We start from the raw sequence: 72,089 nt of genomic DNA, 5'->3' as shown, positions 1-72,089 counted from the left end.
ACGAATTCAATTCCAGATTTGACATAATCAGTGATTGGTGATCGTTACACGCGTATTAGATACGGGATTAAAAGCGGTATTTCAAGCTTATTAGAGAGCTCAGGGCGTGTGGCATCTAATTTTAATCTGAAAACCAAATTAAAAATAAGTGGGGGAAATCCTAATCGCATCGGGATACGTGGAGATTGTAAATAACACAAGAAGGGGTCCACCAGACGAAACAAACATTTCTATATGTATTTGAGGTCTCTGAAATCGATTTCGGGGTTGGTTTAACTCAATCTAACATTATTTCGTTCTTATTATCAAAAAAGTGAAACTTTAATCACTTTTTATAGATTAGGAACAAACTACAATCATATCGGTCCAAACCAATCCCAAAGTCGAATCCAGCGACCCTAAAAATGTAGAAAAATGTCTCGTCTACTGGAAAAAAATGTTTTTTCTATTTTTTACGTGCCTGTGCAGAGGCAAAAAAGTTAAAGTATTGTCAGCCATACAAAACAAACAATTATATACGTTTTTTGGGTCGCAGAATCTAATTTTGGCCTTTATTTGATTCATTCGGATCGTATTTCCTTCTTACCCTTAGAAAAGTAAAACTCGTTACTTTTTTGAGATTAGGACAAAAAAACAATCTAAAGGATTTTTTGTGCTTCTATGTGTATATACGTATTCGTGGCCGTACAATCCGACTTATGGGTTGATTTGAATCAATCTGATCTTATTTCGTTTTTATCTTCAAAAAAGGGAAAATTGCAGCACTTTTTTAAGATTAGGAAAATATAATCTAAGCGTGTCGATCCAACTACGTCTTCGGATCCAGCGGCCACAAAACGCAAATAATGGTTTGTCTCGGCTAATGGACAAGGCTTATTTAATTGTTTTTAGTGTGCCTCCGTCGAGAAAAATGGAAAAAATCAAAGTCTTGTTCGTCAGACGAAACATACAGTTCTAAACGTTTCGGGGTCGCTTAATCCGCATTCGGGATTGTTTTGATTGGGTTTGATAGTATTTTCTCACTTTTTCGAGATTTGAAATGCAAATACAATCTGAGCGAGTCAGAGCAACCCCGGATTCGGATTCAGCGACTCAAAAAGCGTATAGAAATATTTCTCTCGTCTACTGGACAAAACCTTTTTTGTATTTGTTTCGTGTGCCTGTGCAGACACACGAAAAAAATTGCGGTCAACCAACTCCGGTTTCGGATTTAGCGACTCCAAAAACGTATAGAAATGTTTGTCTCATCTAGTGGACAAGACCTTTTTCGTATTTTTTCATGTGCCTGTGCACAGGCATAGAAAAGGAAAAAGGTCTTGTTCACTAGACGAGACAAACATTTCTAAACGTTTTATGGGGTCGCTGCAGCCGAATCCGGAATTGGCTTGACTCGATCGGATTGCATGTAGTTCTTAACCTCAAAAAATGAAACTTTCATCACTTTTTTATTTCACTCAATGGAGTCGTCCAAAAATTTATTAGAAATTTGGTCTCTAATTTCCATGCATACGACCTAATCTATTAAAAAAATAAAATTTAGAGATTTCGGAAGCTTCATGAAGTTTCAATCTATTTCCAATAAAAAAATAATAAATGTTTTTGTCCATTTTATTCAGAATGGTCAATATTGGGTACATCTAGTTGAAATTCAACAATTATCTTGATAATCAGCTATATCACACAAATAAAAATGAATTTTTTATTGTCACCCAGATGTCTTTTTTATGGGGTCAAAAAAATCCCATAAGTGAAGAAAACTGTTTTGCGTTTTTGGCTAATAATGCAGTAAGTTGCAGTTTTTCCTGAAATTTCTCATTCTTGGCGCAATTTTTCAATTAAAGGATAGCGATAATTTATTCAAATTAACAAGCATATTTTTAGAACGATTAATTATTAGTTTTATTAATATTCTCTTTGAATAGTTAAAGTTGCGATTTTTTCTGAATTTTTGTCTTTTTAACTTTTCACTTAGAGTGAGCTAATAATTATTTCAGGTAAACAAATTTAATTTTTTAAACAATGTATTATTATTTTAAATAATATTCTCTTTAAATTATTCTAGAAAGTTGCAGTTTTTCTGATATATTTAACTTTTTGTACTTTGGATATTCACTAATTATTAAAATCACTATTATATTTTTTTTGTACAAAAAGATATAAATTTTGAAACGAATGTCAAATTTTCAACAAAAATTCCAAAAAAAATCTCCACTAAATGGTTGAATTTTTAAACCACAATAAATTAGTTTCTTTTTTGCCAGAAGATATAAATTTTGAAACGAAAAATTCGAGTTTTCAACAAAGAAAGAAGAAAATGTCACTAAACCTTAGAATTTTTAAACCGAAATAAATTAAATTTTTTAACAGAAGATATATATTTTGAAATAAAAAAGTCGAATTTTGACAAACATGTCTACTAAATTGTTAAATTTTGAAACCAGAATAAATTAGACTTTTTTAACAAGATACACATTTTAAAAACAAAAAAGTAAAATTTTGTACAATAAAGAAAAAATGTCCTATAAATTGTTGAATTTCAAAACCAAAAATATGAATTTTTAACAAAAAAGTTACTTTTCAACTAAATAAAATATGCGCTTGAAGTTTTAACAACAGATATAAATTTTCAACCAAAATAGATTAGTTTTGAACAAAAAATATAATAGTTGCTATTATTTCATCCAACAAAGATTTTCGTTAAAATAAAAAAAGGTTGAATTTACAAAAAAAAAGAAAGAAAAGAATTTTCAACAAAATAATTTAATTTTGATCTAACACAAGACAATAAATTTTAAAACCAAAAGTCAAATTTTGTACCAAAAAAAAGCTCTTTAAAGTAATTAAGATTAACTATTATAGATTATAATTAGTACCGAACTCTGATTTAAAAATTCTAATATTTGTTTGAAAATTAATTTATTTTGTTAAAAATTCGTATTTTTTGTAGAATAAATATATTTCTTGAAAATTCATATCTCTGATTAAAAATTCTACTATTTTGGTTGAAAATTGATCTACTTTGTTACAAATTTTACCATCTAAAAAAAAGACTCCCTTTTCGTTACAAATTTACTTGTTTTATTAAGAATCCGTCTTTTTTGTTTCACCTCAACTGTTTTTTTTTTGTAACAAATAAAAATAGGTTTTGGTTGAAATATGATCTATTACATTTTCCGTCAAGAATTCGTCTTCTTTAGTTATAAATTAATGTACTAACAAAGAAACAGAACTTGAATTAAAATGTTATGTTTTTGTTTAAAGATTTTTTATTTTACCTACAATTTTATCTCTGCATTCGAGAATTTAACTGTTTTGGCAAAAATCGTTGTTTTTTTAATATCGATTAAACGATTCCAGTAGAATATTCATAATTTTAGTAAAAAATTCATCCCTCCGGTTAATAATTAAACTATTTGATTAAAACTTAGTTTATTAAAAATTAAAATTAGTTTAACTGAATATTTATTTTTTCCATTTGAAAATTCAGCTACTTCATTAAATCTATTTTGTTAAAAATTTAATAATCTTGTTAAAAAATAAACCTCCTTGGTTGAAAATTTGGATGAGTGTGGTTTGGGTGGAGCAGTTAATCACAACTTTATGTAATACATAGTAATCCTGCGTAATCCAGAGTAATCCACTTCTACTGGTTTGTATTTAAGGAGTTCTTTCCCCTTAAAAAAAAATTTACACCTAAATAGAAGATTTCCCTAAACTCCAAGGGTAAGCTAATTTCCCAGGTTTTTAGCCACACCCCTACGTGTCCTAATCACCATTTCTTACAATCTCAGTCCACGAAAAAAGAAGTAAAAAGAAAGAGATTCGGATCACCAGATCAAATTATCATCCCCTTTCCAGCCGGGACTATTTTTTCCCCAGTGAAGTACTGCTTGTCCAGTCACGATGTCACATCTTTGTGGTTGGTTTCAAGAGTCAAATGAAGATACCGAGTTGATGTTCAGATTCCTGTGTAATTAACCCAGTAGTTTTCGCAACTCTCTCGGGGCGTAATGGAGTGAAAAAGGGTCATAAAATGTGAACGACGTACATTTGTACTGTTTCCCCCGATCTTGGTTTCTTCGAGCTCAGGAATCAAGACACCGAGCCTTAATGGCCTCATCCCATCGCTAGGGGACTTCCGAACGCCTTAGTACGTAAGAGGAATTAACTCTGATTGTCGTTCCGGCGTGCATTCCGAAGGCCTTAATTATCAGCCTCCGAGAAAGAAGGAAACGCGCGGGTGCTTGCAAAACTGGAAGCCTCGTCTTCGTCTGAACGCAGGAGACAAACGCAGATGGTGACATTCGTCGGCTCGTTTGAGAGTGGCTTGTGGGACTTTCGATCTGTCCTACTCCTGCTGAATAAAAGTCTGACTACAAATGGCAGCCAGGTGTGTAACTGCGCCAAAGACACGATAGCTAGGAGGAATACGGAATGCGTGCCGGGGGTTAAAGTAGAGAAGGTATGCGAAGTGGTGAACGTGTAAGTGCAGGACTTTTTGTTGCAGGAGCGAGTTACTGCTACAAGAAAATAACATCATTACACCCATAAGCCTAGTACCGCGGATCCATTCGTGCTACACACGTGCACGTCACTAACCAGAGAACTTACATTTCTTCGTCGTTTCGAGACTAAACATTCAGTCCTCATTATCTACTCATTTCACACGAGCTCGACCTAGAGACGAGGTCAGTTCCATGGATGTGCATTGTGAATGGAGCGGAAAACTGGAATCTTAAGCAATTTTTTGCTACAAAAAATGGAGAACATAAAAAGAATTTTGGGCAGTCCACGACTTGTCCTCAATCTTGTTTCAGGAAGAAAGAGTACGCTCGTTTTGGCCTTTGAGGACCATCGCGCTAGCGCTAAGAGAGTAGATTTTATTTGGTTTGGTGTGGCGCCTGCTCTAGATTCGGGGAACTGGTTACCCCAAACTTGCGCAGATCAGTTTTTCCGAAAAATGAGATACAGTTTTTTAAACGGCGCAAGCGCGCAACTGTATCGGAAGCACTGCGTGTGCAGAACGGCTAAACTGTACTGTTCGTTAAACGGTTCGGTCTGTTCGGGGTAATGGTTATCCCGAATCAGTAGAGCCATTCTACTAAACAGAAGTGGCGCTGTTCACTGTGTGATTGGCGCAATAATATTATGCGTTGGAGAAGCAGCTCTACCAAGCCGTATATTCATGAAATAGGATCTCTTCCTGAAACAGGTACGAGGACGAATCGTGGATCACCCAGAATTTGTTCAGTCTGAAGTTAATATATTTTACTATTAGGATTGTTATTATTCTCTATTTTTACTAGTTGCTTTTCATGTCCATTGTTGGAATTTGTTGTCCTTGATTGTTGATAGGTGTTGCTGTTATTGTCCCTTACAAGTGGTTGTTATTATTGTCCGTTTCTGAAGGTTGTTTTCGGCTGTTACTAGAAGTTGTTACAGATCATTGGTTAGTTAGTAATTGTCTGTTCATTAGGATTAATTAATTAATTATAACAACGATAAAGATGTCTTGGCGTCCACATAAAAAGGGTTATTATGACCGGGTCTAGTTTAGGAGACATTCGAGTTTTTCTAAATTAAAGTCAAAATTTTTATTTTTGGGTTTAAGTGGGAAATGATACTGGGGCCTAGAGTGAATTAATTGGGACTCTAATCATATCGAGATAATAAATAGATGTAGGTATATTTGATGTTCTCGAATCGGTTTAAAGCTTAAGAAAAATGTAACCCTACTATATAAAATTGTATGATGTTTATTGATAGTAAACATTTGTTGAAATAAGAATTTGCTCTTTAAAAATTAATTTACTTTTTTTGAATTGGGATCATTCCTTGACCAGACACCCTTATAATTTCGGTTGAGTGTCCGTCCGTTGGACACTATTCCAAGATGAAGAAGTAAGAGGGTTTGAGGGCTAATGAGGGGAGAAAAAGTAAAAGAATGGAAAGGGAATAGGGGGATTGATTACACCTAGAGAAAGTGCGTCAAATTGGGAGAGGGGAAGTATGGAAAGTCTGGAAAAATATTGAAGGAAGAAGTAGGAGAAGTTTGTGGAGAAAAAATAGGGTATGTGAGGTGAAATAAGGCGAGTGTAAGAGTGGAAATAGTGGAAAATAGGGAAAAGATTGAGGGGGAAGTGATGTTAAATTAGAAAAGGGCAAGTATGGAAAGTGAGAACAAATATTGGAGGACGAAGTAGGAGAAGTATGGAGGAAAAAGTAGGGCAAGTGAGGTGAAATTAAAGGAAAGGAATAGTTGAAGAGATGGGAAATTATAGATAGGGAAATAAGGTGAGATTAGGAGAGATTAGGAGAGGGAAAGTGTTGAAAGTGAGGAGAAATATTGGAGGGGAAGTAATGGACGTAGTGGAAGAGAGGCGAAGCGATGAAACTTAGGGGAAGTGATAGGAATAAATATGTGGGAACTTAGGGGAAATAAAGGAAATTAAAGTAGTGGAAGTAGTAAAAAAGAGGGAAAATAATGAAAGGCGAACTAGGGAAATTGAGGCCAAATTAGGGAAAAAGAAACCACGGCATATGGCATCTACTTTGTCTAATTTTTGTTTTGTTTATATTAGGGTCAAAAGAAAAATAAGATTTTTGCCTCTAAAAACCGTCTAATGAAAAACTGGGCCAAAGAGGATTCGTTTATGAAAATAAACATGAAGTATTCACGTAAATAAGCATCGACGTTATGCGGCACACCAGAGTGGCCTAAAATTATTTTGATAACAAAAATAGTATATTTTTCATTTCCAGGTAATTATTGTTGGCGTTTATTGCTGGAGATTGCTGTTGCTATCTATTTATTGTAGTAATTATTTTTAGTTGTTGGGTATTGTTATTAATGTTTATTGGTTCTAGTAGTTATTTAGTTTTGAAAGTATATAATAAAATGAGGATGTGAGAATATAAGGAGATGATGATAATTGAATTTGAGGGTATGGGAATATAAGAAAATTATTAATTCCTTCATTCCTAGTTTTTTTATGTTTTTTGATTGCAGCCATTATTATCCGTTTCTAGATCACTGTTTTTAATGTCCATTGACTATAGTATCTAGTATCTGTTACTAGGAGATGTTTGTAGATGTTCGTTAATTGTAGTATCTATTATTTTTTTCTACGGATTGTTGTTGATGTCCGTTGATTGTAGCAATAATCATTCATTGCTAGGGGACTGTTTTCGATGTTCATTGATTGTAGTATCTGCTATTCGTTGCTAGGAGATTGTTCTGCATGTCTGTCGATTTTAGTAATTATTATCTATTGCTAAGTGACTATTGTTTATGTCTACTGAATGTAGTATCTATTATCCGTTGCTAGGTGACTATTGTTAATGTCCATTGATCGTAGTACCTGTTATCCGTTGCTAGGGGATCCTTGCTGATGTCCGATGGTTGTAGTATTTATTGTCCATTTATAGAGAATTGTTTTGATTTTTATTGATTGTAGTATCTGTTGCTAGGGGATTGTTGCTGACGTCCGTTGATTCTAGTGATTATTATCCGTTGCTAGTTGACTCTTGTCAATGTCTATTGATTGCAGTATCTATTATCCGTTGCTAGATGACTATTTTCAATGTCCATTGATTGTAGTTCCTGCTATTGGTTTCTAGGAGATCATTGCTGATTTTCATTGATTGTAGTATTTTCTATCAGTGGCAAGAGGATTGCTGTTGATGTCTGTTGATTTTGGACATTATTGTCCATTGCTAGGTGACTATTGTTAATTTAAATTGATTGTAGTACCTATTATCCGTTGATAAGTGACTATTGTTAATCTCCATTGACTGTAGTACCTAGTATTCGTTGCTTGGATATCGTTGCTGATGTTTGATGATTGTAGTATCTATTCTATGTTGCTAGGGAATTTATGTTGATGTCCGTTGGTTCAAGTGATTATTATCCCTTGCTGGGTGATTGTTGTTAATGTCTATGGATTGTAATATCTATTATCCGTTGCTAGGGGATCGTTGCTGATGTTCTTTGATTGTAATATCTATTGTTCGTTGATAGGGGATTGTTGTTGATGCCCGTTGATTCTAGTCATTGCTATCACTTGCTAGATGACTACTGTTAATGTCCATTGGTTGTTGCAAGTATTACCTGTTGCCAGGTGACTTGTTAATGTCCATTGATTGTAGTACCTATTATCTGTTGCTAGGGAACCGTTGCTAATGTCCAATGGTAGTAGCATCTATTGTCCGTTTCTAGGGGATTGTTGTTGATGTCCGTTGATTGTATTAATTATTATTATCCATTGCCAGGGGATTTTTTCATGTTCATTGATTTTACTCATTATTATCTGCTGCGAGGTGATTGTTTTTAAAGTTTATGGCTGGCAAGTGTTGTTTTTGTCTATTTATTGTAATAATTATTATCCGCCACTGGGATTGGTTGTTGATGGCTACTGATTATAACAAATTATTATTCGTTGCTAGGGGATTATTTCTGATTTTTATTGATTGTAGTATCTATTATCCGTTGCTAGGGGATCCCTGCTGATTTTTGTTGATTCTAGTCATTATAATCCGTTGCTAGGGGATTTTTGTTGATGTATATTGATTGTAGTTATTATTATCCATTTTTAGGGGATTTTTGTTAATTTCCATTTATTTTAGCCATTATTTTCTGTTGCGAGTTGCTTGCTTGTAATGTCCATGCCTAGAAATTGTTGTTCTTTTCTATTGATTGTAAAAAATGTTATCTGCTACTAGGAATTGTCGTTCATGCCCTATGATTGTAGTGATTATGATTTAATGATATATTAATATTTTTGATGTTCATTGATTGTAGTATCTGCTATCCGTTGCTAGAGGATTGTTGTTGATGTCCGTTAATTCTAGTAATTATTATCTATTACTATGTGACTAGTTTTAATGCTCATTGTTTGTCAGCTATTCTGTGTTGCTAGGGGATCGTTTCTGATTTTCGTTGATTGTAGTATCTACTGTCCGTTTCTATGTGTTTGTTGTTGATGTCTGTTGATTGTAGTCATTATTATCTATTTCTGGGCGATTTTTGTTGATGTTGCAGTTATTATCATCCTTTTCAAGGTGATTGTTCTTACGATTCATGGCTGGAAATTGTTTTTAATGTCTATTAATTCTAGTAATTAATATCTGTTGCTCGGAATTGTTGTTTATGCACACTTATTGTAAAAATTAATAATAAGATTCTCTAGGGGACTGTTGCTGATGTCTATCCCTTGTAATTATTGTCGATTGCTGGGGCTTGTGATTATTAATTGTTGCTCTTGTTTGTTATTTTGTTGTATTATTTGTTTTTGTTGATTCTGGTTGATGCCAATTGCTGGGAATTATTATTGGTGTCCATTTATTGTAATTATTGCCCATGTGCAGCGGTTTATTATCATTTTGTGTTGCTAGAAATGGTGGATAAACGGAAACGAGGAAACAAGCCTGTAGGGATATCAAGATAATTATTGTAATTATGGTCTGCTCTTAAACATTGCTATTGTTGTCCATTGCTAGTAGATTCCTCTTGATATTCACTGATGCAGATTGCTGTTGATCTCCATTCATAATAATTATCGTCTAATTTCACCTGTTGTTATCATTATTGCCAGAGGTTTTTATTGCGTGCTCTCGAGTATCAGGCAAAGAGAACTTTTGGAAAGGGAACTGCTATTAGAGCGTGCGGCAGGCCAAATTGCAGATCGGTCTTCTTTGCCTGATTTTTTACCACTACCAATGCAGCGCTGATCCTCAGGCCTCAGCCGACGGGAATAGTGAGAGTTCGAGGAGGGCCCGTGGAGAGTGAGAGCGAGAAAGAGGGGGCGGATGGGCGGGAGAGAGGGTCGACTGGCCGTAACATTAGCGAAGGGCCTGCTGAGTGAGATATTACCGCCGTCACAACCTCTAATAACCACACAGAGCCCTTTATGACGGCTCTAGTACCTTATTGTAAGCTCTTGTCTCGTAATGTACGTTACATGCAACACCTTCAATTGTGAGGGGAGGGGCGAAATCGGGTCTTAATCGGCGTGAAAACGTCTCAAGAATCCGTTGAGAAAAGTAGTTTATTAGGGCCTAATCTTCAGTTGTAAGGGGCCTTCAACCTTTCGTATATACCGGACTTTTATTCATTTGCATAATTGCCCTTGTTTTTTATTTTTTGTTTTTCACAACAGGTGTGAGTGAACTTAAGGGGTTGCCTATAAACACCGTGATCCATTTTAGGCTATCATGACTCCTTTAATTCGATTTTTTTCCCTAGAGTTCACCGCCGTAGAATGAAGTTTGGTGGCACTGACGCAATTACCGGAATTCTTACAAATAATATTAAATTTAAGACTTTACCGAATTCAGTATGAAACGCTTCAAATTCTTGAGATTTTTAATAAAAATATATTGAATTCTCAACAAAACAGTTGAATTTTTGAGCAAAAAAAAATTGTCTCCAACAAAGATTAATTTTTAACCCAAAAGGACAAATTTCCAACAACAAAATTAATCTAAATCAAAATGCTGCATTCAAAACCAAGTAGTTAGATGTTCAAACAAACAAAAATTTTTAGAAGACAGTTGAATTTTCAAGCCAAAAGTATTATTTTTCGAGACAACAGTTTAATTTCTCTCCGTTGTAGGTCTTTGACGAAATCGCTTAATTCCCCAAGAAATAATTTAAGTTTCAACAAAATAGTTGAATTTAGCTTTTAATTTTCTACCAAAATATAGAATTATTTAAAAATATCAGTTTTCAAACAAAAATGGAATGGTTACATTTTCGTAAACATTTTTTTTAACAATATAGTTACATTTTCAACCAACAGGACGAATTTTAAACTACAATGAAAAATCTTTTTAAAAAATTGTTAAGTTTTCGACAAATTAGATTAATTTTCTGTCAAAAGCGAATAATCAACAAATAGTAAAAAAACAGGAGAAATATTAAATCAAGAATGGAATAGTTAATTTTTTAATTTAACAAATTTTTCACCGAAAAGATGAATTTTTTACCCAAAAGCACAAATTTTTGACAAAAGAATGTATTTTGAATTAAATAGTTGAATTTTTAACCAGATAAGATCAGGATTGAATTTGAAATACCGATTTTCAACAAAAAATGGAAAAGTTACATTTTCGGTTGAAATATTAATTAAAAAAAAACAATGAAATTTTCAAACAAGATAATTTTTAAATTTAATTTTAATAACGAATTTTTAACAAAAAAAAAAGGAAATTTTGACGAAAATTGTTAAGTTTTCTACAAAGTAAATTATTTTTCTGTCAAAAGAGAATAATCAGCAAAATCCAGGGATTTCCTACCAAATAGTGGAATTTTCAAATAAAAAATTAAATGTTAAAACAAATCGTTGAATTGTTAACTAAATAGGATAAATATTAAATCAAGAATTAAATAGTTATTTTTTTACTTTGAACAAATTTTCACCGAAAAGATGAATTTTTTACTTCAAAAGACCAATTTTCGACAAAAAAATGCATTTTTAAGCAACTAATTGTATTTTTAACAAGAAATAAGCAGGATTTAATTTCAGATATAATTTTTCAAAAAAAATGGAGAAATTTCATTTTCACTTAAAATATTAATTTGAAGAAAACAGTGCAATTTTTGAAAAACAAGATGAATTTGAAATACATTGAAGAATCATTAACCAAAAAAAGATATTTTAACAATGTTGTTAAGTTTTTCACAAAATAGATTATTTTCTAAATAAGAAAAATTCAACAAAATAGATAAATTTGTGAACAAATAGTTGAATTTCCCATAAAAAAATAGGAATTCTATGGAAAAGAAAGTAGATAAAATTTTAATCAAGTAGTTAAACTTTTAACTAAAAAAGATAATTTTTTAACCAAAACAAAAAACAAAGTTAAATTTTTAGTTGAAAAAATCGTTTTCAACCTGAAATTTTTGTTTTAAGAACAAAGTTAAATTTTCTACCTTATAAATTTACTTTGTATCAAAATAATTGAATTTTTATCCAAAGAATCGAAATTTCATAAAACGACTGTTACTAAAATTGCTGAATTTCCTGCAAAGTAAATAATTTTTGAAGAAATCGTTAAATTCTCATTAAAAAAAAATTATTTCGTAGCAAAGAAGACCAATTTTCTAGCAAACAAGCCTGAATGAAAAAAAATTAATTTCCAAGATAATTGTTAAATTCACTACAAACTACATTAATTTTTTAATAAATATTTAATTTTTACTAAATGATAAATTTTCAATGAAGAAGATTAATTTTCTACTGAAAAGGGTGAATTTTTGATCCAGAATATTAATTTTCGACTCAAATTGACGACTTTTTACTGAAATATTTGACTTTTCAACTAAAAAAGACAAAATTACGATAAAAAATGAAATAGATAAATTTGCAGCTCAAAAATTAATTTAAATTTTACAAAAAGAAAATTTTCAACAAAATATTTTAATTTTTAACTAAGAAAGAGAACTTTTAACGAAAAATGAAATTTTTTAATTTTCAGTTGAAAAATAAATTTAATTTCTATCAAATCGACGAATTTTGAACAAAATAGTTCAATTTAAACGTGACCTTATTTAACTAAAATAATGAATGTTCAACCAGAAAAAAGAATTTTTAACAAGTGGTCAACTTTGAATCAATTATTTGAAATGTTAACATTTTTGAAACATTTTTAAAGCACTTTTTAAATACATTTTTAAATCAAAAAATGGTTTGTTAAATTTTTAGCTAAAAAAGTTAGTTCTTAGCTTGAAGAAGAACCATTTTTAAGATTATAGTTCAATTTAATACCAAATAAATAAATTTTATTTACAAAAATAGTGGCATTTTTATCGAAAAAATGACTTTTTAACAAAATCGTTGAATCTTTAACAAAATAGTTCAATGTTATACTAAGCAAGACAAATTTGCAATAAATATCAAATAATTTCAACCCAAAAACGTTTTAAGTAACTAACTAATTTTTCAACCAAAAATGAAATAGTTAAATACACAATTAAAAAAGTTAGTTTTCAACCTGAAGAAGAAGAATTTTCAAAATAATAATTAAATTTGATTACAAATAAATGAATTTGTTACCAGATTAGTTAAATTATCATAAAAAAGTTCGAACTTTATACACAAAATGACTTTTTAACAAATTTGTTAAATTCCCTAAAAATTAGATTAGTTTTTAAACAAATAGTCGAATGTCATCAGAAAAGAATGATTTGTAAAATAGGACATGAATTTTCAATAAAAAAGATCAATTTTTGACCAGAAATGAAATAATTAAATTTTTATTTAACAAAAATGATTTGCAACAAATTTTCAATAACGTAGTTAAAATAATATTTGTCATACCTTAATAAATTACTTCAAATTACCTGGATTACCCTCGATTACATACTAATTACTGGACTACTAGATTACTGGAGTACCTAAATTACTTTGGTTTACCTGAATTAAAAAATGGATTTCTTAGATTACAAAATGGATTACCCTGGATTACAGCTTTGTTATACGTGGATTACTCGAATTACATGAATTACTTTTAAGAGGATGGATTACAAGTGGATGACATTAGATTACTCCAAATAAAAAGTCAAATATGCCAAACCGGAACTGTATTCATCCATAATAGAACTAACTGTACTACTCAGGATTACAAGTGTATTACTGCAAATTACTAGAATTAACTTATATTATACGTGGATTACAGTGGATTACTCCACCTTATAAGTGGATTAGGTCAAAGTGGAACTGGATTTCTCCATCATAGAACTGTACTATTTTAAATTACAAGTGTGTTACTCCGAATTACTAGAATTACCATGGATTATAAGTGAATTACACTAAATTACTCCGCGTTAAAAGTGGATTATCCTAAACTGGAAGTGGATTCATCCATAATAGAACTGTACTACTCGGGATTACAAATGTATTACTTCGAATTACTAGAATTTTCATAGATTATAAGTGGATTAAAGTGGATTACTACGCGTTAGGAGTGCATTAGGCCAAATTAAAATTAAGTTTATCTATAATAGAACTTTATTACTCAGATTTACAAGTCTATTACTTCGAATTACTAGAATTACTATGGATAATAAGTGGATTCCATTGGATTACACTGGATCGCCCGCGATATAAGTAGATTATGCCAAACTGGAACTGAATTCATCCATAGTAGATGTTTACTGCTCAGGATTACAAGTTTATTACTCCAAAATACTAGAATGACTATGGATTATAAGTGGATGACACTGGATTACTACGCATTATAAGTGGATTATGCTAAACTGGAACTGGATTCCTTTATAACAGAACTGTACTGCTCAGGATTACAAGTGTATTACTCTAAATTATTAGAATTACTATGGCTTATGAGTGGATTACACGGGATTACTCCGACTTATAAGTGGATTATGCCAAAAAGGAGTAGGATTTCTTAATATCAAAACTGTACCACACAGAATTGCAAGTTTATTACTCCGAATAACTAGTATGACCTTGGATTAAAAGTGGATTACACTGGATTACTCCCCTTTATAAGTGGAAGTATGCCAAACTGGAAATAGATTCTTTCATAATAGAACTGTACTACTCAGAATTACAAGTGTTTCACTTGAAATTACTAGAATTACGATGGATTATAAGTGGATTATATGGGATTACTATGCCTTGTGAGTAGATTATGCCAAAAAAGAACGGGATTCCTCAATATTAAAACTGTATTACACATGATTAAAAGTGTATTACTTCGAGTAACTAGAATTACAATGGATTATAAGTGGATTACACTGAATTACTCCACTTAATATTTGGGATTATGTTAAACTGGAACTGGATTTCCCCATAATAGAATTTACTGCTCAGGATTACAAGTGTTTTACTCGAAATTACTAGAATTACTATGGATTATTAGTGGATTACACGGGATTAATTCGCCTTGTGAGTGGATTATGCCAAAAAGGAACGGGATTCCTCAATATTAAAACTGTAATGTTCAGGAATACAAGTGTATTACTCCGAATAACTAGATTGACAATAGATTAGAAGTGGATTACATTGGATTACACAGTTTAATAAGTCGAATCAGGCCAGACTGGAACTGAAATGCTTCATAGTAGAACTGTACTACTCATGATTTCAAGTAGTGTACTTGAAATTACTAGAATGACCATGCATTATAAGTGGATTATACGGGATTACTATGCCTTGTGAGTGGATTATGAAAAAAAGGAACGGGATTCCTCTAATTGAAAACAGTATCATACAGGAGTACAAGTGTATTACTCCGAATAACTAGGATGACAATAGAGTATAAGTGGATTACACTAAATTACTGCGCTTTGTAATTGGAAATATCCTAAACTGGAACTGGTTTTTTTCATAATAGAATTTTACTACTCAGGATTACAAGTGTTTTACTTGAAAGTACTAGAATTACTATGGATTATATGTGGATTACACGGGATTACTCCGAATTGTAAGTGGATTATGCTAAAAAGGAACAAGATGCCTGAATATTAAAACTGTAATATACAGGATTACAAGTGTATTACACTAAATAACTAGATTGATAATGGATTATAAGTGGATTACACTGGATTACTCCGGTTGGTAAGTAGAATTAAGCCAAAATGGAGCTGGATTCCTTTATAGTAGAACTGTACAACACAGGATTACAAGTTTATTATTCCGAATAACTAGAATGACCATGGATTAAAAGTGGAGTACATGGGATTACTCCGCTTTATAAGTAGATTTATGCCAAACTGGAACTGGGTTCCTCCATAATAGAACGGTACTACTCGAGATTACAAGTGTATTACTCCGAATTGCTAGAACTACCATGGATTATAAGTGGATTACCCTGGATTACTCCGCTTTATAAGTAGAATTATGCCAAACTGGAACTGGATCTTTTTATAATAGAACTGTGCTACTCAGGATTACAATTGTTTTACTTCGAATTACTAGAATTACCCTAAATCATAAGTAGATTACACTGAATTACTCCGCTTGATAAGTGGAATTATGCCAAACTGGAACCGGATTTATTCACAACAGAAGTGTATTACTCAGGATTACAATTTTTTCTCGAAAATACTGGAATTACTATGGATTATAAGTGGAGTACAGGGGATTACTATGCCTTGAGAGTGGATTATGCAAAAAAGGAACGGGATTCCTCGAATTGAAAACTGTATTACACAGGATTACAAGTGTACTGCTCCGGATAACTAGAATGACAATAGAGTATAAGTGGATTACACTGAATTACTCGGCTTTATAAATGGAAATATGCGAAACTGGAACTGGATTTCTTCAAAAAAGAACTTTAGTACTCAGGATTACAAGTGTATTACTCCGAATTACTAAAATTGTTATGGATTATAAGTGTATTACTCTGGATTACACCAGATAACCGTTCCGGATAGCCAAACAGTTCATCAGATTACTGGAATGTTTCCTTCTTAATATATTAGGTCAATCGAATGTCCAATCAGATGGGTTTTTAAAGTTGTCATTTCCTAATGGTTGTTGCTTAAAATTATTATTGATCAATGATAATTTATTTAATTGTCTATTGCTAGAAGTTCTTATTGATATTCTCTAGGCTGGTCATTATCTGTTCATCAAGATTGTGCTTGTCCGTTGCTGTGGGTTGATTCTAGGATTTGCTGTTGGATGTTGCGGTCAGGTGTCACCTGTCAGATCATCAGGTGTCCGTTGATGCTGTCTGTTATTTATTACTTTCCTCTGGGCTATATGGAAAGTTCTGCTTCTCATGTTGAGCAACTTTTTAAAAATGAAAAGGATTTTTATTAGCAAATGGAACCAGTTCTTCTTTAATTGCAATCATCTGCTCTTTGTCATCTTGTCCACTTTGCCCACCTAGTGCCACTTCTTCACTTACTGACATTTTCCTTATCAAGCAATGCCAACATAACACGAAACGAGCCTCAATAGATTTCACAACCAGAAGCTGTCATGTTTTATTGCATCGAGTGTGTCATGAGACTCCTGCAAACATGATCCTCACGCCGTGAGTTGCAACCATGCTGCAATTCTGATCTATTACAAGATACCTCCAACCTCCTTCTCTAATTCTCTCTTTAGTCGCTTCAAGCAAAATCCACCATAAATCTGAAAAAGTAGACATCCCCTTTCCACTTCCGCTGGTTCTGAACTCTTGTAATTTCTGACTTCTTGAATCGAAGAGGGATCAAAATCGGTAATCATCTGACTGGATGATGGGGTATGCTCACCCTGAGTGGTAGTGTTAGGAAGAAGCATTCGAACAAAGCGAATGTAGGCTACGAGGCCAGAAGAGCTTATTATGCCTCGCGAGAGAAAAGTGGCTTCGAACCAGTTGCAAAGTGCAGAATGAAAAATACCACAAACAAAATACAAAATACAAATCACGATTGCACAAAATTAGAGTTCGAGGGAGAGGATATTCGTGATTGATCCCCCTGAGAGAATTCATGGGAATTGGAAGGGTTCTTGGGATAGAGTTTTAAATCTTGAGACTGAATTTTGCCGGATTTATATTTCTTCCATATCTTAAATTCTAATATTATATTTGGGGGTGGGGGAGTGCTTTTGATAATCCGCTGGCCTGCTAAGATATCTGAACTGATGATCCATTGTGATCTAGGTTATCCAGTCGAATCTGTCGTAATCCACTCTTAATCCAGATAAATTAAAGTAATTCTGAATTATCCACTTGTAATCCAGTTGTAATCCAAAGTAATTATCTTGTAATCAGGTGTAATCTACTTATAAACCGGATAATTAGAGTTGTCATTCGAATTATTTGCTCTGTGATCTGCTATAATGCACTTGCATTTCAGAGAAATCCAATTGTAATCCAGAATAGTCCATCAATAATCCAAGTTAATCTAGTTCTAATTTAGCGAAATTCACTTGTAATCAAGGAAATTCTAAGTATTTTAAGTAATCCACATAATCGTCTGTAATTTGGAATAATCTGTTTTTAATCAAGAACAATCCACCTATAATCCAGGTCAATCCAATTAAAATACAAATACTTCCATGTGATTTTGTAATCCAAGTAATTATTTTGTGAATCAAAGTTATCGATGTAAATTGGAGTAATTTACATAGGTAATCCAAATAGTTTTCAACTATCTTGTTGATTTTTTTTTAATTAATTTTTGTCGCTAAATAACTATTATAACTAGTCGTTAAGTAACTATTCCATTTCTGGTTTAAATTGTCTTTTTTAATTGAAAATTTACATTTTTTGTGAAAATAGATCCACTTTGTAGAAAATTAAATAAGTTTGCTAAAAAGTTTGTCGTTTCTGTTGAAAATTCAATTATTTAGTTGAAGATTCATCTCCTTGGTTGACAATTAAACTATTTTAATAGAATTGTTTTTTCAGGTGAAAATTAATTTTTTTAACTTCAATTACTTGGTTATAAGTTAAATTTTTTGTTGAAAATTCCTTTTCTGGTTAAGGATTCTTGATTTTTGTCGAAAAATCATCACTTTGGTTGAATATTCAACTATTTTGTTTAAAATATGTTTTTCTGTTTAAACAATTAATTTTAAAATAAAAAAGAAACTATTTTTCCAAATTGAACTATTCAGTTAAAAATTCAAGTATTTTTTCAAATTTAAAATACCCATTTTTTTGGAGAAAAACTACCCTTTCGCTTTACTGGAAAACGAACTACAGAACTTCAGATTTCCAGTCAGGTGTTTTTCCATTAAGGTACATTAGAGAAATCAGAATAAGAACTTTCATTCAAGTATTTTGTGTTAGTATTTTGTTGAAAATAGATGTATTTTAGTTAACAACTTAGGCATATTTTAAAAATGTCGTTTTTTTTTTGTAGAAAATTAAGATTCATTCATAAAAATTTATCCCTTCGGTTAAAAATTTGATTTTGTTTCGTTAAAAATTAATTTTTTTAAACTAAAAATTTAAACCTGTTCTTTTTGTAAATTAATTTTTTTATTTGAAAATTTAACTATTTGTTTGAAAATTGATGTATTTTGTTAAAGAGTGACATTCTTGGTGGAAAATTAATCTTCTTGGTTCAAAATTTAACTGTTCTGTTGAAATTTGATCTTTGTAGAACATTTATTTTGCAGTTAAAGATGCACCATCCGCGTGGACGAATTTTTTTTCTCGAATTTTTATGCAAATCGCCCTCTGAGGGTTTTTCTGCAATGTCCCCACTACTGCCACATTGAGCATGTATATCATGATGGTCCAAAACGCATGGGAATTTTCTTTTTAAAAATTTTTGTTTCAATATTTAGGTAAGTCGAGTTCAAACTCAACATTAACATAGATTGTTTAAATAATTTATTATTGTTTTTACTAATTTTCTCTGACAATAGGTTTAGAAAGTCGCTGTTTTTCAAAAATTAGCAACTTTCTGTCTCATTCTCGATTAGATTGAAATGAGACCTAATTATTATTAACAAATTAATTTTTTTAGAATATTGCTAGAAAATCGTCGTTTTTCAAAAATTTTCAGGTTTTTCTCCAATTTTCAATTAGAGTAAGGTGAATGATTAATTAAAATTCACAAAAATAATTGTTTTAAAAATGTATTGTTATTGTTAATAATATTTAATTTAAATAATGCAAGGAATTTGCCGATTATTTGTTGAAAATTTTCAACTATTTATCTACTGTTTACTTGGAGGAAGATAGTAATTAGTTGAGTTGAGCAAAAATAATTATTATAACAAATTATTATTGTTTATAACTATATTTTCCTTTATAAATGATATTTGCCGATTGTTCTTAAATTTTTAACTATTTAGGGACTTTTTACTTAGTAAAGTAATGCATAATGCAACCTAATTAACATAGTTGTCTAAACAATTTATTATTGTTTATAAACCTCTTCCCTTGGATAATTTCTAGAAAGCTGCGGGATTTCTTTATTTTTAAACTTTTTGTGAATTTTTCACTAAGAGTATTATAATAATGAACACAATTTAACTACTATAGTTTTTTTAAACAGATTTGTATTGTTTATAACTATCTTTTTCAACATACAATGCTAGATGACTGCGCTTATTTTAATTTTCTACTTTTTGTCAACTGTTAACTTCGAGCAATGTAATTATTAATGCAATTTGTCAAACATGATTGTTTAAGAAAGTTATTATTGTTCTTAACAATATTCTCTTCGAGTGATGCTAGAAAGTTGCGGGTATTTATGTTGTCGAAATTTTCATTTTTTTTGTTGAGTTTTTATGTAGATTATTTATTATTTTACTAAGTAAAAAGTGGATGAAAAGTTAAAGAATTGCAGAAAAAACTGCACCTAACATTAATATAGATGAAGATAGTTATAAGAATAATTAATGGTTTAAACAATTATTTTTGCTCAATTTAATTAATTAATAAGTCATTACAAGTGAAGAATAGGCAATTATTTGAAAATTAAAAAAAAACGCAAATTTCTATTACTGAGTAAAGAGAATATTGTTAGCAATGATGCTAAATTGTTTAAACAATTATTTGTGTTAATTTTACCTAATTATTAGTTAAATCTAATCAAAAAGTGAATAAAAATATAAAAATTTTATTTATCATTGTAAATTTATGCTTTTTTAGTTAAAATTTCAACGATTTGGTTGAAAATTTGTGCAATTTGATGAATATTTGTATTTTTGGTGAAAATGTAATCTTCTTGTTGAAGAATTTAATTTGGTTGAATATGCAATATTTGAGTTGAAAAGTTATCTCCTTGGTTGAAAATTGAATTATTTTTGTAAAAACTGATTTTTTTTATTCGAATTTAAATTATATTGTTATGGGTATGTTCTGTTCTTGTAGAAAATTAATTTTTTAAACTCAAATTTTACCTTTGAAAATTCTTTTTTTTTTTTGCTTAAAAATTGATCTTTTTTAGATGAAATTTTTTTAAATTTGACTACTTGGCAGAAATCTGACAAACTTTTTTAAAAAAATTTATTTTTTAGTTGGAAATGCATATTTTGAGTTGAAAATTGATATCGTTGGTGAAAAAATTATCCATTGTTATAGAGAATAAATTTTTTATTTGAAAATTTGACTATATTGTAGAAGTTTTTTTCTCTAGTTTCAAAAGTTAATTTTAAACGGAATATTTAACTATTTCATTTTTATTTGAAATTTGTCTTTTTCAATAAAAAATCTAGGTATTTTCTTCATTTGGGGGGGGGGGGATTAATTTTCTTGTTTAAAAATTCAAGAACTTTGTTAAATTCAATTATTTTTATTTAAATTATTATTATTTTATTATTATTATTTATTTGAATTATTATGTTAGTTAAAAATGCATTTTATTGATTGAAAATATTAACTTTTGGAAAATTAATCTTTTTTTATTATAAATTCAAACATTTGATCAAAAAATTTATCTTTGCTTGTTAAAAGTTCATCTACTTCGTTATAAATTTACTTATTTTGTTGTTTTATTTTGAACATATTTAAATTGTAAAGTGCTAGTCTAAATATACAAAAACCAGATTACTTTTTCATTTTATCACTCGTCATCCGTTCTTTCATTTCCTGATTTCCCTATCAACGGAAAGCAATACTTCCACTTTGATAATTCTTTTAAACACAACTAATTGAATTTTATGTGACAGTTAATCCAGGTATAATTGAATTTTAAAACTAAGAAACGTAAATTTTTAACAAAAAAATGAATTTTCAAGAAAGTCAACTTTAAACCATGTTTGTTACATTATCAACCAAAAAGTTGAATTTTCAACTAAAAAATGAATTTTTAAACTAAACGATTATTTGACTTCAAAAACAGATGAATTTCCAACTAAAAACATACATTAAAAAAAAGGATTAATTTCCTACAAAAAAAAAATTTGAATAAAATTCAAAAGTTCTCAACCAAAAAGTTGCATTTTTAAGAATCAATTTTTTTTATTTTTAAGATAGCAGGTCAATTTAAAAACCTATTTGATAATTTTCTAACCAACAAATGATTTATTTTCTAACAAAAAAATGAATTATTAACAAAATTCAAGAAATCTCCACAAAAAAGTTGAGTTTTCAACCAGAAAAGAATAATGTCTCAACAAAAAGAATAATTTGCTACCGGAAAGACGAATTTTAAATAGAATTTAAAAATTGTCAAACAAAAAGTTAAATTTGAAAAAAAATGAAGTTTTTAAACAAAAAGATAAATTTACTACCAAAAAAAGATGAATTTTTAATTGAGTTCCAGAATTCTCAACCAAAAAATTAGATTTTCAACTGAAAAAGATGAATTTTAAAATAAAAAGATGGATTTCTAACAAAATAAAGAATTCTGAACAAAACAGTTGAATATTCAACTAAAAAAGATGAATTCATAACAAAAAGCTTAATTTACTGGCAAAATGAAACAACGGATTATTAATAAAATTCAATAATTTTTCACTAAAAAGTTGAATTTAAAAATAAAAAACACAAAAATTTAACCAGAAAGAATTATTTACTACCAAAAAAGGAAAAATTTTCAACTCAATAGAAAATTATAAACAAAGAAATTTAATATTCATCTAAAAAAATGAATGTATAATAAACAGATTAATTGACTTTTATCAATTAATTAATCTTATCCAGAAAACATTTCAGTTCATTTTTCTACACAAAATATAAATTTTAATTAAAAAGGAAATATTCTACGAAATAATTTAATTTTCAAGAAAATAGTAGATTTTTCAACCGAAAAGTATGAATTTCCAACAAAATATTTTAATTTTCGACCAAACAGTTAAGTTTTAATTCAAAAAAGTTGAAATTTCTCTTAAAACAAATTAATTTTTGATTTAAACAAATTTTTTAATGGTAGAATTTTTATCCAGAAAGGATTTAGGTTCTCCTTACAATACCAACATATGAAATTTAAGCAAAAGTAAATCTTTTACGAAATAGTTCTTCTTCATTCATAATATGTCCCCTAAGGGTTTACATGACTTCCATTCCTTACAATCTTTCTGCTTATATCTTTATTTTGTTCAATCTTATCCTTTCTATATATACAATTATTTACAACTATTTACATAAGTCTTATATCTAGTTCCTTATCTCTATTTCCTGTGATAGTGCAATTTAGGACTTATTAGCCAACGAGTGAGCGAGCGAACGAAAGCAGGAGTGCAAGCGAGAGAGAGAAGAGCATGCGAACGCAAACGCATCTAAGTCTACTTAACTTTTACCTTACCATGACTTACAATTTTTACGCTTCTAATCTAACAGACTTCTGTTTCCTTTTTCTTTTACTTTTTGATACCTTCATTTGCCTTTTTTCACATGCATTCTTTCATTTTTTCTCATTCGCTCCTCTAGCACCCTCCAACTCCTTCATTCATTCTTCTCCTAATCCATCCTCCCCTAGAATCTTAACAGCATTCTCTTGCCAGCTTCCTTTATCTTACATTCCTCTCCTACATCCTTCCCATACATGCTCCCATGTTTCCTCCTCCCATTCACATATTCGACACTTTCTGTTCTCTTTTTTTCCCAGTACACCTTCACCCTTACCTCGTTTCCCAATCTGAATCCACCTTCTCTCTCCCCAACCCTTCTCTAAATACTTTTGGCACTCCTTCCTTTTTTATCATCTTATACCATTTATTGCATTTTGATTCCATAATCATCTCCCATCTTTCTATTAATTGTCTTTCCCTCTCCCTTTATTCCAGTTCTTCATAGTTTACTCCAGTCCCGTCTTCTATTTCTCTATCATTTAAGAATTCGCTCCCTTCTTCTTCCCATCTCGTTAATTCGATCGCTCTTCAACAACTTTTTATCCTCCACATTTAGTACCTTATCTTTGGATTTTATTCCTCTCTCTTCTCCCCATTCCCTTTCTCCTCTGTGACCTGTTCTCGCATTAAAACCCCCACCTATTATCAACCTACTCTCTTCTTTATTTTCTTTAATCATTTCTTTCATCTCCTCTGCTTTCTCTTGCATATCACCGTTCACATAAACCCCCATTACCTTCCACTTTTCTTCTCCTATCATTACCTCTTCTACTATTAATCCTTCTTTTTGTTCTTTCCTGCCTTTCTCATCTTTCCCTGTTATACAATCATTCCTTACTCCCATCACTATTTCTTCCTTTGCTCTGCCCTTTTTATTCGTCCTCTTTGCTTTGTGCACTTGCCATTTGTAACCTCTTGGTAACCTTCCCCTTACTCTTCCCCATCCCTTTTCATCTAGCCACGTCTCCATCATTATGACTACATCCCATTGTGTCAAATGTATCATAAACTCCCTATCCTTTTTCTCCAATCCTGCCACATTCCAGTAACAAATCTTCCATTCTTCCCTACTTTCGTTTCTCATTTCTTTTCCTTCCTACTATTTCTTATTTTCCTATCTCCTGTTCCTTCCCATCCTAGTTTCCCTGCACCTAATTTCTTGCTATCTGTTCCCTTTCTTTATTCCAATCCTATCACACTCCGTCTATCTGTATTCTCCCATACTTAACCCATGTTCTCTTTCTCTTTTGTCTTTCTCCTTCCTCTATTTTCCTAAATTTATATAGCATCTTCCTTTCTACACATGCCAAATCATCCTCTTTTCTCTCTGGGCTTCCATATAATAACCTATTCTTTGTCATCACCTCCCATTTCCTTCCCATTTTTTTAATTTCACCAGTACCATTATCTCCCCTCTTAGTACTTCCCTTTCTACATTTCACATTTCTCCTATCTCTACCTTAGCACCAATCCTTTTCAGTACTTCGTCCACCCCTTCCTTCAGTTCTTTCCCTGTAATCTTATACCCTTTATCACTATGTTTAATTTTCTTTCTTCCCTCTCTTTCTTTTCTGTTCTTTGTTCTATTTTTCTCAGCCTTTCCATTTCCTTATTCCCACTCTCTCCCCCACCACAATCCCGGTTCGAGCTTTCAAGTTTCTTCTTTCTACCTTGCATCTCCTCTACCTTATTATTATTATCGTCTTTCTGCTTTTCTAACTTACTTTCTTATGACTGCATCCTCTTTTCTAACATTTCCCTAATTTCTTTCCATTTTTTATTTCCTTTTTAACTTCAGCCATTTCCCGCCTAATTTCCTTCTTTAATTCCTCTCCCCTGTTCTCCTGCTTTTCTTTATAAATCCCCATTACCTCTATCATCACTTCGCGAATTTCCTTTAGTCTTTCCTTTTTCATCGTAACTTCACTTTCATCTCGGCTTCCGTCAGCTTCCTTACTATTCTCCTCCTTACTATCTTCTTCTTACTATCTTCCCTACCAAACTCTGCTTTCCCGGCGGCGATCTAAACATCTTTTGATATTTCACGCTTGCCCCGATATATTCCTTCTCTTCACTGCTTTCCCTCTCCCCTCTCATCCTTTTAAAAGAAGCCTCGATTGAACCTACGCTTTTTGTTCTTAATCTTTCCTTTTCTATAGTTCTTTTATACTTCCCCCTTGCCTTCCTTTCGTTTATCTCTTCTTTCGTCGTACTGAACACTTCCTGTTCTAGATCTGTTTCTTTCGCGGAGGTACTCGCTCCGCTAGCCATGAATCAATTTCAAACTCTCCCGCCTTCTATGCTTTCCTGCCTCTATCTGCCGTCGCGGACTGGTACCTGTCTCGCCTTTCGGCGTCGCTACCCAACTCTGCTACTATCGACCAGATCAACATAGTCCTCTCACCCTGTCACAAATCGCCAAACAAACTTGAATAAAAATCTGTCTCAATCCTCCAAAATATCTACCTCCCCTTCGCAATTTCACAATCTCTCAATTAATCTCTCACATCCACACCCTTCTATATACTTCCACAATCTACTCACCTCTAATTTCACCAAAATATCAGAAAAACTCAGCATCAGCAATTCCCACTGCTTTACACTTGCATGCTGGAAACGGAAGTCCTTTTACGAAATAGTTCAATTTTCCACAAAACAGTTGCATTTTCATCAAAAAAATATTTAATTTCTCTTGAAACAGAAGAATTTTTAATTTAAAAAAATATCTAAAAAGTTGCATTTTATCCAAGAAAGATGCAATTTCTGCTAAGACAGATGAGTTTTGAACAAAACAATTAAATTTTCTACCAAAAAATACAATTTAGCCCTAAAAATACGCTTTTAGCCCTGTGTCGGAGGTTGCCTTCAAATTTTCTTGGACTGAATTCGGGAGAATCAAAACGTAAACAGACAGGGTTTCCTAAATCGTTTCCAATTTGAATGCATGCTATTACGCAATATACTTGACTCAGTACGCGTGCACTGCGGCCCTTCCAAGACGTCTGTCGCAACCGCTCTCGCCCTGCTCTCCTGAGAAACTAGTGGCGCTAGCGGTTCTAGGAATGCCGAAAACGAGGGGACTGAAAGCGAGGGTTCGGTGTAATTTCTTGGAGCTACTCAACGATTGTTATTTCTAGCAGCTGATTCTCTGTGATAGTCAGTTCTAGCAGAGACTTCTCTAAGATTCTCAGTTTTAGCAGATGTTTCACGGCGATGGTCAGGCCCAGCTGATGCTTCTCTGAGATCTTCAATTCTAGCAGATTCTTGCTGACGTAAGAAATTACGCAATTCTAACACTGCATGTGGGGCCATTCTGGTTATCCTCAAATGGGTCCGATTCGAAATAAATTGTGTATATACCACAACAGTGTGATGATCCAAGAATAATGGATGAAAACGACCATCATCATCTTCTGTTCCAATGATAAGACCATCATCGTCTGTCACTGCTCGACCTAAAGTATAACTGAACCCTCTTGGCATATTGGATGGAAACGGATTTTGGTGCGTCCGCGTCTGTGAACTTATTTCTGTGACAAAACAATAAAATTTTTCGTAACAAATAATAGAAAAACACCAAACTCTCGCTTTCAGCAAGTGTCGGGGGTTGTCTTGAAATGGCCTTGGACTGACTTCGGGGGGACAGAAACGTAAACAGTGATGGCCGCCTGACCGCTCTCGCCCTACTCCCCTGAGAAACTGCGTGAGCCAGCAGTGACTAAAAGCGAGAGTTTGGTGTATTCGCAAATAAAAAATATGCCCGCTGGGCGGAGAAATTCTCGTTTAAAATGTCATTAGGATAATTTGCAAGTATTTTTGCCATGTACTAGAAAATTTGACAAAAATTTCTAAAACTAATGAAAAATTTGTATTCCAATTTTAAAAAAGCTCTAAGTTTTGGAACTTTTGTCTTATAGAAAATTTAACTGAGATAGTTTCTACATATATTTGACATCTACTAACGAATTTAAATAAAATTGCCTCGTCTATCAGAAAAATATTTTTCTTAATTTTCATGAAAATTGAAAATTATATTTGGACGATTTGAAAGTCTTCTACCCATATATAAGAAACTTTGAAAAAAATGTCTAAGACACACTGACAAAATTGTATGATTTTTGCATTCTGTGAGTGCCGAAACGTAAAGATCCGTCAAAAACTAAAGATCGAAAATTTGGACGATTACATTACACTCTCATTAACGAGAATTTAAAAAAAGAATTTTCACAAAAAATCAAGAGTTCTCAGCCAAAACTTGACGTTTTGATTAAAAAAATAATTTCTTACCAAAATTTTAGATATGCTACAAAAAAAAGAATTTTAATTAAAATTAAAAAATTTCCAACCAAACAGTTGAATCTTATACCAAAAAAGATGAATTTTTAAACAAAAAGATTAATCTATTAACAAAAAAGACGAATTTTCAATCAATCTCAAGAATTCTGAAACAAGAAGTTGAATTTTTAACTAAAAAAGATGATTCTTCAAACAAAAAGATTAATTAACTGCCAAACAGATAAATTTTTAGCAAAATGTAAGAAATTTGGACGTAAAAGTTGAATTTTCAAATAAATAAGAATTAAAAAAACTATCACATTACTCCGAAAAAAAAGAATTTTTACTATAATTCAAGAGTTTTCAACCCAAAAGTTTAAGTTTCGAATAAAAAGAAAAGACTTCTCAACAAAAGGATTAGATTTGCTAAAAAAAAAGAATTTTTATTACAGTTATAGAATTCTGTACCCGAAACAATATTTAGTAAAGTTCAAGGGTCCTCAACCAAAAAATTGAAGTTTTAACTAAAAAAGATTAATTTTTAAAGAAAAAGATTCATTAAAAAGATGGATAAAAATGCAACTGTTTAATGAAAAATAAAACTATTTTAAAAAACTCATACTCGTTAGTTCAAAATTGTATTGTTTTTTGGTTGAAAAGTCCTATTCTGACCGTAAGAAGTCAACTGAAATCTTTATAACAGAAAATTGAAACTAATTTTTTCGAAAATTCATCTCTTTCATTGAAAAATGCATCTGTTTTAGTATAAATTAATTTTTTTAATAAAAATGCAACTTTATAGTTAAAAATTATTATTCTTTGTATGAGTACTCAACTGTATTGGGTTCTAAAGACTTGGTTGAATCACGTTAATTACTCAATATTTTTTTTAAGATTTCAATTTTCATTAAAAAATTCATCTCTAGGACGAAACTTGAACTATTTTATTAAAACTTAATTTTGTGTAATTAGAATTTGATTTGACATTTCTAGAATGTAGATCAACTTTTATTTATTTCTAAAGTGAAAATTTTTTATTTAATGTAAACTCGTCCTTGTAATTGAATTTTTAAAAATAAATTTCATCTTTTTTCATGGAAATATGAATTATGACACTTTTTTGTTGGAAACTTATTTTATTAGGGTAAACATTCAACTATTACGTTCAAAACGTAATTTTTTTCTAATTCATGTATTTTGTTCAAAACCCATCTATAGCGAGAGAGGGGGAAGGTAGAGGTAGAGGGAAAAGGAGAGGGAGGAGGGAGGGAGGCGGTGAGAGGGCGAGAGAGAGGGGGCTGTAAGTATCGTAGGACAGAGTTAAAGGAATGAGCATGAATAATGTGCAGCTGTGTATGGAGAGGAGAGGAGCGGTTATAGTTATGGGAGGAATAGTGGGATCCATAGTGAAGAAAGGCGAAGGGGATGAGGTTAAAGATTATATTGGAGTTCATTAATGCAAAAATTGTATCAAATATGTAAATGTAAATGTTTTATCGGGGATTATAAATAAAGTTATTATGGCAAAGGGGATACGAGAAAGCTTGATAAAGAGAATATCCGAAACTCTTAGAGAGACAAAAACAGTAAAAAGTTAGGGGAGGAAGTAGGAGATACTTTCTGTTTAATAAGAGGGGTTAGGCAAGTATGTGCTTTGACCCCACTTTATCTTAATATATTAATCTTAGACTAGGAAGGAGAAATGAAGTGAAAATGATGGGTAGTTGTTGTAGAATGAGAGAAAGTATATATTGGCATGTGTGGATGGACAATGTGGTGTTCATATCGAAGGGTGAAGAAGGGATAGCAGACTTAATTGCAGGATTGAAGAAATAATTAGATATAGAAAAGTTAAACTTAAATGTACAAACTACAAAGATGAGGAGGTTTAGAAAAGAAGAGAGAAGAAAGAAAAAATATACCGGGAGGTGGAAGAGAGTAAAGTTAGAGGAAGTAAAGATGTTTAAATATTTAGGTTAGATCTTGCAAACACACGGAGGGTATAGAGCTCATACAAGGATATAAAAAGGAGCAGGGATAATGAAACAGATATATAGAATAGGAAAAAGATGGTATTCATACGCTGGTATGGCGGATAATAGTTTATGATATGCAGATGAAGGGATGGTAGGAAAGGAAAGAGATTCAAAGATTGCAAGAAAGGTATGAAAAGGTGGACGGTGGGGAATTAGCAAAAAAGTATTTAAAAGAGCTAGAAGAAAGAAGAGGAAGAGCAACAGAGTCAAAAAGATGCAAAAAAGAAAGGTAAGGGTTCTTTAGAGCTAGATATATAAGAAATGACTATTAAGTAGCCTATGAAGTATTGAAGAAAAGAGATAGGGGGAGGGGGGTAGGGGAAAGATGTTAAATAATTGAGAAATCAAAATACAACAAAAGGTATAAGATGAATATCAAGAATATCAAGATTTAGATTGGGAAAAGATGTAAGGAGAGGGCTTTATTGGGAAAAGAAAGTTCAGAATACGTTAATGGATGGAAGAGACATAGCAATGTTTATTAGAAGGATGAATGAGAGGAATAGAACATAACAAATTCTGAAAAGAGAATGTGTTAAAGTTTTTAGGGAAGGATGGATTAAGTGAGGAGTTGATTAATGAGTTGGAGGGGGTAGAGAAGAATAAAAAAGAATTTTTAAGATGTACAATTACAGATTCAATCATTTATGGATAGCCCCTTACTTACCAATAGAGTCCAGAAAAACTACAAGAATTAAACAAAAGGTACTGATGGAAAATCTCATTCTTATAAATAGAGTAGCTTGATTCTTGAAAAATTTGCGAAACAGAATAAATTCATATTCGTTCGAAATTGAATTATTATTAAGCAATATATACACTTCTTATCGTGTTTATCTTAAACAGCTGTTTAAAATTATAGCTTGTATTTCCGTTTTATCTGCCTTAATTAACTGAAGTTTTAGATTCTGAATATATTATATTACAATATTAAAGTCAAATACAGGTGTCTCTGAAATAAAGTTATATTTTTTTCTTTATATTTTCAGTAATTTAATAATTGTATAACGAAAGGAATTAAATTAACACTTGGGATTTTCGATCATTTTAATAATTAAAAATAGATTAGGTCTAAATGATTTGTAAAAAATAATGTTGTAAGCACGGTTTCCAAGTTTGTTTAAATAATTATTTTCATTATAATGTTGTCTAGTCTTATCTCCTTGTCTTCTTTATTTCCTATGACGTCTTAATTTTCTTATCAGAGGAAAGATAATAATTCTATTTCAACAATTTTTATAAGTCATAAAGAGCACGAATCTTAGAAATTTAAAAGCTAGAAAGTTGAAAACTAAAAAAATTGCATCTAAGGAGGCAAAATTTCATTTTATTTCCCTAAAAGAAAAAATTATTTTCTGGCTCTTAAAACTGGCTTTTTACCCTTATTTTTTAGTCATAAGAATTTCAATTTTCATTTGAAACAGGAAATTTTTAAAAGGAATATGATTTTGTTGTAGGGTTGAGAGTCTAGATATAACGTCAGTCCCACCAAACTTCATTTACTGGAGGGGAAAGTGTGGGAACAAAACAAAGAATTTTTTAAAGGAACTATAATTCTGACACGAAACAAGGAACTTTCCAAAAAATTTCAATTTTGAGTTAGAACAGGGAATTTCCCGAAAGAATTAGAACTCTGACTTGGTAGAGAAATTTTTCAAGAAGAATTTAAATTTTGTCATCAAAAAGGTGAATTTTCTAAAAGAATTACAATTTTTACTCGGATTAGGACATTTTTGAAAAAATTATAATTCTGATTTGAAACAGAGAATTTTCGGAAAGAAGAATAATTCTGAAAAAGATCAATAATAATTTTCACACTTAAAAAGAACTTTTCCAAAGGAATTCCAATTTAAAGTTGAAAGAGTAAATTTTCCAAAAGAATTATAATTATGACTTGGTAGAGGAAATTTTAAAAAGAATATAAATTCTGTCTAGGAATAGTGAATATTCCGATAGAATTACAATTTTGACTGGGATTCGGAAATGTTAAAAAAACTATTCTTATTAGAAATAAGGAATTTTCGAAAAGAATATAATTGTGAAATGGAATGAAGAACCTTCTAAAAAAATCACAATATTAAATTGGAACAGGAAATGTGCCAGAGGAAGTATGATTCTAATTTGGGACAGAAAATTGTTGAAAACAAAGAGTTTTCCGTAAGGATTACGATTTTAAGTTATTCCAGAGAATTTTTGAAAAGTATGATTATGATTCGGAACGTGAAATTATTCAAGAGAATTATGATTTTTGTTTGGAACAAAATTTGACAAAAAGGACTGTAATTCCACCATAAAACAAGGAATTTTTCATAAAAATTACAATTTTGACTTCAAGCAGGGAATTTTTGAAAATAATTATAATTTTAAATTGGCACGGGAATTTTTAAAAAGAATTATGATTTTTATTTTTTTGCAGGACATTTTCGAAAAGAATTACAATTTTAAATTGGAACAGGAATAGAATTTGAATTCCGACTCGGAAGAGAAAATTTTCCAGAGGAAATTAATTTCTGATTTGAAACAGCTAATTTTCCAAAAGAATTACAATTTTGTATTGAATTAGAGAATTTTCGAGCAAACTTATAATTTTGAATTGGAATAAAGAGATTAAAAAAAAAAGTTTCGTTTTTCACAGGGAATTTTCGAAAAAAATTACAGTTTTGACTTCGAGCAGTAAATTAAAAAAATACTTGTTTAATGATCAATTAACACTTTTATAATTTAGAACTGTAAATTGTTAAAAAGCCTTATAATTTTGACATATAATAAGGAATTTTGAAAAAGAACTAAAATTCTAACTTGGAAAAGGAATGTTCTGAGCAGAAATTAAATTCTGATTTGGAAGAGGAAATTTTCGGATGGAATTTAAATTCTGACTTGAAATAGCAAATCTTCTAGTAGAATAAAAATTTTTATTTGAAATGGGGGATTTTCGAAAAGAATGATAATTTTAATTTTAACGAAAATATTTCTAAAAGAATGAGGATTTTCAATTTTCGCAATACCTTTTCGAAAAGAATTACGATTTTTAGTTGGAAAAGGGAATTTTCTAAATGAAGTATGATATTAGTTTAAAACAGAAAATTGTAGAAAAGGTTTTCAATATTGGCATGTAACCAGGAACTTTTCCAAAAAAGTAAAATTCTGACTTGAAAGAGGAATTTTCTGAGTGGAATTAAAATTCTCTCTTGTAAGAGGAATTTTCTCAGAAGAATTTAGATTCTGATTTGGAAGAGGAAATTTTAAAGAGAAATTGATTTCTGAATTAAAACAGTGAATTTTCAACAGAACAAAACAAATTACAAATTTCTTTTGAATGAGGGAATTTTAAAAGATAATTGTAATTTTGAGTTTGAACACGGAATTTTTGAAAAGATGTATGATTCTGATTCAGAACAGGAAATTGTCGAAAAAGTGAATTTTTCAAAAGATGACAATTTTTACTTGAATTCGGGAACTTTCCAAAAAACTTACGATTCTAATTTAGAACGAGAAATTTTTACAAGGAACTAAAATTTTGACATGAAATAAGGAGTTTCCTATTAGAGTTACAATTTTGAGTTGGAACAGGGAATTTTCGGCAAAAATTCATGGTTCTGATTGGGAACGGGGAATTATTGTAAAGAATTTAGATTCTTGTTTGGAACAACAAATTTTCTAATAGAACTATAGTTCCGTCATGGAACAAGTCATTTTCCATAAGAATTAAAATTTTGATTTCAAACAGGGAATTTTTAAAAAGAATTATGCTTTTGAATTGAAACAGGAAGTTTTCAAAAAGAATTATGATATTCATTTGTCAGAGGCAATTGAAAAAAAAACCTATAATTCTCACATGAACAAGCCATTTTCCAAAAGAATTATAATTTGGAGGTGGAACAATTAAGTTTCCAGAAGAGTAACTTTATTTTTACTTGGAACAGAAAAAGATTTTTAAAAACTATGATTTTCACATGTAACAATCGAAATTTCTAACAGAACTTCAACTTTAAAGTGGAACAGGGAATTTTGGAAAAAAAGTATGATCCTGATTTGGAACGGGGAATTATTAAAAAGAATTGCGATTGTTATTTCGAACAAAAATTTTTCGAAAATAACTATAATTCTGACATGGAACAAGGAATTTTCAATAAAAATTACAATTTTCATTTGGAACAAGGAATTTTCGAAAAGAAGTATGATTCTGATTTGGAATAATGAATTATCGAAAAGATTTTTTTGTAACAGAGAATTTTCATAAGGAATTATAATTCTTACCTGAAACCAAAAATTATTAAAAAGGGTTATATCTCATTTTCAAGGGGAAATTTATTTCAAGAATGATAATTTCGAGTTTGCACAAGGAATTTGCAAGAAGAAGTATTATTCCGATTTCGAAAAGTGAATTTTTAAAAAGAACTATAATTCTGAAATGAAGAAAGGAAATTGCTAAAATAATTACTATCATAATTTGGAACAAGCAATTTTCCAAGGGAATTATAATTTTCTTTGGATAAGGAAATATTCGGGAAGAAATTATAAAATTCTAAGAATTTTATCTCGATATATATGAAATTTTTTTAAAGAATCATAATTTTAAAATGTAACAAGAAATTTTCTAAACAAGTTATAATTTCGATATGGAACAAATAAATTTCTGTAAGAATTACAATTTTCAGCTGAAGCGCTGAATTTGTAAAAAAAATTATGATACTGACTTTTCAGAGGTAATGAATTTTTGAGATGAACTATAATTATGAGACAGAAAAAAAAATTACCCAAAAGAATGACAATTTTAGGTTGGAACAAAGAATTTTCGAAAAGAATTATAATTTTGACTTAGAATCAGGAATTTTCTAACAAAAATTCAATTTTGAGTTGGAACAAGGAATTTTCGAAAAGAATTATCGTTTTAAGTCATAAAGGTGAATTTTCTAACAGAATTGCAATTTTGACTTGGAATAGGGAATGTTAAAAAAAACTTTGATTCTGATTTGTATCAGGAAATTATTGAATGAATTATAACTTTGACTTGGTACAGCGATATTTTGAAAAGAATTATTATTCTTATTTGGAGCAGGGAGTTTTCCAAAACAATTGTAATTTAGGCATGAATTATGATCCTGTTTTGGAACAGGCAATTTCATAATCAGAAGACCCGGCAAATGGAAAATCGATCCGGGAAAAATTGAAAAATAATCAATAATTTCAACTCATATTGCTGATAGCCACTCTCTTCCCATTATCTAAATTTCCTGACTTTTGCAAGTCTTTCTCCATAATCCCTAACTTTCCCTGACTTTCTCTGATGAAGGGAACCAGAAACAATTTTCAGATTTCCTTCAGCTTATATACCTTAAATTTGAATTTTTTGGCGCCTGCATCCCATTTTTCCTGCGTAGAAGCGACGTGCGTCTGCGCAGTAGACGCCTACCCCAATTTGACTGCGCAGTTCATTATTATTCCACCAATCACTGCGCAGTGAAGTTCTAATCTATAAATAGATAATGTGAGTAGACATTATAGCATTAAAATATCGAAAGAGAAATGCTGGAAGAGAAATTGAACGAGTCATTAGATCTTGATCATGCAAAGTATGCTTTGATATCAAAGACTCGTGAAGTGAGGTTCCTGACTTAGGATGATGGGTTAGGAAGAAGGTTTATGTTGTTGTATACGTGAAATACCTTTTCTCTTGGCTCTAAAGGTCTTCTGGGTAGGATCCTCCTTTCTCTCCAGTACACGTCACGACTTCTTACCGGTTTGATCATCTGTCCTCCTCCCGCACTAATTTCCTTGTCTCGTCTTCAGGGAGTTAGGGCCAACTCAACCACCAAAGAACCAGCAAAGATGCTCTTCTCGTCAACCTCCTGGTTTAATTGTTGCTGCAATAAAATTCCTCGCTACAATTAGAGTCCTAAGTACCGAGAGCGAGTGTTTTCCTCACATTTGTGGGACTTGAGACCAAGACCCATTCCGACATTTCCACGTAATGCATTACATCGTGTATCATGTATTTATTACGTGCATTCCTCGCTTCCTTTCCAAGTCCATCTTCGCAGATGATAGCAGATTTCTTCCACAGGGATTCTAGAATCGCTTTCAATGGGAAGCTTCTCATTGAAGAAGCGAGGCTTCATTCACAGGTGGATGCCTCGAAAGGCAGAAAAAGAGCTGCAAAATTTAGTCCTCAGCACCTAACGACTCAAAAGTAACTTCTTTTTTCCAAAAATTTAAATTCCCTACTTAAGACCACCCAGGATTTTCCATCTCCCGGATCTCCCAGATAGTCACTCAAGTCCAAGAGGATAAGATCTCTGATAATCAGCCAGACTGCTCTGATTTCCAAATTGGTAACCCTGTTAATTCAGTATGGTCTCCCGCCTGAGAAATGAAAGTAAATCGGCGTAGTTCCAGAATTTCAAAGTGAGAAACTTGTAAATTAAAGTAAACCTATTGTAACCTACTTGTAATCCGCCGTAATCCCTCTGTAGTTTGAAGGAATTAAAGTAATTCGATGTAATCCCAGTTTTTCGAAGTATTTAACTTTAATAATAATAATAATTCAGTTCTAATTCAAATAAAGCAGTTCCAATGCGAAGTAATCGACGCGTAGTTTTAAGTAACCTGCGTTCAATCTAGGAAAATTCACTTGTGATCCGCATTAATCCATCTGTAGTCCGAAGGAATTAAAGTAATTCGGTGCAATCCGAGTATTTCCGAGCAATTAACTTGCAAAGTTTCAATTCAAAGTGATTCTATTGTAATTCAGAGTAATTTAATTGTAATCCAGAAAAATACACTTTTAATCTTCAGTAATTCAGTTCTAATTCGGAAAAACCCACTTATAATTTGAATTAATCCAGGTGTAATTCAAGTTAATAGGTTTGTATTCTGCAGAAATATACTTGTAATCCAAAAATAATCCACTTCTCATTTAAATAATATATTTCCAATGCACAGTAATCTCCGTAATTTGAAGTGACCTACGTTTAATATAGCGTAATTTACTTGTAATCCGGCGTAATCCCTCTGTAGTCCGAAGGAATTGAAGTAATTCGGTGTAATCCCAGTATTTCGGAGTAATGAACTTGTAATCGAAAGTAATAATATTGTAATCCAGTCCAATTTAATTGTAATCCAGAGAAATACACTTATAATCATCAGTAACCTAGATATAATTCGGAGAAACCTACTTGTAATTTCTATTAATCCAGTTGTAATTCAGAACAATCCACTTGTAATGCGCCGAAATATACTTGTCATCAAAAATAATCCAGTTCTAATTTAAATAATACAGTTCCCGTCTGAAGTAACACACGCTTAATTTAAAGTAACCTGCGCTTAATAAAGGGTAATTTACTTGTAATCCGGCATAATCCCTCTGTAGTCCGAAGAAATTAAAGTAATTCGGTGTAATCACAGTATTTCAAAATAATTAACTTGCAATACAAAGTAATCCGGTTGTAATCTAGAGTCATTTAAATGTAATCCAGAGAAATACACTTCTAATCTTCAGTAATCAAGTTCTAATTCGGAGAAAGCCACTTGTAATTTGAATTATTTCAGTTGTAATCCAAGGTAATTCAATTGTAATCCGAAAAATATACTTATCATCCAGTATAATCCAGTTCTAATTTAAACAACACAGTTTCAATCCAAGCTAAACCACCTGTAATTTGAAGTAACCTACATTTAATCTAGGGCAATTTACTTGTAATCCGGCGTAATTCCTTTGTAGTTCGAAGGAATTAAAGTAATTCCGTGTAATTCCAGTATTTCAGAGTAATTAACTTGTAATTCAAAGGAATTCTATTGTAACCCAGTGCAATTTAATTGTAATCCAGAGAAATGCACATCTTATATTCAGTAACCTAGTCCTCATTCGGAGAAATCAACTTATAATTTATATTAATCCAGTTGTAATTCAGGGCAATATATTTGTAAGACGCAGAAATATACTTGTAATTCAAAATAATCCAGTTCTAATTCAAATAATATAGTTCTAAGACGAAGTAATCTACGTGTAATTTGAAGTAACCTACGTTTATTTTAGGGTAATTTACTTGAAATCCGGCGTAATTTCTCTGTATTTCAAAGGAATTAAAATAGTTCGGTGCAGTAATACAGTCCAAATTTTAAGCAATCTACTGGCAATTTAATGGAGTCTAGTTTTGGTACAGGTTTATTTACTTGTAATCCAGAGAATTATACTTGTCATATAAAATAATCAAGTTCTAATCTAGAGAAAACTAGTTCTAATTTGAAAAATGCAGTTCTGATCTAGAGTAATCCAGATCGAATCCTTTATGATAGACAAGTATTTCAAAATAATCCACTTGTAATCCAGAGCGATTCACTTGTATTCCGAAGGAATACAATTTTTATCCAGGATGATCAAGTTCTAGTCCAATTCCAATCTAGATTAATCCAGATATAATATGCGATTATAAACATGAAATTTACATTAATCCACTAGTAATCCCAGGCAATAACTTTTAATCCAAGCAAATATACATGTAATCCAGGATAATCCAGTTCTAATATAGAGTGATCGAATAATAATCCGTTTAATCCACATGGAATTCAAAGTAGTCCACTTGTAATCCACTTGTGGTCCAAAACAATTTACTTGTAAACCGCAGAAATTCACTTATCATTCAGGATAATCCAGTTGTAATCTAGAGTAATCTAGGTCTAATCGGTTTAATCCACATGTAATTCAAAGTAATACACTTTTAATCCAGCGCGAGTAACTTTTAATCCCGAGAAATCCACTTGTAATCCAGAATTATCTAGTTACAATCTAGATTAATCCAGTTCTAATCCGTCTAATCAACATTCAATTCAAAATAATAAACTTTTAATTCAAAGAAATGCACTATTATTCCGATGAAATCCACTTGTAATCCAAACTAATCCTCTTATAGTATAGAGTAATCTAGTTCCAAGCTAAATAAATCCATATGTGATTTAAAGTAATCCACTTATAATCCAGGACGACACACTTGTAATCCGGCGAAATCCACTTGTTATTCAAAATAATCCAGTTATAATCTTAAATAATCCAATTTTATTCAGGCGCAATCCAAGCAATCAAGAGTGACCCTTTTTTTGAAACTCAATTTTATTAACTGAAACTTTAGCTATTCGATTTTTTGACAAAATTAGTCTTTTTAGTGGCAAGTTCATATTTTTTTGCTCGAAAATTATTCAATATAGTTCATATTTCATGTTTTTGCTTAAATATTAATTTTTGAAAAATTAATCTACTTTGTAAAAAATGTTACAGTTTTACTACAAAGTCATTTTTGGGTTGAATATTCGGCTGTTTTTTTTTTAATTGAGAGTTAATTATTTTCACTCAAAAATTTAACCTTTTTATGTTTTATTAAAAATTTATTTTTGAGATGCAAATTCATCTTTTTATCAAAAACTTATTTCTCTGATGAAAATTTAACCCCTTGGTTGAAAATTCATCTACTTTGTTAAAAGTTCTTTTTCTAATTAGAGATACATAAGTTTATTTAAAAATTCTTCTATTTATTTGAAAATGTAACTATTTTTTTAAAAACTTGTTTTTTATGAAAAATTAATTTTCATAATATTGCAAATGGAACTCTTTGATTTTTGGTTTAAAATGTATCATTTCTCGTTGGAAATTTAAATATTTTGGTAAAATTCGCATTTTTTGGTTAAAAATGCACCTTTTCAGTTAAGGATCTAATTGTAGAAAATTTCAGCCTGTTTTGGTTAATTTGATCTATTTTTGACTTAAGATTAAAATCTTTTTCCGTTAAAACTTAAAAAAAAGTTCTTTTTTTACTGTTAATTGAAATATATAGTTTTGGTCATTTTTAGTTGAAAATTCAATTATTTTGTAGAAATGTTATTTTTTAAGTAAAAAATTTAAACTATTGAAAATTTGTATTTTCAGTCCAAAATTAATTTTTAAACTGCCAAGTGAACTATTTCATTTTTCGCAAAAATTGATCTTTTTCAGTTCAAAATCCATGTATTCTGTTGAAATTGCGTCATGTTCTATAGTTGTGAAAAATGAATTTTTATAATTGAAAAGGCAACTTTTCCATTTTTGGTCATGTATTTTTTATAGTTATAAATTCAATTATTTATTTCATCAATCGCCTTTTTGGTTGAGGAATTAAATTTTTTTTTTAAATCACCTGTTTAAGTTGAATCCCATTATTTTTTATTGCAAAATTAACTACCTGATTAACAATTAAAGTATTTCGTTGAAAATAAATTTTTTGGTTTTATCGAATTTCTTGACAAAATAATATTTTCACGTGAAATTTTAGGAATCTGGCAAACTTATTTGAAATTAATCAATGTTTTTTTGCTTACAATTGTTTTTAACATATAATAATTGTGAAGTGGATAATGATATTAAAAATGATGTTAAATTCTTATTTCTGATCAAAGAATTATTTCTTCCATTACATTTAAAATCAATTATTCATTTCCAAGGAGTATATTCAAATAACTAATTTTAAATAAGCGCGCCAACCGTGACCAATCCGGTTGCCGAAACGACGCATGCGCATTGCGAACAGAGGTAGTTAGAACAAAAAAGTACTGATTTAATTGGTTGCATTTTTACTAATCACCTCTAATCGGATAAATTAATTTAAAAAAAAGTATTTTATTGTTTAGATTAAGTAGGATTCCATCTGAAAGTGGAAACATTTGGTGGTCTTGAATAAAAAGTCACTGGATATTTATTATCGAATTCCAAAACACCCCGGGCGAATCGATCTTTCCGCGAAAAGTACGAAGGCATAAATAACAGGGTGCAAAGTGCATTTTTTGCGTACTCTGCAATTTCGATGGTGATGTGCACCGCTTACTAACACGAACGGCGGTAAGAAACTCTTTTACAAAAAATGACCATCTTGCCGAATAATTTTGGCAGTTATTCTTCGTTAGTTGTAAATTGTCGGACATGCAATCTTAAGAAAATCAGAGAACAATCAATGATTGAAATCACCTTTTGTACACATTCGGAGAAAAGCTCTTCGCCTGGGGTGATTGCTAGGGAGTTTAAACACGGACCTGGGACGGAACAGTGTTGTAGAACGAATGTGATCATTAAATACGCAACATGGGAATTCTAAATTATTCTAAAAATGTATACCCCCCCCCCACCCGTTTAATCCTCTTCATTATTTTGCTTATGTAAACTACATTGTAGAACCAAGTTTTTCGCGTCTACCTCGAAATGAATAAATAATAATAATAATAATAATATAATGACAGTAGAATTTTCGAAAATTATTTTCTTGCGCTTAGGTAGATACTGAATGCGTCTGCGCAGCAGAGTTCTTCGCTACCTCTCTCCGCGCAGTAGAGTTATTATAATCCTGCTTCTGCGCGGCAGTGATTCGTTTTATTTAAGTTGCAGAATCACTTTTTTACCTGCAAATTAGAGACTTACATCTTTTATTACGAAATTTATCGTTTTTTAGTAAAAAATCGAACAATTTGTTAAAAATTTACCTTTTTAGTTAAAATGTTAAAATGTCAGTGCAGCAATAATTAATTTTGTTGTTACTTGAAAATTATTTTTTAAAATTAAAAATGTCGTTTTATCGGTTAAAAATCAAACTTTTGAGTTGAAAATTCACGTTTTTTTTTCAAATAGAAAGCCAATAATATTTTCAACAATTATTTTCTTGTACCTGCGCATCTACTATTTCCGACTGCACAGAAGAGTTCTCCATTACCTGCGTCAGAGCAGCAATTTTTTTTTTGTGGAAAATTAATTTTTTCGATTGAAAATGGAGCTTTTAAATTTGTGTTTCAAATTTTATTTTTTATAGTTTAATTTTCAACTATATTAGTATATTATTGAAAATTTATCTCTTACGCAGAATTTTTATCTTCTTTTAGAAAAACTAATAGTTTTTAAGTAAAAATGTCAACTATTTCGTTGAAAATTTCTCTTTTTTGGTTCAAAACTAACATTTTTAGTTAAAAATTCATCAATTTTATGATAAATTCGTGTTTTTTTTTTGCAGAAATTCAGTAATATTTTCCAGAATTATTTGATTTGACCTGCGCAAATACCATCTGCGCTGTTCTTCAATATTTGTTCCTGCGCATAGATTTCTTCCCTTCTTATCGTCTGCGCAGTAACAATTGGTTCTTTATCTTTTCGTAGAAAATTAATTTTTTTATCTAAAAATTACAATAGTCCATTTTTAATTGCAAAATTAATCGTTTTTAAAATAGATGGTTAACTATTTCGTTCAAAATTAGTCTTTCTCGGTAGAAAATAAATCTTCGGTTGAAAATTGATATTTTTGATTGAAAATTCACATATTTGGTGGAATTTCTTTGTTGAATTCTACTATATTTGATATATATATATATTCGTGTTTATGAATCAAAAATTTGAAAGCTATGTTAAAAATGATCCAGTAATTTTTTTTCTTGAAATTTGCACTGTTAAATTAAACAATCAACTATTTGGTTTAAAATTGAACTTTTTGCCCATTCAGCTTATAAGTTCCAATTTTATTGTTGAAAATTAATTTCTTTTGATGAAAAATTATTATATTTTAGGTTGAAAATTAAACTCCTTAGTAGAAAATGTAGCTTTCGTGGTCGAAATTTTTTTTACTTATTTCCTGTAAAATAATCTCTTTTCTGGGGGAAATTTTTTTTTTGGAACAGCAAATGTTTGGATGAATTTCTTTAAAAATAATTTTTTTTAATTGAAAATTGAACAATTCCATTTTTTATTATAATCTCTTTTTGAAACAAATTTAACCATTTCCTTAAACATTGTTCTTTTCTGGTAAAAAAATAATATTTTTGATTGAAGATTAATCTTTGTTTTTGGAAATTCATTTTTTTATTGAAAATTTATTTCTCGGACCAAAAATGTATTCTTTCTGAGTCAAAAATACAACTGTTTTGTTCAAAATGAATAATCTGTTTTGGTTGAGGATTTAACTATTTTATGAAAAAATAATTTTTTTGTGAAAATTCATCATTTTCGATTAACATTTTTTGTTTTGTTGAATATTATGTTGTTGAAAAGTCGTTGTTCTCTTTTTCTTTTAATTAATTTTTAAAAACTGCGTATTGAACTATTCAATACCTTATTAGAAAATTGATCGATTTTAGTAGAAAATTCTACTATCTTGTCAAAAATTGTTCTTTTTCAGTTGCAAATTAATATCTTTGATCAAAAATCTACCCCTTCTTTTAAATATTGTTTTATTTGATTAAAAATTAATTTTTCTACCTGAAAATGTAAATTACCATTTTAGTTAAAGATACATCTGTTATGGCTTGTTTATCTGTGTGTGTGGGTTTTTTAATGTACAATAATAAAATAAATAAATAATTTACAAAATGCAATGTAACTGCAGAAGGAAGAAAGGCCACCAATATGTAATACATGTATGTACTCATATAAACTGAGGGATCCCGTGGAGAGGATAAGCACCTGAACAAATTAAGTGCTGCCCCGACAACGGGGCTGAAACACGCGTTCACACTAGAATTACATCTCAAGATAGGGATCTACACTGGATTTGAATAATGCACCAGACTACTTTCCAGGTTGTAACTACTCTCAGGATATGTCCAGAGCAGGCAAATTTTAAGGGGCGGGTTTAGGAACACATAATTTTTTAAGATTAGTAGCCGCAGAGAGTGCTCCCAATTTTGGTAACTTCTCAAACTGCGCTTGCGTCGCGCCGGCAACCCGATTGGTTACTGCTATCGCGCCAATTTTAATTTATATAAATATTCAAATTTAATATTTATAATAAATAATTATTGGGTAATGCATTAAAATTAATTTTTTTAATCCTTAAATGGAATTTTAAAGTAAAGTTTCAAAAATATAATGTGCTTTTATTATAAAAACCGTTAATAATTCTGAATTCAGAAAAAAAATTATTAATCTATTTGTGGTAATTTTAGTGATTTTTCTTTGTTTGCTTTTTTTTCTCTGAACGCAGAGTTCATAACATCTTTTAATTAAAAATCGAATTATTTTTTATCTGTAACTCCAGAATCTTATTTTACAATTAAGAAATTACTGTTTACGCATTTACCAATAATTATTTATAATTAGGATAGGAAAAGTAATGGGAATTTAGAAGAAATGGGGGAAGTGAGTGTCAATTAGGTGATTGAACCGGAAACAGAGTGATCAAAAGCGCGCGATTTTCAAACCAAATTTTATAATAAATTAGAAATTTTGAAAAATTAAATGAGGAAGATGATAAAATAAAATATAAATATATCAAATCTGTTTATTTGTTAGAAAATTCTTTTTTTTTGGTAAAAAATTAATTTTTTTGTTAAAAATTTAATTGCTCCGTTTTTAGTGCAAAAAGTATCTTTTTTAGCGAAACATTCATGTATTTGGTTAAAATTAGTGTTTTTTGGTACAAAATTAATCTTCTTGCTCACAATATTCTGCTGAAAACTCATTCTTTTTTTTATTAAAAATTTTTTTTTTTAATGTAAATTTAATTATTCGACATTCGGTTGAAAAGTGATGTTTTATAGTTCAAAATTTAACTATTTGGTTGAAAACTGACGCATTGTGTCTAAAGTTAATTTTTTGGTAGAAAATTTATGTTCGTGGTTGTAAATTCATTTTCTTGGGTGAGATATTCATCTTTTTTTTTAATGTATTTCTTTAGTTGAAAATTGATTTATTTAGTTGAAGATGCGTCTTTTTTGGTGAACTATCAATAATTTCCAGAATTAAAAATCAAGATATTGAATTTTTAGTTTAAAATCAATCTTGTTTTGGTTAAAATTTCATACAGTTTGTAGAAAATTAATCTTCGAGGTTAAAAATTCATCTTTTTGGCTGAAAATTAGTTGCTTGTTTTGTGCAAAATTAATCTTCTAAGTCTATTCGATTTTTGGTTTAAAAGCTATCTTTTTTAGTTGAAAATTTAACTCTTTGAATAAAAATGGATGTATTTTGTCAAAAATTAATCTTTTTGTAGAAAATTAATCTTCGTGCTTAAAATTAATGTTTTTGGTTAAAAATTTTATCTTTTTTTCAGGGTTGGCAATGTTGGGGAAAATGAGATGGAATAAAGGGAGGATGACTAGGGGAAATGGGGAAGTGAAGTAGTAGAAATTGGGAAATTAGTGGAGAAGCAGTGGCGAGAAATAAGTGGAAAGGACTGTGCGGAAAAAAAGAATGTTAAATGGGAGGAAAGAGGAATAGCGCAGGTAAATAAGAAGATGAGAAGTAAGGGTAATGGAAAGTGGGGGTATGAGATAATGAAAAGTAGGGGAAAACGTGAAGAGAGAAGAAATTTGTCCTAATTAGGGAGGAATGAGGAAAAGGAAAGCAGGGAAAATGAGGGGACAGGAAGTAGGGAAAATTTAAGAAAATGTGGGTGAGAGCAAAATAGATGAGGGATTGTGGGTGAACATAAGATCAAATGAGGGGTGAAAAAAAAAGATAAAATGAGTGTTGGGAAAGTAAGGGGTGGTGAAGTTGAAGTAAATAGGAAGAAATAAGGAGAGGGAAAGTAGTGGGAATGGGGAAGTGAAGTAGTGAAAATTGTGAAAAGAGTGGAGAAAAGTGGGAAGAAATAACGAGAGGGAAATTTGGGGAAGGGAAGAAGGGTAAATCGGAGAAAATAGGATAAATAATGGTAAATGAGCGGATAGCAAGTAAGGGTAGTGACAGGGAAATGAAGATCGGGAAAGTAGGGAACTGAGAGAATTGAAGGGAAATTAGGGAAGAGAAAGTCAGGGTTTGGTTAGTGAGAGAGAATGAGTGGAAGTAAAGTGATAGGAGGAAAAGTTGGGGAAATAATAAGAAATAAGGAAAAGAAAAGTAGGGCAAATGAGGGGAAAGATTGTAGAGAAATGAGCTAAAATTCGAGTAAGCGAGATGAAAATAGGGGACGGAGTGAAGGTAAAATAATATGAAATTAGGGGAGGAAAAGTGAGAAAAAATGAGTGGTGGGAAAGGAAGCGTAGGTAAATTTGGAGAAATGAGAAGGAATAAGGAAAGGATAAGTAGTGGAAATGGGAAAGTAAAGTAGTGAAAATTGGAAAATGAGTGGAGAAACAGTGGGAGACATAACAAGAGGGAAATTTGAGGAGGGATAGAAGGGTAAATTGGAGGAAATAGGAGAAGTGATGTTAAATGAGGATATGGGAAATAAAGGCAGTGACGGGGAAATGAGGAGCGTGAAAGTAGGAAACTAAGGGTAGCGAAGGAAATAAATTAAGGGTGGGTAAGTAAGGGTTAGAAAAGTGGGATGGAAAGAGGAAAAGTGAAGTAAGAAGAGAAAACGTTGGAGAAATAAGAAAAAATAGGGGGAAATAAGGAGACATGAGGTAAAGGAAAGTAGATGAAATGAGGGGAGAGGTAGGAGGGAAATATAGATAACATGAGGGTAAATGAGATGAAATAAGGGCAACAATTTTGGGTAAGATAAGATAAGACGAGGAGTAGAAAAGTGAGCACAAATAAGTGGGAGGAAAGTAATAAGGGTAAATCGGAGGAAACAGCAGAGGTTAGGGAAAATAAAGAGAATGGAAGTAGGCGTAGTGATAAGGAAATAGTGAGTGGGAAAAAAATAGGGGAAGTGATGATAAATGACCAGAAGGCAAGTAAGGGCAGTGGGAGGGAAATGTGGAGCGGGAAAGTAGGGAACTAAGAGAAGCGAAGAGAAATTAGGGAAGAGAAAGTCACGATTTGGTTAGAAAGAGAGAATGAGTAGAAGTAATGTAAGGAGAGCAAAAGTTGGAGAAATAATTAGAAATAGGGAAAAGGAAAGTAGGGAAAATGAGAGGCGAGATAGTAGAGAAATTAGTTAAAATAAGGGTAAGTGAGAGGAAATTAGGGGATGGAGTGTAGGTGAAATAAAATGAAATAAAGCGAGGAAAGGTGAAAAAAAATGAGTGGTGGGAAAGTGAGGGTAGGTAAAGTTAAGGAAAATGAGAAGAAATAATGGAAGGCTAAGTAGGAGAAATGGGGAGGTAAAGTAGTGAAAATTGGAAAAGGAGTGGAGAAGCAGTGCGCAGAAATAACAAGAGAGTTTTTTGGAAGGAAAGAAGGGTAAATTGGAGAGGTAAGGGTAGTTAGTGAAGTAAGAACAGTGAAAACAGGTTAATTTAGGACCAAATATTTGAATTTTCATTCAAAATTCTGAATCTTTAACAAATCAAAAACTTTTTTTTTAATTTGCTCAATTTTACACAACTTTTTTATTCTTTAACAATGGAAAAATTAATTTTTTATGAAATATATAACAGAGTATAGTTAAGCAAAACCAATATTTTAATCAAGAACAAAAACAAATTGGACTGAGGAATGAAGCATTAAAATTTTCATTTGAAAAAGTTTATTTCTAATCCTAAAATTAATCCTGGGATAATTTCAAATATTCTAAAACTTTAGAAATTCATTAAATTTTTCTTTAAATTATTGAAATTCTCGGAAATCTTTCAAAATTCAATAAAATCGTTTGAAATTCTTTGAAACTCCATTGAAAAATTTAGAAATTTAGAAAAACTTCTGAAATCCTTTGAAATGTTTAAAAAAATTTGTTAATGCATTTCTTAAGATTTTAAATATTTGAAAGATTTAAATTTTGAAATTAAATTGAAATATTTAAAAATCTCTTCATAATTTGGAAATCCTTTCCATTTCACTTACTTCTTTTCTCCTGGCGATTATATTTTTAGTTACAAATATTATTATTTGCTAAAAAACTAAAATATTTTGTTAAAAAGTTAACATTTTTGGTCAAAAATTCAACTGCTTTGTTTAAAATTTACTTTTTTTAAATTCATATTTTGGAGTGAAAATTTCAGCTGAAATCTTTCTTGGTTCAAAATTTAACTATTTTGTTAAAAATTAGTCTTTTTGTGGAAAATTCAACTATGTTATTGAAAATTGATCATTTTGAATTGAAAATTCAACTATATTTAGGTAAAAGTTGAACTTTTCTGTTGAAAATTCAACTATTTTACAGAAAGTTTATCATTTGGCTTAAATATTAAACAATTTTCATAATATTATTTTTCTTTCTTAGCTGAGAAATCTTTATTTGTTGAAAATTTGTCAGTTTCGTTGAAAAATCACCTTTTTCGTTGAAAATGGTGAGATTTTGAAGAACATTTCTTATTTTAAACTAATTATTTCTTGAATAAAAAATTTTTCTTTCTTGAAAGTTATGTGCTTCTTTAAAAAACTTATTTGTTTGTTTGAAAATAATAAGATTTTTTGGAAAATTCCTTTTTTTAATTAAAATTTTCATTTTTATTGAAAATTTATGTTTTACAATTGAAAATGCAACTAATTGTTTACAACTTCATGAGTTTAGTGAACATTTTTTGTTTGTTTAAAAGTCATTTAAATATGTTTTTTAAGGTTTAATTATCTTATCAACAATTTTACTATTTTCTTTAAAATTTGTTTCTTCTTCTGAGTTGAAGTAGCCACTCTTCTTGATTGAAGTTTAACCTTTTATTTTTGAAATTTCGACAATTTGTTTGAAAATTTATCTTTGTACGTTGAAAATTCAGCAATTTGAATTGAAAATCTATTTATTGTGCTGAAAATCAAATTATTTTCCTAAAATTAATCTTTCTTAAAATTGAAATTCTTTGTTGAAAATATCTCCTTTTTGGCTATAAAAATGATCTTTCATGGTATAAAGTCATTTTTTTATATGAAATAAATAAATTTTCAACTTTATAATTTTTACCCAAAATATTATTGTTTTATTCCGTTCATGGAAGATTCGGCTTTAAAAATATCACACATTAAAATGCTTGTATAAGACTACTTATGGTCAGGGAAAATGAAGTCAGTTCAGGAAAAATCAGGGAAATTAAAAAAATGAAGGGAATTTTGAAAATGAATTTTTTCGACAACACTGTGTAAATTTTTTTTAATGGACATTACATAAGTGGCCATCACACCCGGAAGGTAGACGAAGTGCAAGTAAGTTCTGTTTGCACTTTCACTGGAGTCGCTCCGGGCGAATGTGCGACACTTTCTATCTTCTTTATCTCAGAACCGTATAAATCTGGGGAAACCGATCCAGGGTTGTCTGGAAGATAATTCCGGGTGAATACAAGGCCAGAGAGAAAAAACGAAAAGCTCTGATATCATAATTTATTCTACATTTTAAAAAGCAGTAAAATAACCAGGCGTAGATAAAAAAAATTGTACTGGGGAGCAAAAAACTCTTTAAAAAATTAGTTTAGAACGATATTATAAATAATTCTAGATAGCCTATTTAATTCCGCGTCGATTGAGCCATATTTAAAGTAATTTCGATTATCAGAAGCCGAGATACAACGTGAGAAAGCCTGACATGTTTTTTTGTTTTTTGACCAATTTCATAGTCTCAACTTTCACACCCTACATGCTTCGGGAAAGCAAATATAAAAAGTTAAAGTTTCGTCAGATCTAAGCCTGAATTCTCCTCTTTAAAATAAGACTAAAAATATAATAAAGTAATAAATGGTTCTCGAGTTACCATAAAAAATGTGGAAGCGTCCACTACATAAAAATCGGTTGGTCAAGCATCGGTCGAGCAGCACTTTATCATGCTCGACTGTTGCTCGACCAACAGATTTTCGTTTTGTGCACGTTTCCACATTTTTTAGGATATTTCAAGAATCATTGAATATTTTTTTATGGCTTTCGTCCCTTTTTAAAAAGAAGATTCCATGTTTTTAAGTAAGTGAAGTTTTAGTTTTTTTCAAAATTGAAGAGTATTTAGAAAGATTTAAAAATTTTTTTTAAATATTTCAAGGTATTTCCAAGGATTCCAATAAATGTTAAGATATTAAAAAAATTCAAAAAGATTCACAAAGATTTTATGATGCTTTAATCTATTTTGTTAAAAATTGAACTTTTCTGATAAGAAATTCATTTATTCGTTTGACGAAGTATCTATTTTGTTAAAAAAATTTTTTTTTGGTGAAAAGTCATTTTTTAATTCAAGAAATCAGACTTCCATTTTTAGTCAAAATTTTATTTTTTTTAGTTGAAAATTAATTTTGTTTACATCAACTAGGTATTTGGTTAAAAGTTAAATTACTTACTTAAAATTCATGTTTACGATGGAGATACATTATCTTAGTCAAGAATTCATCTCGACGGTTAAATTTTTTTAATTAATTTGGTTTTCAACTAGAAATTTAATTGTTTAATTTTTTTAAATTAAATCTTTTTTAGTAGAAAATTGATGTATTTTCTTCAAATTTCTTTTAGAGTAGAAAATTAAGATTCTTCATTGAAAATCCATCTTTTTGTTTCCAAATTAGTATTTTTGTTTAAAATTAATTTTTGTTAACAAAAATTTAAACAGTACGAGTTTTTTTGCAAGTACGCTTTCCACTTGAAAATTTAACTATTCTGTTAAAAATTGATGTATTTTATTTAAAACGTATGTTTGCAGTGAAAAAGATGCATAATTTTACTTGAAAATTAATATTTTTATATGAAAATTTTAATATTTTCTCAAAAATGTAACTATTTAATAAACATATGAAATTAATTTATTAAAAATTAAGCAGTATTATCAAAAACTATCGTTTTTAATCAAAAAGTCATCTGTTTAGTTCAAAATTCGTCTTTTTTTAATCAATGTATTTTATTAACAATGTATGTTCGTGTTGAAAAAGATGCACCATTTTACTTGAAAATTAATTTCTTTAATGAAACATTTAACTATTTGGTCAAAAATTTTAATATTTGATAAAAAATGATCCTAATTTTCTTAAAATTAAACAATATTTTTAAAAACTATCCTTTTTAATTAGAAATTCATCTTTTTTGAAAATCTATTTCAACTGTTTCATTTTAAGAATTTGTTCGCTTGGGTTTTTAGAGGTTGAAATTGAAAAATGAACATTAGCAAAAATCAGAAATTAGATCGGAGTTTTTAACTTACGAACTCAGTCTGTATCTATTGAAAATACTTCAAAAAGGTCTTATTTCACGCGTTATTAAATTTTACTTTAAAGAGTCCTATTTGAAATGTTTTTGATAAAAAGGGACAGCGTCAATGAGTTAGAAAAACTAGTAAAATTTCTGATTTTTGTCAATTTTCCTGGTTGAGCTTCAACTCCTGTCGAAATCTAAGAAACTATAGATTAAAATTTGAAAGTCATGCAAAAACAATCCTGAAATCTCCTCTTTAAAATGAGCCTCGAAAATTGAAAAAATGTTTGCTGGTTCCCTAATTATTATAACAAAAATATAAGGCGGCGCGCAAGGCGAAACTCACTAGGTTGAGCGGGACTGCATCTTTTTGTCTTATATGTTTCTACTGATAAATGAATGAAATAACTTGAAAAATGAAGCCACCTTAAAGCAAAATCTCAATTTTCAAATTTATTTCCTGTCAAATCGCTAGGTTGAGCGGGACTGCATCTTTTTGTCTTATACGTTTCTACTGATAAATGACTTAAATAACTTGAAAAATGTATCCACCTTAAAGCAAAATCTCAATTTGCAAATTTATTTCCTGTCAAATCCCTAGGTTGAGCGGGACTGCAGCTTTTTGTCTTATACGTTTCTACTGATAAATGAATTAAATAACTTGGAAAATGAAGCCACCTTGAAGGAAAATCTCAATTTGCAAATTTATTTCCTGTCAAATCGCTAGGTTGAGCGGGACTGCAGCTTTTTGTCTTATACGTTTCTACTGATAAATGAATTAAATAACTTGGAAAATGAAGCCACCTTGAAGCAAAATCTCAATTTGCAAATTCAGTTCCTGGCGGCAATAATCACAAGTAATAAAAACACCTTAGGTGAAAATAATTGCCACCATTTCTGCAACATTTCTCGAGACACTTCTCACCTCATTCACTCTCTTCCTTTTTCTCTTTAATTTCCATTCCCACTTCTCTTTTTGTATTCCTTTCCAGGTTTCTGGTTCGGAAAGGTGTATTCCACATTTAATAAAATTCGAGAGGCGTTTCTCGAGGTTCGAAAGTGGAGCGCAAGGTCGACGGGTACGGCTAATGAAGAGATAAGGGGAAACTGAAAGCTCTACCCTGGCACGGCGTCGAGCCTCGTACACCCTTAGAAGGTGATGTGATTTTTTTTCTACTTCTTTATTTTCCTTTTTTTGTCGAGTGCCTCTTGGTTTTGCTTCCTTCCTTTTTTCTCTCGTTCTCCGTTTCCTTTCCGTTTCCTCTCGTCCCTTCTGAACCTTTTCTTTTCCATCCTCTTGCACACCTTGGTTGCTTGATGGACAAAGCAATCTGTGACGGAGGAACAGGTCGTCGTAATCGGAGCTCAGATGACGTAAAGCGGCATTCACACGTTTATCTACAGAGCTCGTTAATGGTCATACACCCGTGACCAATCGCGAAGACGTTTGCCTACCTTGGGAATTTTTTCTTCAGGGAGACTATACTTTAGGCTAAACGCGTGCGTGGTTTGGTTCCGAATTTTTCTTCTCACACTACTACGCAGCTATAAGTTCTCTACAACCTTACTGCGCAGTTTCAAGGATAAGGGGCAGTCCATATAATAAGTTACCATTTTAGGGGCGGGGAGGGGTGAGTCGTACCAAAAAGTAGGGGTTTGAAAGCTAAACAGTTTGAAAATTGAACTATTTTGTTAAAACTTAGATTTTTCTGGTTTAGTATAATTTGTATTATCTTCACATGTTAGTTTTCTATTAATGTTTTCAAATTGATACTTTTATTTTAAAAATTGATCCGTTTTATTTTAAAATCAATATTTTAAATTTAAATGTAACTTTTTTGTTAACGGTTTATTATTGATTCTTTTTACTTGAGTCTATTTATGCCTATTGAACTATTTTATAAAAAATTCGATTAGTTTGTTTCATTATTAATTTTATTATCTTAAAATGTTACTTTTTCATTCTTGGTTCAAAATCGATATTTTGATTAAAAATGTATCCCTTTTATTTGAACATTGATATTTTTTAGTTCAAAATTCGTTTTTTTTTCTTTAAAAATCTCATCTTTTTTAAATATCTTTTTGGTTAAAAACTCAATTATTTGGTTAAATTTTGAACTCTTACTATTTTTTTTTGTGGTTAAAGATTCATTATTTTACATAAATTTTCATTTAATTGCTTCAAAATAAAATTATTTTGTTCAATATTAGATTTTTAAAATAAAAGTTAATTTTATTAAAAATAAAATGTAACTTTTTCAATTAACAGTTTTTACTGATTCTTTTTACTTGAGTCTATTTGAATCTACTGAACGATATAGTTAAAAATTCGACTTTTTTTGTTTACTCCTAATTGTATTAACTTAAAAGGTTACTTTTTCATTCTTGGTTTAAAATCGATATTTCAAATTAAAAATGTATTCCTTTAATTTAAAAATTGATATGCTTTAGTTAAAAACTCGTTGTATTTTTTTTTTTGTAAAAATATAATTTTTTTTTATATATCTTTTGGGTTAAAGACTTTTTGGTTGCAAACTCAACTATTTAGTTAAATTTTGAAATTTTACTGTTAAGAAAATTTTTGTTTGTTTGTGAAAGATTTATTATTTAAGTTGTAACTTAATTTATTTGCTTTAAAAGTACATTATTTTGTTCATAATTAGATTTTTTAAAATTTAATTCAATTCAATTAAAATGTAACTTTCTTGTTTACGGTTTAATGTTGATTATTTTTACATGAATCTTGATCTTTTTTAATTGAAAATTCATCTACTTGATTAAAAATCATCGTTTTATTGAAAACTTAACTGTTTAGTTGAATTTTAAACACTTTTGTCCGATATTAATTTTTAAGTATTTCAATTTTAGTAAAAAATTCATTTGTTTCATTGACATTTTTTTGTTTGTTAAAAATGTTTTTCCTTAAATTTAGTTTTTTTGACTAAAAGTGTGAATTTTTCTTGTATGGTTTGAATTGATTTTTTAAACATATAGTTTCTCCTTTCTACTTTGAAATTCAACTTCAACTTTTTTGTTGAAAATGCACACTTCTCATTTGAGAATTAAACACTGTTGTAAAAAATTAAACTATTTGGTTAAGAATAATTTTTTTAATTTATATTTTTTATTTAAAATTCACTATTTTTTATAAAATTAGTTTTTTGGCATGAAAAATTCAACAACTTTGTTGAAAATTAATGTATTTTTCTAAATATTTTTTGTGCACATTAATCTTCTTGATGGCAAATTCATGTTTATTGCTAAAAAATGAACTTTTTGGGAAACAGTTTTTCGAAAATTCTGCAGCGTGTTTTTAAATCAGATTTTTATGGTTCAGTATTAATTTTGTTAACTTGAAATTTTAATTTTCCATTAATGGTCTAGAATTGAGTTTTTAATACAAATTGATCCCTTTCGTTTTAAAATTGATATTTTTTAGTTCAGAAATTCGTTTTTTTTTTTTTGTAAATATCCAATCTTTTTTTTAATAATTGTTTGGTATGAAAACTCAACTATTAAGTTGTATTACAAACTATTATTGTTTAAACTTTATTTCTTTTTTTAAGATTCATCATCTTAGTTGAAAATTAATTAAATTGCTTGAAAATAAAACTATTTCGTTCAATATTATATTTCTTGGTTTGAAAATTAATTTTATAAAATTGAATTTCAAATTTTTTCGTTTATGGTTTGAAATTGATCCTTTCTAATTTAAACACATTAAATACTTAATAAGTAAACTTTTCAATTACACTTGAATAATTAATTTCATTTTATTTTTAGTTGAAAATCCATGTACTTGATTGAAAATTCGCCTTTTTCATAGAAAATTAAATTATTTCATTGAATTTCAAACTGTTTTGTTAAAAATTAATTTCTTTAACATCATAACTTCATTTAAAAATTCATTTGTTCAATTTAAATTTAAATTTAAAAAATTAATTTAATTATTTTTCATACCTAACAATTTCACTTCTTCGTTAATGGTTTTAATTGATATATTACAAAAATATAATTTCTTCTTTCTACTCTGAAATTCAACTTTTTGGTCATAAATTATATAAAATTAATTATTTTGATAATATATTTTATAATTTTATATAATTTATATATAGTAAATATTTTTAACTTGAAAATAAAAAAATGTTGTTGAAAATTTATCTTCATTTTTTCAATTTTTTTTTGTCGAACATTAATCTTCTTGATAGAAATTTTATCTTTTTGGTTCAAAATTTTATTATTTAAGCGGAAGTCTTTTTTTTTGAAAATGAAATTACGTTTTTCAAAAGATTTATTTTCTTTTTGAAAATTTACCTATCACATGACTATTATGTGAAAAATATAGGTAAATGCAAAATCTTAACAGCTTCAAAATTTAACTATTTCGTTAAAAATTCGATTTTTCTGGTTCTGTATTATTTTATGAACTCGAAATGTTTCTTTTTCATTCATTTTTTAAAATTGATATTTTTTATTAAAATTTCATCACTTTTATTTGAAAATTAATATTCTTTCATTTGAAAATTCGCCTTTTGCATGTTTGTAAAAATCTTACCCTTTTCTTTAATGTCTTTTTGGTTTTATTAAATTTAAACGTCAATTTTTGGTTTACAGTTTAATCATCATTCTTTTTACTTGAATCTTGATCTTTTCTAGATTAAAATTTATGTATTTGGTTGAAAATTCATCTTTGTTAATAGAAAACTCAACTCTTTGGTTGAATTTTAAGCTCTTTTGTCCAAAACTAATTTTGTTAAGTCTTATCATTTCAGTTGAAAATTCATTTGTTTCATTGAAATTTTAATTTTATTGTTATAAATGTTTTATTTATAGTTAATTTTTATGACTAAAAATGTAACTGGTCTGTTTATGATTTGAATGTATATTTTTAACATAAAATTGCTCTTTTCTACTTGCGAATTCAACTTTTTGTTTCTACAGTACCTTCTTGTTGAAAATTCATATTCTCGATTTGAAATTTTGGTGGAAAAATTTTGTGTAAGCTAATCTTTTTTGTTAAAAATTCATATTTCTTAATTAAAAAGATCTATTTTTGTATCAAATTCGTCTTTTTGGCTTGAAAATGAATTTACTTGATTAAAAATTCTTAAATCTTTTTAAATTATTTTTCTGGTTCCATATTAATCTTCTTGATAAAAAAATGTATCTACTTAATTAACAAAAAATTTTTATTGAAAATTGAACTGTTTTGTAGAATTTTAAACTCTTTTTGTCAAAAATGCATTCTCCATTTCGTAGAATTTTAGATGAAAATTAATTTTTTCATTGAAATTTCATTTTGTTGTTAAATTTTTCTGTTTGGATTAAGTTTTTATATCTAAAAATATAACTTTTCCGTTTATGGTTTGCATTTAAATTATTAACATGGAATTTTTCCTTTCTATTTTAAAATTCAATTTTTTGGTTAAAAATTAACTTATTTGTTGAAAATTTATATTTTTGATTTGAAAATTAAGCATTTGGGTAGAAAATTAAACTATTTAGTGAAAAATAATCTTTTTTGTTGAAAATTCATACATTTTTTTTAATGAACTATTTTGGAATAAAATTGGTTTTTTCGGTGAAACGTTGATCTTCTTGATGGAAAAAAATTCATCCACTTGATTGGAAATTTTTCTTCTCATAGAAAATCCATATGTTTGGTCAAATTTAAAACATTTTTGTAAGAAAATTAATTTTTTTAAGCGTTATGATTTTAGTTTGATTTTAGTTGAAAATTCATTTGGTTCATTAAAATTTTCATTTTCTGATACAATTTTTTTAGAATAAATTTTGATAACTAAAAATGTAACTTTTCCGTTTATAATTTGAATTTATGTCTTAAAATTCCACCTTTCTAATTCAAAATTCAACTTGTCGTTTAGGTAATAACTTTTTTCTTTAAAATTCATATTATCGATTTGAAAATTAAACTACTTACTTAGAAATAATTTTCAAAAAAGTTTTTGTTTGAAATTACATAATTTTTAATTTGAAAATGAACTATATTTGTATAAAATTCCTGGTTATGCCTTGAAAGTAAAGCAACTATGTTGAAAATTCATGTTTTTTTTAATCGTCTCTAATGGTTGAATATTAATATTCTTGATGGAAAAATCTTCTTTTTGGTTAAAAATTCAACTTATTATTTTTTAAAACTCTTCTTCCTGAAAATTTACCTATTGTACAACTATTCAGTAGAAAATGTTGGTTAATATTTTTTTTCGAGGTTTCAAATATTTACCTCTGAAAATTCAGTTGTATCACAAGTAAAAGTTCATTTTTTAATTAATTTTAAGTTTTACAGTAAATCAAAACCTTTAGAATGACGCAAGCCCGAAAAATACCAATACCATAAAATCCACAAAATCAATCCCATCAGCAATTAATTTAGATTTTAGGTCAGTACCCAGGAACTGCCGACAGCGGTTCGTGCGTTATTTTTTGTTTGAATCAAATACATATTATTATGAATTCGAATAGACAGATTTTTAGCAAACTTTGTTTAATAAAAGCACATTATTTGTCTCAATCAATAAGGAAAATATTTTCAACTTCTTGAAATTAAGTAATTGTTTTTTTAATCAGAGTAAAAAATTTGTTTCATTCAATGAAATGAGTTCAAACAAATTTTGTTGTTTGATTTAAACAAACCTTTTTCTGAGTTTTAGAGAGCAATTAATTTAGATTTGAGGTCAGTACGCAGGAACCGCTGACAGCGGTTTCTGCGGTATTTTTTGTTTGAATCAAATAAATATTATCATGAATTCGAATAGACAGATTTTTAACAAACTTTTTTTAATAAAAGCAAATTATTTGTCGCCATTAATGAGGAAAATATTTTAGAATTCTTGAAATTAAATAAGCATTTTTTTAATCAGAGTAGAAAATTTGTCTCATTCAATGAAATGAGTTCAAAAAAATTTTGTTGTTTGATTCAAACAAACATTTTTCTGAATTCTAAAAGAATGAAGAACAAACGTGGAATCCGTTTTTAGCCAATGAATGCCTAATTTTTTTCTTGTGAGAGGGGCGGAGGTCAAAATAGTGAAAACATTTGTATCGTTTATGGACGGCTCCTAATGCACATGAAAGAGAAGATCTTTATGGTCTAATGAATGATTCTCACTAAGAAGGTCAGGTGTCGCTCATCCGCTTGACGGTGCGAGACATGAAGAATTTTATACGTAGTCGCTAAATGAAGGCTACTAATCTTATTACCCATTACGTCCTTACCTTGAAAAATGACCGTTGTGTAACTAACCTTAATAAATCTCTCATCTCATGGTTGGTCGTACAGAAAAAGTAGCGCAATTCGGTCTGTGACAATGTGCTTCTCCCTGTTAGTGATTCAATTCTTGCTGGTCTGAAACAAAGAAGAGGAAGCGATGTCATTAAGGAAGCTATTTAGGGAAATGAGGCTTTTTATATAAACTCTGTTTAAATTAAATTTTTTCTGAAAAAAGATCTTGTCTTTCGCTTCGCTGGGAATCGAACCACAAAATTTACGATTGCCAGTCGGGTGCTTTTCCCTTGAGGGACTAGGGATGGGCGATTCTGGATCGATTCTTTAAATATCGATCTTTTTCACTCAAAAGATCGATCTGTTGAATCGATTCTTTACGAGTCGATTTTTTATTGGATCGATTCTTTAGCCCTAGATTCGGAAAAGCGATTCTTTTATTTTGATTTACTAGCAACCCCAGCCACGCGCTGCTGTGGCTCAGGCTGGAATATGGAGTATAGAAATAAAAACATTTAATTTGCAATAAAAGAATATTGAGGTAATTAAAAGAGATAAAAAGTATCCTATCTTTTAAGTTGGACTAAATCAGATGCAGCATACAAAATTTCACCAAGATCGGTTAGGTAGTTTGGGAATTTAGTGGTGACAAACATCATGACACGGGATTTTTCTATATATAGATATGAACTATTTAGGACGTTTTTAAATGGATCTCAAAAGATCGATTCTTTCAAAATCGATTCTTTTAATTCGATATTTTTGCTGAATCGATCTTAATGAATTCGATCCTGGATCGATTCATATTTTCATATTACGGTTTGTCACGGGAGCTAGAAGGGATTCCTCCTTTTCATTGAAAATTCTTCTGTTTTAGGACAGTTTTCATCTTTCTTAGATAAAGATGCAATTGCTTGGTAAAAAATTCAACTGTTTTATCAAAAATGATCCTTTTTGGTTAGAAAAACTCTTTTTAAATTGAAAAGTCAACAGGAATCTTTTTTCGATAAACATTTAACTATTTAAACAATTTTTTGAAATAAAAATTCATCTAGGTTTTAAAGTTGCACTATTTGTTTTTAAATTAGAACTTCTTTTTTAAAAGTTCAACTTTATTGAAGATTCATCATTCTTGGAAGTAAATTCATCTTTTTGTTAAAAAATTTATTTTTTAACTTGAAAATTAAAAGTGTTGGTGCGAATTTTTAAATTTTATTTGCCATTTATTTTTTCGTTTATGCATTAATTTTTTTTTTGTTTAAAAGTGTTTTTTTTTCTTTTGTTAAAAAATTTTTTTCGTTGAGAATTCTTTCATTTTATTGAAAATTCGTCTTTTGGCAATAAATCCTAATCCATCTGTTCAAAAATTGATCTATTTTAGTTCAAATTCAACTTTTAGGTTAAAAACTTAACAATTAGGTTTTAAACTTCAATTATTTTCCTAAAAATTGGAAAATTTGTTGTTTTTCTCTTTCTTTTATAAAATTCAATTTTTTGTTGAGTATTCTTGAATTTTATTGAAAGGTTGTCGTTTCTGTTAGCAAATTAATCTTTTTGTTTAAAAATTCATCTTTTCAATTTGAAAATTCATTTGTTGGTTATATATTTGACAACTAGATCGTAAAGTTGAACTATTTTATGAAAATATTTTTCTCTTTTTCTTAAAAATTCAACTTTCTCGTTAAAAATTCTTGAATTTTATTAAAAATTTGTCTTTTTTCGTAGTAAATTAATTTTTTTGAATAAATATTCATCTTTTTTAGTTGAAAATTTAACTTTTTGGTTGAGAATGCTTAAATTATGTTTGAAATTCGTTTATTCTCGGTACAAAATTAATATTTTTGTTTAAACATTTATCTTTTTGGTTACAAATTTAACAACTAGGTGTTAAAGTTCAATTATTTTCTCAGCCATTTTTTCTCTCTTTCTCATAAATTAAACTTTTCGGTTAAGAATTCTTGAATTTTATTGAAAATTCGCCTTTTTTGGTAGAAAATTAATCTTTTGGCTTAAAAATACATCTTTTTGTTGAAAATTAAACTTTTCGGTCAAAAATTTAAACAATAGAATTTATAGTTAAACTATTTTCTTCCAAATTAAATTTGTTTTCCTTTTTTCTTTCTTTCTTAAAAGTTAAACTTTTTGGTCAAAAATTCTTGAATATAATTGAAAATTCGTCCTTTTTGGGAGTAAATTAATATTTTTCATTTTCAAAAATTTAGCCTTTTTAGTTAAAAATTTAATTTTTGGTTGGGGATTCTTGAATTTTATTTCAAATTCGTCTTCTCTTGTAAAAAATCTTAATTTTTTTTTTAATTTATCTTTTTTAGTTGAAAATTCAACTTTTTGGTAGAAAATTCTTAAATTTGATAGAAAATTAATTTTTTTTCGATATTAAATAATTCTTTTTGTTTAAACATGCATATGCTTTTGTTGAAAAATGAACCTTTTGGTTGAGAATTCTTGCATTTTTTGAAAATTCGTCTTTTGTTAATCAATATTTTTTTTTAATTTATGTTTTTTAGTTGAAAATTCAAGTTTTTGATTGAAAACTTGACAACATTTTCTTCAACATCAGAAAATTCGTTGTTTTTTCTTTTTTAAATAATCAATTTTTTGTTTGAGAATTCTTGAATTTTATTGAAAATTCGTCTGCGTTTATAGTGAATCTGAACCCTTTTGTTCAAAAATTAATATTTTTTAGTTGAAAATTTAACTGTTTGATTGAGAATTTTTGAATTTCGTAAAAAAATTCAATTTTTTCTGTTTACAATAAATATTTTTGTTTAAAAACTTATCTTTCTGGTTAAAAATTTAACAACCAAGTTTTAGAGTTGAACTACTTTTTGAAAAATGCAAGTATTTTATGTCTGTATTTGTAGAATAATTGTCATTATATTTATAGGACAAAATTCTATTTCAATTCGTGAATTTTTTTTTTCTGATTGTTGGAACATTACTTTTTATCATCTTTGTCATATGGCAATATACTTCTGCCGAATAAGGTGGTCCAAAAAAACGTATTTTGATTTTTGGAAATTAATTTCCCCATTTTGTCGTTTTTAAAAACCAAAAAAAAAACGTTTCTTATTTTTCAAATCGGTCACCATAAACACTGCTTGACACATAGAGGAGGAAACGATGTCATAAAGGAAGTAATTTTAGAAAATGATGCTGGTACTATAAAATCTAGGTGTTTAGAACAAGCTGCTTAATTTGCAATTTTCTGTTGCAAGTCGTAGTATATTTGCCGTTATATTCATAGTACGACAATTTAATTATATCTTTGAATTTTTTTTCCATGACCTATTCATTATGTTAACAGTATGAAAATATAGTTTTACGAACGATTTTATATTTTATATTGTAGCATATTTTTTCATTAAGTTTATAATATGACCACATATTTCTATTCAAGGATTTTACTTCCTTGTCGTTTTCATTGTATTTTTAATGGGGCATAGAATTCTATTTAAAGATTTTTTATTGCATATGCGGAAGTGATTATGTTTATGGTATGAAAATAGGCTTCTACATAAGGATTTTTTTAAAAGTATATTTGCCATTAAATTTATGAAACAACAACCAAATTTTCATAACATTTTTTAAATATATTTGAAATCAATATTTTTATTATTATGAGGCTATTAAAAATACTCGTATCACTTAAATTTATTTCTCCATAAAACACTGTAATTTTATATATTTTCATATTTATAATAGAAATTTTTGTAATGCAAACGAAAATATTACAACCAAATTATATCTTTCAAAAATATCTGAATATAAAGGAAATTCTAAAGCTTATAAATATGAAAAAAATGTTTTTTTGAAAGAATTTTGAAAGGTTTCAAGAGCATAAGAAAATTTTTGAAGATTCCTGGGAAACTTTAAATAGATTTTTCATCTCGATAATTAATTTCAAGAGAAAAATTAGGAACATTTCATAACATTTAAAATGATTTCATGAAATTTCGAAAGAAAATGTAGATTCTGTTAAAACAAAATTTTCAAAAATTTTGGAATATAAATTTGACTAAGTTTGAAAGATATTTCTAAGTATTAAATAGCTTGAAAAAAAATTATGTAATGCAGAAAAAGATTTCAAAAAACGGAGAAAAAATTTTAAGTGATTTTTGTTAATTTTTCAAAAAATTTTAAACAAAACCTATATTTTAAAAGAATCCGAAAAAAGAATTTAGAAGTCTTTTAAGCATTTTAAAACTTTAAGAGAATAAACAAATTTCCTGAAGATTTTTAGAAAAATTGGTAATGCTTTTTTTATGAAAAATTAATTTAAAGTTTTTCAAATCATTTTAAATTATTTCATATATTGGTAAAAAAGTATTTTGAAAATTGTAAGGAATTTTTTCATGACTTTTTCTAAATTTACAAAATAGAGACAAAAATTTTCTTAATTTTGCAGAATTAAAAAAAATTCTAGGAAAAATTCGAGTATGTTTAAAAATATGTAGAAGTTTTAGAAAGAGCATTCAAAGCATTAAAAAAATTTCTTTAAATTCCTGGTAAAATTTGAATACATTGCTTATTTAAAAAAATAATTAAAAACCTGAAAGGATTTAAAAAATTAAAAAAAAATGTTAAGTAATTTTTTTTCATACTTCAAACAACTCTAAACAAAAATTGAGATTTTGAAAGAATTCTAGCAATGAAATTAGAAGTCTTTTAAGTATTTTAAACTTTTTTACAGAATAAATTAATTTTCTTAAGGTTTTTGGAAACATTTGTGATGTTTTTTTTTAATGAAAAATTAATTTAAAGTTTTTCAAATCATTTAAAATGATTTCATAAATTGGTAAAAAAGTATCTGGAAGTTTCTAAGGCAAGTTTTCAAAGATATTTTACAAAATTTACAGAACAGAGAATACCATTTTTTTTAATTTTTCAGAATGAAAGAAAAATTTTATGGAAAATTGGACTAAATTTAAAAAATATTTTGAAGTATTTTGAATCTTTTGAAATTTTTGTCAGAGAATAAACCAATTATCTAAAGATTCCTGATAAAATGATTCTTTATTTAAAAAATTAATTTCAAAAGACTGTTTAAATATTTCAAAAGATTTCCAAAATTGTCGAACAAATGTCTTAAAAGATTTAGAGGAAATTTTTTTAATTGTGCAAGATTTTCAGAAATTCTTAGGAAAATTCGAATCAGCTTAAAAAGATATTGTTAGGATATAGATTTTAGAAGGTTTTGAGATAAAATTTTGAAGCTTCTTTAGGATTTTGAAAGGTTCTTATGAAGAATTTTTCTTACAATATCTGGAACAACTTAAAATTATACTTATCAAGAAAAATTAATTTTAAGATTTCGGAGAAAAAATTAAAACCATTTTTGCAATCTAAAAAGGTTTCAAGAAAAAAATAATAAACATTTTCGAAAATTCGAGTGAAATTTAAAAAAAAAATCTTTTTTTTTTAATTACTTTTAAAAGTAAATTCAATTTTTTTGTAAATATTTCGAAAGATATCTAAAAATGTCAAAAGAATCTGAAAGTTTTGGAGGCAATTCTTAAATTTTTGAATATTTTTAATATTTTAGGAATAGCTCGAGTCAGATTAAAAGATATTTCGAAATTTTAGAAGTTTTGAAGAAATTAAAAATATTTTCAAATTTTGGAAGATTTGCGAAACTTCATAAAATATTTTCATATTTTTTTCAAACTAGTTTTTTTTTTCATTTCATGTACTTTGTCAAAAAATATTCCTTTTTTGTTCGAAAATTATTCTACTTTTTGATTGAGAATTCTTGAATTTTATTTATAATTCGTCTTCTTTTGTAGTAAATCCTGATCTTTTTGTTTAAAAATTTATCTATTTTAGTTGAAAATTCAACTTCTTGATTGAGACTACTTGAATTTTATTAAAAATTTAATTTTTTGCAGTAGTAAATTAATATTTTTGTTTAAAAATTCATCCTTTTTAGTTAAATTTAAACTATTTGGTTAAAGATTCTTGAATTTTTGTTTAATTAACCTTTTTTGTTTCTAAATTATTCAGTTTGTTTTTTTTTCTTCTTTTCTTTTAAATTAATCTTTTTGTTCTAAAAGATATCTGTTTCAGTTAAAAATTCAAATTTATGGTTGAGAATTCTGAAATTTTATTGAAATTCGTATTTTTTGTGGTAATTTTATTTTGTTGTTGTTGAAAATACATCGTTTTTAGTTAAAAGTTCAATTTTTTCGGTCGGGGGCTTTTTAATTTGATACAAATATCGTCATCTTTTGTAGTAAATCCCAATATTTTGTAAAAAAAAGGGTATCTTTTTTAGTTAAAAATTTAACTTTTTGATTAAGAATTCTTGAATTTTGTTGAAAATTTATTTTTTTCAGTAGTAAATTAATCTTTTTGTTTAAAAACATCTTTTTTAGTTAAAACTTCTACTTTTTCATTAAGGATTCTTGAATTTAATTGAATTTTTTTTCGAAATTAATCCTTTTATTTAAAAGTTTATATTTTTTAGTTGAAGCTTTAATTTTTGGTTGAAAATTCTTGACTTTTATTGAAACTCGTTTTTTTGTGGTAATTTAATATTTTGTTTGAAAATACATCGTTTTTAGTTAAACGTTTAATTTTTTCGGTTGAGAGTTATTTAATTTCATTTATAATTCGTCTTCTTTTGTATTTATTCCCAATATTTTGTTATAAAACTTATTTTTTTGAGTTAGAAATTTAAATTTTTGATTGAGAATTCTCGAATTGTATCGAAAATTCATTTTTTTTAGTATTAAATTAATTTTTTGTTTAAAAATTCATGCTTTTAGTTAAAACTTCAACTTTTTGGTTGAGTTTTCGTGAATGTTATTGACATTCTTTTTTTTCTCGTTTCTAAATTATTCTTTTTATTAAAAAATTCTTTCTTTTATGGGAAACTTCAACTTTTTGATTGTGAATTCTTTAATTTTATTGAAATTCGTATTTTTTGATAATAAAGCTTAATCTATTTGTTTAAAAATTCATCTTTTTTACTTAAAAATTTAAATTTTTAGTTGAAAAATTAACAATTATGTTTTAAAGTTGAACTATTGTCTATTTTTTTTCCTTTTTTTTTTAATTCAATTTTTTAGTGAGAATTCCTGAATTTTATTAAAAATCCGTTTTTTTGTTTGCAAATTAATCTTTTTGTTTAAAAATTATACGAATCTTATTTAAAATTGAATGAGATTTAGGCGGTTTAAGATCATAACAAAAATTATTTCTATATAGGTTTTTGTGATCGTAGGAAACAAATCAATAAAAATCTATCGAGTTTCCAGATTTTTTCAATGTTTTTTGGTACCTGATTAATCTTTTTGTTTTAAAATAAATCTTTTTTAGTTGAAAATTCAAATTTTTTATCAAAAAATCTTGAATTTTATTGAAATTTGTATTTTTTGGTGGTAAATTAATATTTTTGTATAAGAACACATTTTTATTAGTTAAAGATTCAATTTCTTGGTTTAGTATTCTTGAATTTGATACACAATTCAATATTTTGTTAAAAAAGGTATCTTTTTTAGTTGAAAATTCAACTTCTTGATTGAGAATTCTGGAATTTTATGGAAAATTCTTTTGTCTCAGTATTAAATTAATCTTTTTGCTTGAAAACATTTTTTAGTTAAAACTTCAACTTTTGGGTTAAGGATTCTTGAATTTTATTGAAATTCATCTTTTGTTTCTGAATTAATCTTTTTATTTAAAAATTCATATTTTTTATTTGAAATTTTACCTTTTTGGTTAAGTACTTTTGAATTTTATTAAATTCATCTTTTTTAGTTAAAAATTCAGCTTTTTGTTTGGGAATTCTGGAAGTTTATCGAAAATTCATTTTTTTAGTATTCAATTAAGTTTTGCGTTGAAAAACTCATGTTTTTAGTTAAAACTTCTACTTTTTCATTAAGGATTCTTAGATTTAATTCAAATTTTTTTTTTCTAAATTAATCCTTTTATTTAAAAATTCATATTTTTTAGTCCACAAAAAATCAATCGAGTTTCCAGATTTTTTCAATGTGGAGTGGCCATATTGATTCAGGCATTATCGATTTCAAGTTTTGATCACAGATTTTTATTGTCTGACTTAATACCTTAGAAAACCAGGAACAAGTCGTCTTTTTTGGTAGTCAATTAATCTTTTTGTTTTAAAATCAATCTTTTTATTTGAAAATTCAACTTTTTGGTTGATAATTTTATTGAAATTCGTATGTTTTTGTGGTAAATTAATATTTTTGTTTGGAAATGCATATTTTTTAGTTGAAAATTCAACTTTTTGATTGAGAGCTCTTAAATTTTATTACAAAAAAATTTTTTCAGTTATAAATTGATCTTTTTGTTGAAAAATTCATTTTTTTAGTTGAAACTTCAACTTTTTGGTTGAGGATTCTTGAATTTCATTGAAATTTATCTTTGTGGTTTCTAAATTAATTTTTTATTTAAAAATTTATCTTTTTAGTTGAAACTTCACGTTTCTTGTTGAGAATTCTTGAATATAATTCAAATTAGTCTTTTTTGGTAATAAATCTTGATCTTTTTCTTTAAAAATTCACCTTTTTTAGTTGAAAATTCAATTTTTTGGTTACAAAATTAATAATAGGTTTTTAATTTGAACTTTTGTCTGTCAAATTAGAAATTTTGTGGTTTCATAGAAATTAAAGGATTATTGAAATGCATGCAATCCATGAATTCCACTATTTATTTGTATTTCACGGATTAGTTATGTGAATTTCTTGAATTACGCGAATTCCATGAATTTAGTGAATTCCTTGAAATCCATGAATTCCATATATTCCATGAGTTCCAGGAATTCGGTGAATTCCATGAATTTCTTGATTTCTGTAAATTCTGTTGATTCCGTGAATTCCTTCAATTCATAAATTCCGTGAATTCCACGAATTGCGCGAATTCTGTGAATTGCGCGAATTTCGTGCATAGTGTGAATTCCTCGAATTTCGTAAATACCGAGAATTCTATGCATTTAATGAATTCCGTAAATTCAATTAATTCCGCGAATCCCATGAATTCCATGAAATTCGTGAATTCCGGGCGTTATATGAATTTTTGTTTAAAAATTCACCTTTTTCAGTTGAAAATTAAACTTTTTGGTTAAAAAATTAACAATATGTTTTCAAGTTGAACTTTTGTCCGTCAGATTAAAAAATTTGTTGTTTCTAGTTAAAATTCAACATTTTGATTGAGAATTCTTGAATTTTATTGAAAATTCGTCTTCTTTTATAGTAAATACTAATATTTTGTTAAAAAATGTGTCTTTTTCATATAATCCAAAATGGCAGCTTCAAAATAAAAAATAAGATTATTTCTACAGGTTTTTTTGATCGTAGAAAACAAATCCGCAAAAATCTATCGAGTTTCCAGACTTTTTCAATGTGGAGTCGCCATATTGAATCAGGCATTTTGGATCTCCCAATTTCGATCACAAATTCTTACTCTGCGACTTAAAATCCTTAGAATGCCAGGAATTCCATATTTTATTATTTCTGGACAATATAAAATACGTAAAGTAAGAGGGGTGGGGGTATAAATATTTTGTTATGGTCCGTTAATGGTTGAGGGTTGGGGTGGGGGGATCTTGGAAAAGGCCGTTACGTAATTTAAGTGCGGCCCCTAATAAAAGTCAGCAAGTTGTGAATCTGAACCTCTCTCGTGATCCTGTCATTTAGAAATCAGTAAAAAAAAGATTTTAGTCAATAAAATCGTTACGAGCGGGTTTAAAGAGTCGTTATCCCGGTCCCTGGTTACATAATGCGGTCCAATTAATACTTCGCGGTAAGAGAAACAATTTCGAGTGAGGAGTGGCGCCATGCGGGTAGGTTACGATGACTACAGAGGCATAAACGGCAGCTATTAGCAGCTGACTTCAGGGTCTGTGTACAAACACACGTAATCTCTCGTGATGCGTGCTTGAAAATTAAGGGGATAACGCAGTACGCATTCCTCTTTGTACAGAATATAATAAGGATAAGACTGCAGTAAAGTACTTATAATGACGAGAGAAAAAGTGAGGTTAAATAAATTATAGTATTTGGTCAGAGAAATTAGAGTTGGGTTGTCTGGAGGAAAAAGATTCAAGTGCAATATTAACAAGCAAAAATTTCTAGCAAAATCATAATACTTTTATTTTGATTTAGGTCTGTACCCTACACGGAGAAAAATTGATGGTCAGTCTAAACATCTAGAATGTCAGACTGACTATACAGTAGAACCTCGATTATCCGAGGCAATGTGGGGAGGAGATACCTCGGATAAGCGAAAACTCGGATAATACGGAAGAAACAAAAAATTCGGAAGAGTTATCTATTTTTGATGTGATTTAAATAGAAAAATAAATTTAAACATTTAGCAAATAAAGTTAACAACTTACGAATGTGGATTTATCTTTATTAATTTATTAATTTGTTAATAATTGCAAACTACAGTGCGCATTTAGAATTAGGCGTATCAGCTTCATCTGTTTTATTAATTATTCGCCGTATTATCCGAGCATACAACTCGGTTAATGCGGAGTGCTTGGATGAGTCTTGTTGCCTCGGATAACGCTCAGCCTCGGATAACGCGGAGCCTCGGATAATGCGGAGCCTCGGATAATCTAGGTTCTACTGTATTTGAGTTTTAACCATGCGGCAGCACCTTAAATGGTTGGGCGTACCATCCTTGGAATGTCAAACTTTTATGGTTAATTTTACTATCCCAGAATGTCAAGCTTACGATGATTGAGTTTCAAAATTTGACGGCTAGCTTGACTATCTCAGGTTGTCAAATTTACGATGATGGGAGTGTGCTAAAATATCTTACAGTGTAAACTTGAAAATCCAATAATATTCAGGTAAAATACAAAAAATGGTTGCTCAATTCAAAAGGATGAATGTTAAACAACATAGTTAAACTTTCATCCAAAAATGATTGGAATTCATTCGAATAATTTAATTTTTAAGAGAAAAAGCTAAGTTTTTAAAAAGACAATTGAATTTTCATCAAAAAATTTCATTTTTAACCAAGAAAGATGCCTTTTTGACTGTGAAAGGTAAATTTTCAAGAAAAGAATCCAATTTTTAAGCTAAAAAGTAAAATGTTTTAGAAAACAGTGGACTTTTAAATTGAAAGAGAGGAATTTTTAAAAAGATAGTTAAATTCTTAACTAAAAATTTTAGCTTTCTATAAACAAGAATAATCTTCTTTACCAAAAGACAGCATTTTAACAAAATATATTAATTTTCTACTAAATAATTAAATTTTCAACAACAAAGTTGAATTTTCTACAACCAAGAAAAAATTTTTTTTCAAAAAAGACGACTCTTCAACAAACAAACAGCATACAGTTTTAACCGAATACAAAATAATTGAATTTTAAGGTTTAAAAAATAATTTTTACAAAACATAAATACACTTTCTACAAAGATAATCAATTTCAAACACAGAAAAATGAATTTTTTAACAAGAGGTTTAATGTCACAATAATTCACAAACAGTTAATCGATGTTTTAAGTATTTGTAAGAGATTAATAAAATAATCAGAGTAATACAAATTTAAACATTATATTATTTGAACCCTAATTTTAAAACTGTTATATCCGAGAGTTCTCGAGACACCAAAATTAAACTAGAGGAAATTCTGAAAAATTTGAGGGGAAAAAAAACTTCTATCTTCAATAGGTGCCGAGTTATGGTCTTTTAAATAACCCAGATTTTTTAAAGAAAGAGGCGAAAAAGCCCAATTGCGCAGTTTGTACCTGTACTTTAGATCCCGTTAATTTACCAAAAAAATTTCAAAAGGTAAATTGAAGTAGACGCAATTTCGAGTAATTCTAAAGAATACAATCTAGGGGTAATAGGTCATATGTTATAGCCTCACAAAGTGGCCCGCTTTTAATCTATTTTTCAGGGCAAAATTACTCGTGTTCAGTTTTTTTTTAAATACTTCACTTCTGCGTCAAGCTACATAAGTGGTGCAAGAGAAAAAGTTTTAGCGCAGAAAATTCTGCGTAAACCTCAAAAAAATAGAATCTTCTAGTCTTCATAGATCAAGACTTATGGCTCTTTACAAATTTTTATTGTTGCTATTTTTAACTATTTATAGCCATACAAGTTTTTTCAAAACTGCTTGTTTTGTACCCATCCTACAGAAAAACGTCGGGAAAGTATATTAACGAGGACTAAATTCTGCGTCAAATAAAAAAAAATACATTGTTTTAGCTCTAATAGGTCACGAGTTATGATTTTTCAACTTTGATCCTTATCTTTCGGAAGGCTCTGTTTTTATTTTAGCATTTTAGTGTCATGCGTGCCTTTGAAACTTATTATAAGCTCGCTTTTTCTTCTTTTTTGTTTGTTGAATAACGATAAATTGTCCAACAATCTATTTTCAAAATTAAATTTAAAAAATAAAAATGAGCAGTTTTGAAACAACACAGAAAATCGCCGATCCTCCAATGTACACCGAAATCGGTGTTCAATAGAGTTGCAACAAATTTGAGCCACACAGGTAAGTTATAATAATAATTACCTAACTTTTTATTTCCTCCCATTTACCAGCGACTAAATGGTCTTGGAATAAAAATAGTACTTGGTGTGATATAATATCCAAATGTTAGGTTAGTCAAAACCTACTATATGACATTCAAACCACTAAAGCCGGGATGTACAAACTAAGTCGTGACCGTCTGCATCGAAATTGATGCCTGGTCGTTCGAACAAATTTCCACTAGATTTTCGGCGGAAGTTTAAAGGTACCTTAGATATCTAATCTTGCAGTGGCTAGTGTCATACATGAAAGATAAGGTAAATACAATTCTATAATAAAAACAGAAATTTGTTTTTCGCGATGAGTAGAGATGTAAATTTGCATGAAACTTTAGCCTGGTGAAAAGTTTCATGAAACATTGGGAGTTTCGTGAAACATTGCAATGTTTCAAATATAGCGGCGGGAACATTCAAACTGATAAGATAAAAGCCTATTAGGTATTTTCACTTCAATAAACAGCTAACTTCATTTCGTAGATTGCTGAGGGGAAAATAAGGGACCAAATGTATGGGATTCAGTTCATTTTTGCCCTATTTTCCTAACATCTTCGTAAAAGGTAATTTTTTCTATATAAATGTAGTTAAAGGATAGTTTTCATTTTTTAGTTACTATTTAATGAAAAAAATAAAATAAGAATAATGATGATCAATTACAAATATATTACAGAAATAAAGTTGTGTTCCATGCATTTGATCCCTTTTTTCCCCCTCAGCTTTTAACAAAGTGAAGTTAGCTGATGGTTGAAGTGAAAATACCTAATTGAGGCTTTCATATCCCAACTTTTTCCTGCCGGCTGAATTGATTTATTTTTCCGGTTTATACTGTGGACCAATGATGATGCGTTAGGGCTGACCGCTCACTGGCCGCACTTGGCGCGCGATTCAAAATTACATTAAAAAAAAATTCTTGTAACTTAAGTAAATAATTATTAAAATATCCACAAGGATATATACAAATTGTGTAACTTTGATTTCAGGCAAAAAAATACAACACATATATTATAATTATAACAGTTTATTTTCAGTGAATTCCAAACACCAAATTATATTTTACAAAACATTTCATTTAATAGAAATTTCTTGGAAAAGTTATTGAAAATAATTATTTATAAGTTTTTAATATTTTGTATGTATTTTTCTGGGAATTCATATAATTATATAACCTATAAATACATAAATTATCACGACTGCATTGTAGTTATGCTTTTTTTTACTTCAAGCGTCGTTTTGTCACGTCTCAATCAAAAAGAACAATCTGAAATTTTGTTTTAGATATATTCAAATATTATCACTATTATATTCTGCAATTAGCTTCTATATATCGAGCTGCTGAAATATCATATGGTATTTAAAAAAATGTATCTATTAACAAATATTTTGAGAAATATTAGTCTTTCAAATTCAATGAAAATAAACTGTTATTCATCAAATATGTGTTATAAATTTTTTTCTTGTCTGAAAACAAAAGTTACACAATTTGTATACATTATTGCGTATATTTTAATAATTATTTATTTAAATTACAAGAATTGTTTTTCAATGTAATTTTGAATCGCGCTTCAAAGGGTAGACAACCAGCGCTCAGCCCTAACGCACGCATGAATGAAAATTATTATCATTTTATTATTGCATTAAGTAGTCCCTAAAAAAGAAAAACTATTTTTCAATTGCACTTACACAAAAAAATTACTTTCTGCGAAGATATTAGAAAAATTGAGCAAAAATTAACCGATTCCCATGCAGTTGGTCAATTGTTATTCCCTCAGTATTGAACGAAGTGAAGTGAGCTAGTGATTGGAGTGAAAATACCTGATTGTATATGTAGACGGTCATGACTTTTTCTATACATCGCGGCTTTAGTTTAAATGTCGACG

This window comes from Belonocnema kinseyi, chromosome 1 (genome assembly GCF_010883055.1).
Source record: "Belonocnema kinseyi isolate 2016_QV_RU_SX_M_011 chromosome 1, B_treatae_v1, whole genome shotgun sequence".
Taxonomy (NCBI): Eukaryota; Metazoa; Arthropoda; class Insecta; order Hymenoptera; family Cynipidae; genus Belonocnema; species Belonocnema kinseyi.
This window is presented reverse-complemented; position numbering follows the sequence as displayed.